Genomic DNA, 60948 nt, shown 5'->3' with positions numbered 1-60948 from the left:
AGCAACTCTGAGTCCCTGTGCGCAGCCAAGGGTGGCTGCTGGGCCACTGCCAGCGGCCAGAGCTGAGTGAGAAAATAAAGAAAAATCAAACTGGGAGCCTCTGAGCCATGGAATTGATCCAGGGTCAATTGTGTGGGAAAAGACATCCCACACCACAGGAAAGGCCAGGGAGACAATCTGATGCAGATTATTCCTTATGCAGAGATTTCATTGCTGGCAATATCAAAATGAATTTTTTAAATACTTGTTTCCTTCTTGCTTTAAGCTCCTCAGCTAACTCTGGGAGCAACACAGTTATGTACAATGCTTCCAAGTGGAGAAGGAAACAGCAGAGCATACTGAAAATTAAAATTTTGATACTTAGGCTTTGTTTCTAAAGGGGAAAACAGCACAGCAGTCAGTGTGTCTTTATTGCAGGATACACAGAGAGAGGACAGGCAAAGAGGACACAGATCTGATATTACAGCAAACATTTGCACAGATCTAAATGGTAAGCAAGTTCTGTATAATATGCTGTATAATATATGTACTGGAGATATCTGTATTATCTACAGATAGATAGATATGCTCAAGATAGCATAAGCAAAACTTTTCCTGCACTGACTTGTTACTTAGCACTCAATAACACACTGCCAAATGAAAAATACAATTACTGAGATACCCCTTCAGAAGAAAAGTGTACTTCAACTTTCTGGCAAAATTCAAAGTTCAATTACCCTGTAGCAAATTCAAACAAATGTGCGTGCAGCAAGCAATGAAAAAGTACAGATGTCACCCCAGTGCTTTCAGCTGAACATGGTTTTCTTTCTTTTTAAAAATCAGCAAGTGGCACTAGGAGACATTTACAAAGCTCACATTATGCAGAAAATAAAAAGAAATCTATCAGTGTGATTTAGAGCAGCAGAGCACAGTGCTCTGGGCACGAGAAACAATAAATAACGAGCATTCACCACTGGTAACCTGCACAATGATGTGATTTTTATAGACACTGAGATTCATGACTCCAGTTCAGCACTGTACCCCCACGTTCCCACAGCTGGAAGCCAGGCCTGCAGGTGCCTGAGCCACGGGGACACAGTGCTGATGGATGCGTGGCAGGACACAAATGTGTGTGTGCACAGCAAGCCCCACCTTACCCAGGCAGCGTCCCGGCTGGATGGTGCTGGCCTGGGATGCACAAATGAAAGCTTCCCAAGGGGAGCACGGGGCCACACTATGCACTGACAGCTTGGGCAGTCACTGCCCTTTGCTTCAAGAACCTTTCTTTGCCCTTTCGTTAAGAGCTGCACAAAACTGCACTTGAGTTCACAGCTCTGAGACGCAAACCTCGCCCTGGGCTTCTCCAGCCTCTCCCACAGGCCCTGCCCGGCTGGACAATCCCAGGGACACTTTATCCTGATTACCAGAGTGGGAAGGGATGACATGTCCACTTTGTGTTGCCTGGAATGGAGACCTTCAGTTTCCAGCAGGGATCGTTACACAAAGTTGGGTTTGGTTTTGTTCTCTCTTCATTCATCATTCCTAGAGCTGACATGAAATTTTGTAACCACTTTCCAGTGGCTGAAGGGAACTTTGAAATTACGTCCTCCAACATTTTTTGCTAGTTTCCCTTCCCTCAGCCTGTGACTTATTTAGCTATGGCTATAACAAATCACAGAATATTCTGAGTTGGAAGGGATCAAGAAGGATCATCGAGTGCAGTTCTTAAGTGAACAGCCTGTACAGGGACTGAACCACAACCTTGGTGTTATTAACACCAGACTCTAAGCAAATGAGCTCATCTCAGTGTTAAATGCTTTTTTTTTTTTAATAGGAAATAATACAAATTCACAACTCCGATAAAAATGGAGCCTGAATTTTAAAACAATAGAATTGCTTACCCACAAACAAAATTATGATTGTATTATATATAAACAAAACAATTGATTCATGAAACTGATTAAGTCCATAGAATAATGGAAATTAAAAGACCGCTTAAATACACAAAGTTAATACGAACTGTGGTTGTGTAAAATTGATATTTTGAAACATTAGAGGCATCTTAAAAATTTTTATTTAGCATATTGAAAAACAAATGTTACAAAAAATTGTCTATAAACATAGGCAAAAATGTTTAAATAGGATAATTTAATGTAAACCAAACCCCTTTAAAATATACAATACTGTAATCAGAGGTTATTTACATCCAGTGAAGGGAGAACAACCTTCACTAATGTTAATATAATCCAAGCAAATCATTAATTCCCATAATTTCTTAATACAGTGCCACCTTTAAGTTAGTTTTAGTAGCTAAATCATTTCAGTCCCAATACAAGATGAAATTCAATGTTACATTCAGAAGTGGGAAAGGCAGTATCCTGACTATTCATGTCATCAGTCAAGACAGCACTGCCTTCAGAGCTGCAAAACCTTAGAGAGGTACAACTATAAATTTATACTTATTGCATGACAATGCAATTACAGGATAGGTAAAACAAAAAGAAAAAAAAGCTGTAAAAAACCCCAGTACAAATAAAATTTTATTTTTCAATCAGGTTAGAAAAGCCAACCACAAAACTAAGCTATTTTCCCACATTTCACAAAACAGAACAAACAATTTGTAAGTTGACACTATTCCAACATGGAGAAAACTGTTCATGTTTTAGAGGAAATGCATTTGCACAACTGTCCCAAACAGGTTGTGTTTAAATACTAAATTTATTCACCAAGACATAAATTTGTAGCCCACAATGGCTTTCATACTCAAGTACTCATGGAAAAGGCATTGTCTAATTAATTCAACTCATAGATCACTAAGTTTTTGGTTGTGACTATTTTTTTTGGAATGGCAAGCATCAATTTTGGATTGCACATAAAAGTATCTACAGGACATGGTAACAGGATAAAGTAACATACTCAACTTAGGAGCCACAAACAAACCCTTCAAATGTGGCAGTGGAGTACAGAGTAAAGAAAACACAGAAAGAAGGGAAAAGCCAGCTCATCTCTAAATTACTAAAGCAGACTGCCCATGTTCAGGGATGATGACAGCTGCTAAACAACCTAATGTAACATGGGTGATCTCCACACATTTCCTACAGGAAAGTCCTATATCCTGACAAGGAAGTTACTGCTAAAACTCCTATCTGTGCTGGCAGGCACAGGAGGTGCCAATATGGCACAGACAATGAAGTACCAGCTCTTCCTGAGGTGGTTCCTGCATGCTGGGATGAGGCACTTTGTTCTGCAGAATCTGCATAAAGCAGTTTATTTATTAACTCTTGCTCAGTTTGAAAGGAGCTTTAGCTTCCACAAGTGGCAATTCAGGATTCACAAGGGCTAAAACCACTTCAAAAGAAAAGGTCTGACAGTCCACAAACAAAACCCAGGCAATTTTTACTACAAGTGTCCAAAATATACTGTACTTATCTACTTATCTTAATATACCTATTATATATAATGAATATAAATACAAATTATAGTTTTGACAATGGAGGCAGGAGTTTGGCCAGGAGTTCATCTCTAATACAACTTGCCTTAGCAGCTGAAGATCCCCAGCAGGCAACAAAGGCAACTTACTCTTTGCCAAAGATGAGAACTCCTGACTGCACTTGTCAATAGGTTAGATCATATTCTTATCAAAGTGAACATTTACACACCCATCTATAACCATCCATTTCCTTCTACAAAAATCCTTTGGGAACAGTTGGGCCAAGCCCCCATGAGAGGGACATTAAGAGCAATTTCAAACAGATAGCACTGGCATTTTATCTGGGGTGTCTGAAACAAGACAGTTTGGGTTTCTGTTGTAAGAAAGCCAACATAACATAATTTAGTCCTTCGGGGCTCAACATCTTTCAATTGCTGTTAACTGATTAGTAGAACACAGAAGAGTACTAAGCTAATGCCACGCTATTTGGTGTGGGAAGAAAACTGAAACCTAATACTCAGAAATTAAACAGAGCAATTAATTTTTAAATCAACCTGTAAAAGAATCACCACACTAGAATTTTTATCACCTAAACCAAGTGGATGAAATTCTGTACAAGCCTGTATGTAACTTGCATCCATCTCTTCAGCCTCAAAAAGTCACTCCACACTAATGCTTGGGGTTATGCCTGCATGTTCTTCGAATTCCTTGTTGGCAATGATAAGCAATAAATTTGTTTTTGTTGAAAAAAGATATTTATATTCTCTGCAAAGAATTTCCACAGGCACCAGTACAAGGTGCACACAAGGTACTTGTCAATAGGCAAGGGAGTATCAGAACTTTAGGAAAGGGTTTATATTTATAGCTGGCAAAACCTTAAGGAAGGTTTTCATATTTTGGGGAAAAGGAAGTCACAGACACTGAATTTCTTTCCTTTTTCTCCATTTAAAAAGGAAAGTAATGCCTTTGGGTGTATGTGCTTATAGATTACATTCTGGTCCCAGTGAAAATCACAGTTGGAAGTCCATAATCAGGATTTTATCCACTCTTGAGTACTTCACTATTACCATTGCATGAACTTTCAAGTTCTGAAGTTAACATATGCACACTTCTCACCTCTAGTAAAACCAGATAGGAAAACAGGAAAGGCAGAACACAGACAAAAACTCACACCATTAAATTCACCAATTAGTGTCTTAAATTGTCAGCTTCTAAGCTTTTACAGAATTTTGAGCTGTAATAGCAAAAGCTTTAGAACACACTTCCCCTGCTAGGACTCTGGAATTATTGCTGTTACACCAGCATTCTCTACATGAGATCCTGGTTTGAACACAAAGGCTCCCAGCCTCCCGAGTGCCAGGAGAGGGTGCAGCATGTAACAAAACTCGAGGTGAGAAAAAGGAATAAACCAGACAAGAGGCAATACTGCAAAATCAGTCCCCTCTAGAGTAAATAACTATTAAAATGTTGTTTAAAGATTCCCTATTGCAGGGAATTCTGACAGTCTGCAGTAAGAAAGGGGAGGAGAATCCCCCAAATCTTGTGGGGAATGTGGACAGTGTTTGGAATAAAACAAGTGACATCCTTCAAAACAGAGGTACTTTTGAGAAGTATGACAGAGCACCACATCTGTATCTGCACTACACTCTCAATACAGATTCCTTATCTTTTAAGACATTTGATAGGGAAAAAAAAATCCCAAACCCAAAGAACGAGTGAACGTAAAAAAGGTGAAATTCATTGTATACAAGTCCGTTAAATTACAGAAATGCATAATAAGCCAAGATAAAGTGCTACAAAATGATTAATGATTTTTAAAAGGTCCATGGCGTTCTTCTTGCTTTACTTAGTACTGGTGACAATGGGGGTTAGTGCTATGGCACTGGCTGAACTGGAATTCACAATGTCTTCGTACTGTGGGGGTGGATCTAAATGCTGTTCAGTTTCGCTTCTTCTCACACTGATTTCCCCAGTGGCTTCCTCATAGGAAGGAGGAGGATCACAGTTTGAGAGCCTTGTGGATATTGAGTCTGACCGCGCATCCGAATAGCTCAGACCTCCTGGAGAGAGCCCACTGACCTCATACATTTCCTCCTGCGGGGAATGAACAATGCTGAGAGGCGGCGGGAGGGGCCCTCTGCCATCAGCACCATCGCCCAGCGCGCCGTGGGCTCCCCTGTGCACGTACACCGACTGCCTGCGCATTTTCTTTTTAAACAGGCATCTCCAGATGACAAAAACGACAATGAGGATAACAAAAAGGCCAATGATTAATGGAAATGTAAGGTAAAATGAATACCAGCTATGTCCTGTGTTACTTTCTCCCTGGAGTCCGTTTTTGTAGACTTTCCAGAACTCCTTCTAGAAGAGCAAGACACAACATGTCAGAAACTGTAACACAGTTAATAAAAAACAAGCAATGTAAGCAAGTTGTTTTAAAGAATGAAGAGAAAAAAAAAGGCATTTCAAATATTGATGGTTAAATAAGAACTGGCATGGATAAGCACACACAAATTTCAATTTTTCTTCTCATGTGATTAGTGATACAAAAGGGATTTGGTTTTGTAAACAAACTCCTCACCACTTTTAACATTCTTATATCTGCACTCAATGTTTATAAACATGCATCAGAGACAGGACTAAGTGATAATACACTCAGAAAAGAAAAAACCCAACCCCAAAACAAACCAGGAAAAATATATCTCAAAAGCCCCTGCCTAATCAGCACGCACATCACCCATCCAGTGGATCAGAATCTGTCAGCACCACTCAAGGCACAAGTTTAGGGTTTGTTTGTTTTAGAATTGAAATAATACACTAGTACAATTTGACACAGAAACACTAGCTCACAGTGACAGACCATTTTGGCTAAGCACAACTATGCTGCACTGTCTTATCATAATTTAGAATGCCCCACCCTCTGGCTCATACAGCAATCACTGTCAGCTTAGTTTGAGTTGATCCAGATCCTCTGTTTACAGTTTAAAATAGCCCCATAACTGTGAGACTATTACACAGGTTATTATATTCTAGAAACCTTGACCACAAAGCTACAGATAAATGGAACATAAAGTGAAAATATGAATAAGCAAAAACAAAGATGAAGGGGGACACCAATACTTGAAAGTCCTCTTTGCTATATTAATATGAGCAAATGAGAGCACAAATATCATGTTGCCATCAAATTTCTTCTGCAGTGAATGCTGTGAAGAAACAGCACAAAAGAAAAGCATACCCTGCCTCAAAAGAGTGGCCATCCTCACCTGTAATGTCTCTCCTACTATGAAACACTTCCACTGAGTTTTATAGTCAAAATTTAGAACATTTTAGTACATTGTAGTATAATTAAAAACCCAGACCCCAAAAACCTGTAATTAATGACATCCCCCCAGTCCATGCCAGAATCTCTGAACTCTAGCTTTCTTTAAAATTGCACAGACTTGACCCCCTCATCCGCCTGCCAGCATCACATTACTTTTAAATGACAGCACACATTTCATGCAACTATTTATAAAATATCACCAGGTAGAATTGAAATTGTAATTGCTCAGTTGCTAGTAAATGATGTATTTAGGTTGCAGACTGACTGTGCACAGACAAATCAGATTCATCATTTTTTTTAGCTCAGGCCTAATGCTACATGATGAGCATTAAACAGAAAATGCCACCAAACTGACCCCAGAGGCAGCTTGAGTCCAGAAGCAACACAATCCCTCCAGCATGAGGTCAAGCTTTCCCTGTGCAAAGGCAGGACCAGGAGAGCATGGGCAAAACACACTATCAGCACTTCTGGATCAGGATTTACTCAGGTTAAGAGCAATGCCATGTACATGAAACAATTGACTCTCCTGTAAATTTCTTTCCAAAGATAAATTCAGTTGTTTTTATGTCTGTGCAAACTCAAAAACCAAAACAATTTCAACTCCTACACCAATTCAGGATCAGGCATTTTCCCTAAATTTTAAGGCTTGACACCACAAGCAGATTGTCACAATGCCCCTTTTTGATGTGAACCCAGGTCCAAATCACCTAAGCTGTGTCAGGTGGCATTGGCTTCAAACAAAGCAAGAAAGACTGGAAAGATGGACTCTAAATACTTCTCTACAAGGGCCCTCCTTGACATGTGTTCCACAATGAACACCAAACCAAAAATTCTGAGTTTAGGAAAACATATTTTGGGGGAACTAACACTGAAAAATGCCATCAGCTGCACAACTGAAGGCTTTTGGGATCTCTGAATGACAAAACCTGGCAGAACCAAACACCTCACCCTCTCCCCAACAGACCACCAGGCAATTAAGAATACCTATTACTTTTTCATCTGGTAAGAATACAGCTAACTAGATTACTTAGTGGAATAAATAATATATTGTTAACTAAAAAAAGCAGAAAAGGATTAATTAGGATTATGAAATCTTGCTGTATGTACTGGGACCAAACTTCCCACATCACTGTTCTTTGGCCTCAATGGCAGCAAAGAAATATAATTGTAAAATTTAGTTTTTAAGACCCAAGATTTACTGGAAGTCATTACATATACAGTGCAAGGATATGTCATTTTAAGGACTCTATGGAGGAGAAAGGTAGTTTTGATGAAAAAGAAGAAATCACACTTCTCTCCTAACAATCTCTTATGTGTTGCAGACTGCAGAGAAAATGCACTTTCTGCAATAGAAGGGTAGTAAGTAGTGACTGGTCTTTGAATATTGTTTTCACATTACTTCTAGGTCAGATCTATCTGCTGTAGAAAATGTCTCTGTATCTTCAGAAAGCTGAAACAGCATCACTCCTTGGCACTCTGCTACTCGGCAAAGCAGCAGAAAATCTGTTCTGTTCTCCCAGAGTGGCGGACACTTAGAGCAGAACAGGGTGTGTTGCTTTGGGGATGCTTGACTTGGTGATGTGACCAGACAAATGCATAAAGAGCTAGAAGGGTGTAAACCGCCTTAAGGATGAAAGTAGTTTAATGTCCTTTTTCATTTATATGCAAGGCAAAGAAAACTCAAGACAGTTTAGGCACTCCCCACTCCCTGGTCAGAAAATATTTCAGGTCTAACACTATCTTACACAGACAGAGGAATACAGTTCTGCACACAGATGAAAAACACTAAGAAACACTTGCTTAATCATTAAAAAAAAAAAAATCTTTAAATGTTCTTCACGGGAAAAGAAAAAAAACAATCAACCAAAAAAAACAACTCTACAAAACCCCACAAGAAGTAACCTTGTTAGCATACTAGATCCTGGGTTCCCAGCTTGCATTTTTGCAAGTCAGCTCTCCTGGAGAAGCACAAAGGCTACCACAATTGACAGGAAGTGCAGGAAATGCATCCTTCACGTCTGAATTGCACAGCTGCCAAGCTCTCCCTCTGCTTTGCCACCCCACAGCTACACTGCAGAGTAAAGAGATGGTGCAGGGGGAGGACAAGACATCTGGTCAGAGTCAAATGCTGCCTAACAAAGCCACAGACAACTTAGATGAGTTTACACAGTGTGAGGATTTGTACAAACTGCTGTTTGTAAAAGAACTACTGTTTGAAAAAGACCAAGAGGGGGAAGACTGAAAATTCACAAAGTATCTGTAAAATTCATACAGAAAGTTAAAGAGTAATTTATAAGCTGGAAAACTCCCAGCACAAACATCCCTCCCACAACTCCTGATCTCTTTAAATAACAACAGAAAGGACTTTCTGCTTGACAAAATTACTAACTTGTGATTAATGAAAAGGGCACTTCAGTAATCATTTATCCCTGAGTGCTGTACAACTGGGAATACCAGGTGTAAAAGCCTTATAAGGCTGAAAAACTTAAGCAGGCCACAGAATCTGATAACTGCAATGGAAAATACTTAGAAAACATACGACATATATTCCTGCCAAGAACTATTTTTCTGAATGTACCTTAGTGCTTTGGCAAATCCAGTATGAAATAATGAAAAGGAATTCTCAAAGGCATCTCAAAGACAGTTGCAGCAAATCCCAGAATTCTGTTTTCCTTTCATTTGTAATAGTTCTCAGAACAGAGTCAGTATCAGTCAGCTGGATATGAATGCTGAATCAAATAAGGGATCCACAAGGAAATCAAGACTCACACTCTCTCGAGAATTTCAGGGAAGGCCTTTATTACATTTGGCAGCATTGTCATCCTCAAATGATTCTTTGTCAATTGCCTGACTTGTTGTAAAGGTGGACTGATAATAAGCCAGTCAGAAGACTGCTTGGTATTCACCAGGCAGAGGGTGAGAACAGAGCAATAAGAGGAAGTGAGTGCACCTGCTACACTCACCCCTTCTGGTCTGCCCCCAGTTTCAAGTAGCAGGAAAAGATTCACATCTTCTGAGAATTTATCCAGCATCCATGATTACAGACAGAGTGACACTGGAAGTCTTACTTGATCATATAATGTTAGATCTGGTGTTGACAGGTTTAGAGTTGCTTACTAAGATTTTTAGCAGTAGTTTGTTTTGCTTGACTAAAGCAACAAAGAGAACTTGGCAATTTTTGCAATATTTAAAATTGACTGGAATTTTGCCGCAGGAATGAAAATCTATGACTTCCAGCTTTTAAAATCTTCATGCAGTTTAATTAAAAAAAATGAGTTAATGGAAATTAAATTAATATCACACTCAGATACTTAGCACAGTAACCTTTGAACTAATCTTTGAGCCTCCCAACAACCTCTGACACCTGACTAGGGCCCACATGCAGCACTGCCTGCAGGCTACAGGCAGCACTGATAAACAGCTCCACAAGGTCACACCTAGGGCTCACTTTACTGTTAACTTCTCTGACAGTAATCATCAGAGACTGCTGAAAGTGTTCAAACACAAGCAGGCTACGGTGCTGCTTCTGGGAGATACTCTCCCAGATTTCACATATTTGTACCTCAAGAACTTCCATTAGCCAAAGTTGATTCCTTTTAATTAATGGTTCCAGACTGATTTAACTTCCCTTCATTTACATCACTTTTCTCTGAACCTATACAAGCTTTTAGGATCTCAGACATCCTGTGGCAGGCAGTCCACAGCTCCATTAGCTGTGGTGAGGAGAGACTTACTTGCTTTGAACCTGCACCTTTCCAGTTTCCTTTGAGGCACTCTTAGCTCTGCTATCAGAAGGATGGCAAGTGACTGACCTCAGCTCAGCCTTCATCTCACAGACATCATCACATATTCCCTGATTCAATTATTTTATGATCTATTGTTGTTATACAAGTCTTTCCATATCTTTGATCAATTGTCACACTTCTCTGGTCCTTCCTCACCTACTAATTTACTTTTAAAGAGCTAGGGAGATGAGAGTTGTACACACTCAAGATGTGGGTAAGCTCCTTATTTTGATCCCTGTCCCTTTATTTTAGATTTTTAGAACTCATGGTTCTTTGTTTTGGCTTTGTTTAACTGGTCAGCATTAATGTGAAGTCTTCATAGACTGAAATCAAGATCTTGCTCCTGAATTCTTTTTAGAGCCAATCATATATTATAATGAATGTCCCCAATTCCTCCACATGCATTACATTTGTAAAAAAATAATTTAATATTCTATTTCACCCACAAAATCCTGCAAATTCTTCCCTGTTGGCTCTAGCCAAACATAATCTTTATAACTAACTTAATAGTTTCAAATAGTAATTCGGAATCTGTCAAAATCCCCAAGCCTGTCTTGAAAATACTGAATGGCATGTATGCACACTTGACATACACAATGCTAATTAAAATCTCATGCACCAAAAATAACTTGAGGGAACTGCTCGATATTCTTTCAATATTACAAATCTGCATGTTGCAGACCTGCCCAGAAGACTGCAGAAAAACAAAGAAGCAAGCAGACAAGATAAAAAAACCAGAGATTAGACAAAAAGCTATCATGAGATAAATAAGCTACAGCCCCTATTTGAATTCCAGCCTATCTATACTATGAAAGCTTTGATCCTGTGTTTCTCTGCCTACACTACATCATGTTCCCAGTGTACTGCATCCATTCCTTTCCCCTGGGACACAGAAGTTAAGTATTACTAAGTGGCTGTGTGGACGGATACTGCTGGGGGCAATGCACTAAATAAAGCCCACATACATGAGGCTGGTCAGGCACCACTGCACATTGGCAGTGCCTGACCCATTAGCAACTCCCCACAGCAAAATAGAGCAGCCAGGGAAAAAGGATACAGTAGTGGAAATTGATAAAAGGTCAGGACCTTATCGAAAGCTCCTTCAACACTTGTGGTAGAAAAAGAAATGTAATTATTTCTATTTAACTACTTCCCAAATACCTCTGCAAGGGAAATGCTAATTACCATAGCATAAAATGTTCCTAAATGGGAGAGAGAAGCTGAGAGACAATATGTTTAGGTTATGTTTTCTCTAGGAACTGAAACAAAAAGCAGTAGTGATATTTTGTCAGCATTTTATATAAGTTTTCTCACTGTACACATTATTTTTAATTACACAATGAGCTATCATTAGGAATAGTCATGCCAAGTCAAGTTTGGGAAGTAAAAACATGTGTGTGCAGGCACTTCACATCTTCAGCAAGAAGCAGCTTTGAAGGGAAACCACATGTCCTACAACTTCATTTTAATAAATCAGAAATTTTCATACCAGCCTTACCCATTTCCCCAGCTATGTGTGAGATACACACCACCAACAACAAAAAGATGCCAAGAACTTAAAATGTCCAGTATGCCTTAATACACTTATTTTTTGATGTAGAGCTCAGCCATTGAAGAGTGAAATGTGTCACCTGTGTAAATTTCAGAAGAAATCTGCAAGGTTCCCTGTACCACTCTGGCCACTAAATCACTGGCCTTGCCAGTACCATTTCCCTGTGCAAAAATTCAAATCTAATGCAGTGTTGGAAAACACACAAGCACTCAGCACACCCAAAAGTTTAGTGTAAGTACACCCCACCCAACTTTACATACACAGCAAAACATACCGTTTTTTCCTCATTTTCAAAAGCTTCTCTTGCTTCTTCATAGCTACAGATTTCTTCTCTGCACTCATGTTCTATGTCACCTTGCTTTATTTCTTCCAGAAATGTGTTGGCTCTTGGGTATCTTTTCAACACAGAGTTGGCTTTGTCCTCTGTTAAGAACACTGAATAAGAAGAGGAGAGTCAATAAAGGTCACTTCTAAAATAGACACCCAAAACCTCATGCTAGAATTGCTCCAAGAAAACATGCCTTTGAGGAAAAGTTTCTTCAAAGCCTTCCCCTTTATTTGATATGATAAGAGGCCTTTCCTGGTTTTGCTCACTGTGGTTAGTAGTTGGGCCTACAATTTCAGTAGTTATTGCTAAAATGTCCTAAATGCACAGACCTCAATTCAGCATCATAGTCATGGGTGGTGAAACAAGACTGAAGGTGGTGCCCAAGAAGAGACCTTGGAAGAGACAGGCACATGTTCAGCTCAAGCTGACACAGAACAAACAAATCCTGCTTGTCAACATCCAAAATGATATTTGCAATTGCCTGAGGGCATCACAGCCAGAATGCTCTGAAGTTTTTGATACAAATGTCTATGACTATTACCCAGAGTCACAAACACCAGACAGCTGCATTTATAAATGTTTAAGTCTCTAAGTTTTCTTAAGTAACTTTAAAGCACACTTGCCCCCCTTCACTTCAGAACTCTCAACCATTAAAATGGGAGCTCTTTTGAAGGTATGGGGGGAAGCAGCCTCTTTCTATCTTTTTGAACCATACAGAAAACTTCACCTTATTTGATCAATCAAATGAAACAATCCTAAAAGGCAACCAATGTTCTGACACAGGTATTCTTTATTTGCTGCCTTTAGTTTGCTGTCCAAGGAGAAAAGCTGGAAGCAATCTCTTTTCTTCTGATGTTCCAGCTTTCCATCAAACTCTCTGACCCAATGATTTTTACATATGCAGTAACTGGGAACATTTTGGAATCTGTCAGCCTGAATTACCCAGGAGGTACAGCTGCAGTGCATGGTGCAGGAATTCTCCAGGTATTTCAGGTCAGGAAGCAGGAACATCAGGTCAGTGCTACACTGTTCTTGGGCTCTGAGTGCCAGCAAGAGGGAATAATGATTCAATGCACTGCCACACTAATGCATTTGTAGCACTTTCTTGGCCTACACAATCATTTGTGCATTGCTTCATTTGCAGTTAGTCTGCAGGTTTGTTTTTTTTTTCCTTAATAATCTGATTTTTAATGTTATAAAAGGAGGATAGCTAGGAAACTGTGTTTTTGCTTTAGAAACATGTGGTGGTATTTGCCAGCACTGATTAGCATAATTAGGCATAACTAATCTCAACTTGTTTAATGTCTGTGGTATACTACTGTAATGATTTCCATGGCCAGGGTATAGGGGTGGCTTCTGTGAGAAGCTGCTGGAAAATTACCCTGTGCTAGTGGAGAAGGAAGGGGAGGAGGTGTCCAGGTGCCAGAGCTGGATCCCATGGTGCAGAACATGGTGGAGGGGGGTGACACAGCAGCTTTGGGGACACCTGGCATCCAGCCAGGGTCAGTCAGTCACAACTTGGTTACGAGTCATTAAACAGTGATCTTCCTCTCGCAAAGGATTATGTGAAGATGTGGAGACTGAATTCCAAAACAGCACTGACTCCTATGCTTCCAGCTGAATACATTACTACATGCATGCATCACACAAATTACCCTGCTCATGAGGATGCTACGCCTTCAGTGCATCCAGCTCTGCCACTGCACCTACTGCAAATTTGGTTTTCTTCAGCACCACAGGTGAGCACAGGGACATCTCCTATTGTGTGAGTTCATCAGCTACGTAACATGGAAACTAATATTCAGAAATCTCTTCAAAAAAGGAAAGAATAAGAGATGTTTTTTTTCCACTTTCCACACAATTCCCCTCACTTCACTCTAGGCCTGAATAATTTGGTTTCTTTCAGCCTCATGCCTCAGTGATCACCTCAAAGTGATGAGCTGAACGATTCATGCATATCAGGAATGCAGCACACAGCCATGCCTGGGGATGGACTGTAAGTGCTTTTCCTACTTCCCCCAACTCCTTGTGGCATTCCTGAAGGGAACAAGTGTCACGCCAGACTCTCCTAAGAGTGGCCATATGTAGAGGCACTGAAGAGTAGATAATGCACTATAAATTAAGTTTCCCTTCCTCCAGCAGATAAAATTTAGGGAATTTCATTTCATGGCTGGAATCCATCCCCAAAAAGAGCAATGAGAGAAATGATGACAGCTTTGTATTGGATGCAGAAGGAAAAGAAACACAGGAAAATGCAGGTAGCTGAAAATACCCTGATTTACAGATTCTGGCTCTCAGAAACAAGATAAAAATACTTGTTTCTGCATGCACTTTCCAATTTCCAAAGAGAATAAAGGTTTAAAAATTGGTATGTTAAGAAATACTGCATTTGATACATATTGGTATGAGTTTTTAGGTAATACTTTAGTCTTCCAAAAGGAAATAATCATACATTTCGGGAATGCATTGATGAAGAAAAGCAAAATGATAATTCAGTTCAAGAATGGGCAATATATGATTATCTAAACCCCCAAAGTTTTTATTTAACAGTTCATATTCAGAAGGTCTGTCTTCTCTCACAATACAGTATACAAAATGCATATACTACAGAGACAAAACCAGTCTGCTGATGAAAATAAACTGCATGCCATCTTAATTATGAATGTATCTGATAAATAACAGTCTCTGGTAAGTCTAGACCAGGAATGCCTTTTGACCCTGCAAGGCTGGAAATCAAAATGAAGTATATTAACTTGTTTGTTTGGATGTGAAATTTTTAATGCTTTGCATAACCCTAGTGACTTCAAATCCTGTTGGGAAGTCAATACAAATGTGCCAAGGAAATAAAAACCTGCAATTGAAATACAGAGATTTAATGAGAATCAGGCACTGCCTGATGAATCTTATAAAAAAAGATAATGGAATCATATTGCAGAACCCACTCTGACTTCTTAGTATTCCAGGACCATAATCATGTAGGTACCCAGCTATAGTAGGATAGGAGTGTGCAAAAAGCCCACTTGGACTGGATGCCCACCTAGCTAAGGCACAGCATGGCTGAATTCACTGCAGCTGTTACTGTGGAGCTCAGCATAATCAGGGAAGACTTGCATGTATAAGAGTTAAAAAATGAAGCAAGATAAGTCACTTTTTCACTTTGTTAAGGAGATTAACTATCAGATAAAAGATAAAAGAGAAGTAAAAATCATTATTTTGGCATTATATATAACAGACACAAATAATCCAAAGTCTCTTCTACTTCCCCAATTTTTGTAGGATATAGATTAAGTTATACAACTACCAAATGTAATGCATTTGAATACATAATTTCTGCAGACATGCTTGTGCTCTGTATGTAACTGTAATAATTGGCTTTCACCAAGTTTTTATGTATCAGAAAGTTTCCAAAGACTTGGTTTCACTTATTATTATTGAAGAGAACAATACAGTCAGATCAATTTATTACACACCCTCTGGAAAGCCTGCCTGCTATCTTAGTAGTGAATAGATATTCTACCAAGGTGAAGTTCAATCAAAACTGGAGCCAGGCACAGACACAAGAAGATAAATACTTTGCATCCTGCCTGCTGAAGTTGCCACAGGGAAAGGAAAAAGGCTTTAGGTCTGTAGTGACAGAGGGAACAGGGAGCAGCAGTGTGAAGAAAGTATTCTGAGACACTGAAGTGCTGCTGAAGCAAAGCCTGGGGCAGCCTGGACACCAAAACCAGCTCTATTGAGATCAGTATTGAGCTTCCTTTTTTGACTCCTTACCAACATCTAAGCAGACTAAAATCACCACTAAATAGTAAAACCAAACATTTTAGCTCTAAATTTGAAGCTGCTGCTGCTATTACATCTTTCTGTAGGTCATCTTAACAAATCCATTTGGTTTGAATTTGTGTTTTTACTTACTAAGTTTAAAAAGTGACTTCTGCTCTGAGTATCAGGAGTTACATAGACAAGCTTAAAACCAGTTAAAACTAAAGTACTCAATGCTGGAAATTCAGCTCTGTGGTCTTCATTCTGCAACCAGCTTTCAAAGGACAACAATAAGTCTGTGATGATTTTTATGGTCTGCAAATAATATCTCTCAGAACAGTTGCATGACTCCAGTTCAGCTCAGTGTGGGCAAAGTTCTGCATCATCTGTAACATCAAAGCCAGTTCAATGCCAGAGGGCATCTTTTGTGCAAAGAGACTGGGACTATGAGCAGAAGAGTTTTGGGGTGTGTTACTGTCTACTTAACAGGTAATAATAGAGAATGTACACTCATCAGTAGGTTAAACTTACCACTATCCATGGTGATTGCTGTCAAGGCCGGGAACTTGCAAATATCAAGCCTGTAAAGAGCAAAATACCCTGATGAGTTTGTAAATTACAATCAACTTGGACAAGTTTCTCTTGATTCCCAAATACTGGTATGAATAGATCAATATTTGAAATTCAGTGATCCAAATTAACCCCTCTTTTGAGTTGTTACCAGTACTCCATGCAGGCTGATTTCAATAGTATAGGAACACTATCCAAGAAAAAGATAACCTTTGAAATGGTGAATGCTTTAACATTTTTCAAGGCTTTTCAAATTCAGAATATCAAAAATGTTAATATGAAATAAGAGGGTGTGTATAATTTCAAACAAAATGCAACCTGTTTTGCCTAACTGAACTTTAAAGGTATTAAATTCTCCACTGTAATTACTTATGCCTTAACTAAGACTTAAATTCACTCTGCAGAGATCATCAAGTTAACTCATTATCTTTAGTCTATAGATCAGATTTTTGAAATCAGAGTGAACATATGGAAATTCATTCAGAGTCAGGTACTGATAAAAACAGGATGCCTGCATAAAGTTCAAGGGCAGAACAAGACCTGTGATTTGGCAAAGGAACTTGCACTACATGAGAGGATCCCAACCTGCCCTACAAGAACTCACATGTACTTTGTACCTCATCTTGGAAAGAGAACAGACAGGAGATGCTCTCAGTTGAGAAAGTGCCTGAAGCTCATTGCACCCACCAGGCAGAGAGCCAAAAAACTGCATCTGGAGGAAGCAAGAGTAGTGCAGCTTCTTGGAGTCTTTTTTTGTATGGGAAAAGTCAGGGAAATAAAAGCTTTCAGCAAAGTCAGAGAAAGGTGCAACTGCCTAACCAAGTTAGTAGAACATGAGGTTAAAGGGTTTTTTATTAATAAATTACCTACTCCTAAGGATTAGCACCAGCCTTCAGAGGCCAGGTTACACATCAACATATCACAGCACACAGATGTCCTCACTTTCCATAAATCCAAACCCTCATAAGCAAACCTTTCTGTAAAAAAGGTTGGCCATGGCTGCTGTAATAAACAAAGAGGGAAAGTTAATGCTGCCAGCCTGGCCTGCCCAACACTGTAACTTGTCATGCAAGAGCAGACTGCAGTACTTGCTGTGCTGAGGTGAATGGTGCTCCATGAGGACATCCCAGCCTGCTAACAAAACTGTAGGAGTGGCACTACAAGATGAGGGATGAAGGAGCAAACTGATTTTAAAGGAATTTCATCAAGCCTCTGTAAAGGCAAATAAATGTGCATAAAGAGCAGACATTAAGGCACTCTGAAATCTCACCACCATAGTTTCTAGCTTGCTGTTATTACTAAGTATTGTAGGTTGACAGAAGCAGAGGGCCTAATTTCGTTTTTTTTCATAATGTACATAAAACCTCTCTTAATAGCCATTATTACTAAGTATTGTAGGTTGACAGAAGCAGAGGGCCTAATTTCTTTTTTTTTTCAGAATGTACATAAAACCTCTTTTAATAGCCAGAATTTTTCTTAGCAAACTACGCTATGCCAAAACAAATGACCTTTGCCCTTTTCTTCTTGAATAAAAACAAAATTAGTGTCATTTAATGATTAGTCACATTGTCACAACCCATAATCTTTGATGAAGAAACCGCTAAATTTATTTAAATTAACAGGTCATGAAAGATTTGGCTAGTGGTCTAACTATATTCTTCACCTGTTATTATTTTCTTTTGCCATTTATTACCCACCAGTTTCAGTCAGCTGGTTTAGCATCAGCCCCCCAGATAAACACGTATCAACAGAAGAGGCAGCAGCCAGGAGTGCTCCCTTGCTCTGACAAGTGGCAGCAATGCAGTGAATTAAACATACCTTTTCTATACTTCCCCTCTTGAATTTTTTCTTTTTGCAATAGATTTCAATTAGTCTTTAATGTTTCACCCTTTTAAAAAAACTTGAGTGTGGATTTCTACAACATTCGAAACAAAAAAAAAACCAAAACAAGACAGAACACCAGCATCCACATCCCTGAGTCACAACCCCTCTGATGGCTCTGCCTACTTGGAACTGTGTTGGGAAAAAGGGGACTTTGTGCCTCCCCCCTGCTACAGGATGTTTTCCACCAGGAGCAGTGCAAGTCACTGCCTCTGCCTTGGCATCTGGCACTTGGTACTTGGCATATCATGTTCTCTGGGAATGAACACCAGAACACTGACTCACAGTTTGGGAAAATGGGGAAAATGGAGGGAGAAGAAAAAAGAAAACAGAGAAGGTAGAATATCTTTTAATTTCTTCAATGGAAATTTTATTAGGGGCTAGTGACAAAATAAATAGTTGCTGAAGTGACTGCAGAACACAAATTATGTTTCACTTTACCCCTTCATTACAGAAGGAAACAGTATGCCCTTCTTCAGGAAATATCAAATACAGCTTTTCAGTCACTGGCTGTAGTGCAGAAACTTCCCTTCATCAATCCACATTAGATTTTGACAGCAGTTACAAGTATTCAGAGCTCCCTAGCACTAATTCTGCCCATTCTCTGAAAAACGTGTTTTCTCTCTCCTGACTTTCCTCCCAAAGTTCTTCATTTCCAAGCTCCCACAAATCACAACTTTACCCTCTATTAACAGTACCTTCCCCTAAAGGGAAGGAGTTTAATTACACTTTAGTCCTCTACTCTGACACTCTTGGTTCAAACTGACTAAATAGCTCAAAGGTGGCTTGGAAGAAGGGATTGAACAAAGACAAGTACAAAAACCTTTTTTACCATCATAAGCCAGTTAATAAAGCAGAAGAGGGCTGGTCATACCACAGGAGCATTATGACTTACTACTGACTCATTTATTCCTGTGTCCAACTCTTTACTTAGTTTGCTGCTTTTAAATCTTCACAAACCTTACTGACACACCAAAATGTGTTGTTTCATGAATCTCTCTTCTACCCATCTTCTTTAAGGTTATACATCACCTTAGATATGTACAACACAGTGGACAGCTCTATAGCCCTACACCCATGCTGAGTGTCCAATTCTGAATTAATGGCAGCTGATCCAACCAACACGTGACCTTTCCAGACTGCCTGCTTGTAGAATGCTTAAAAAACAAAACAAAAAACAATGAACCACACACTTCTAGCAGGAATTACAATGACTCAGTGGGAAACACTGAATTCTAAAGCCTGTGAGAGCCCAGGAGACACATCAACACCACCCCTGCTATTTACCAGCAGTGCCCTGCTCACCACCAACATGCTGCAGCCTCTTACCATGGAGAAACATCCTGCATGAAAGAGGAATTAATACTGAAAAAACAAACCAAGCTATACATTTCTTTCCACAACTAACCTAAATATTATTTTTCTCAATTCTGCAAGCACCCAAATCTTGCATACATTATTAATAAGCATAAAGCATAGAATATTTGTATACATGATTCCAAAGGTGGTAATAGTATTCTAGCAGGGACAATCTCTCAAATTGGGAAGGTAACTAATTTCATCATTAAAAGCTGCCGTCTTAAGACAGTGTTTCTGCAGGATTTTGATGCATTTATTAGGATAACCATCTCTGGCTGGCAGGCACACACCTCTTCTGAGTACATTTCCTGACTTCAAGCTTAATGGCAACTTGTGTGCAGCACGTTCCATTAAAGGACAGAGGATGTGACTGAGGGCACACAGACTGCCTGCACTGTTCTCCCTCACTGTCATGTGCTCCAAGGATACAGAACATCGAGAACAAAGCAAGTCCTTAAGGGAAGGGAGGAGAAAGAGAAGGGAAAGTAAGGCTAATGTAAAACAGCTGCAGTATTTTCCCTCACCTAGTTTCTCACCTGCTGTGTTAAAACGACTTAAAATACTGCAAGGCCCCCTGCTCCTCTCCCTGCTGGGGAGGGATGTGCATGACAGTATCCAAGTAGGGAAGGGGGAAGTGGCTTTTTTTCCATTCTGCAACAGAACTCTGACAAGTGGTACAGCTGTTAACTTTAGTTTTGTAATCTGTACAATTCATGAAGCCCAAGAGCTACATAGTTTCTTAAAGTTATCAATATTTAGGTTCTTCTGGTGCTTTTATGAAAGCAGGTCCATTCCAGGGACACTGTTAACTAAAAGATCAGTAGACATTCAGTCTAAAAAGAAACACTCTTGTTCTAGCTCCTCAGTCCCAATCCAGCTGCAATGCAACACCTACAACACTCCTGGGGGATGTTTGTTTAGAAGAAATATTAAAACATTATCAATCTGACTTCCTGTGTAGCTATTTAATTATCTGACAGCCATTTATGCAGAATGTATCATGTGCCTACCTAAAAATCCCACTGGCATCATGTCTTTTACATGCTTGGAAAGAGTACAATTTCATTTACAGTTATCTACTTCCAAAGAGCATTCTCCCCAGGAAAAGTGTACCAAAGAATTTACATTGACTCAAATGCTGGAAAAATAGATTGATTTTTCTCTGAACAGGAATTCCATAGGATATGGGAGAACCCTTATTTATTAAGTTCAGTTTGCTTGCAAAAGCAAGGCTTTCCAGGGAATTTGGTGTGAATAGAGAGGGAGGGAACACTTTGGAAACTACTCTGTCAGAAAAGGATACAAAAGATTTATCCCACCTCAGACTACATGGGACAAAACAGAGATCTGAAAAACCTTCTGCTTTGTATATGCAATTTGATCACAGCATTATAAAACATCATCATTAATTTAAGCACCCAAAACCACAGACCAGATCACTAAGAGCAACCTGTACTTAGCAGACTGCCACTGCACCCCAGTGAAACATCATTACTCACAGGATGAGCATGCACAGGGCACACCACCACCCTGTGAGCAGGGAGAAGGAAGCTCCTCAGAACTGCAGCTGGACAGACTGAGTCTGAGCTTCTGCCTCAACTTCATTATCCCTTCTTCACTCAGTGCCTTTTGTTCTGTTTAAGCTCTGGCAATAGTCTGGCTGGTTATTTTCTGGATACTTCCAGAGGTTCAAAGGGGGAATTGCTATAAGCTAAGCTATCTCTTCCTTCCCCTCCCTTTAAAAACTAAAGAACATTGTCCTGATACATCTTGGCAAGCAGGTCATTTGGCAGGAGAAGTAACAAAACTCTGTTTTACAGAGAGAAAGAATTTTGGTGGATTGCATTGTTTTAAAACTCCTGAGGACCATGTGGGGCAGTTCCTGGGAGGCATAACTGAACACTTACATAACCATCTGTGTGGAAACCAGAATTCCACAAATCCTCAAGAGACCATGCCTTTCCGAGCAGCCTGTAGAGTAGAATTTCAGACACCTCACTCTTCTGTAAGCTACTGTCAGAAGACATTGCTTTAGGTTATATAATCCCCTATGCCTTAGAAATTCAAATTTAGAGCGTTTAACTTGATAATCCATTGAAATGCTGATATAACAATAACCAATTCCTCTCATTTTTCAAGTGAGAATGACGAACAATTAAACAAAGCTTTCACAGTAGGATGTGTTTTTATCCTGAATTTGTTTGGACACAAAACTGATGCTATGTCACTTATCTATTCCACGTTCTTTTCCTCTCCCAGTACCTTTTAACTAAATCTGACATTGAGATTTCTTCTGTGCTCCCACACATTTTCCATGAAAATCAATGACCAAGAAGAACAGAGAAAACCCATTAATGCTTTCAGTGAAGTGAAGATGGGTTTACCAATTGCAGCAGTTATCTCAGCAGCCACGGTGCCTTTGGCAGCTGGAAACCATTATCTATTTTGCCAGCAGGAAGCTGGCAGTCAGGAAGCAAACACCCATGTCCAGGACCAGGCACAGCCCCACAGCCCTCTGCAAGGGGACAACTCCAGTAGGTTAAAGAGATGAGAACAGGGAAAGAGCACTGCCAGCACACGTGAGATGTCAGAATGTTTGATTTGGGGTAGCAGCTGGATAACAAGGATAAGCACGTTAGGAAATAGAGGGGAAGTCAGATTAATAGTGGGAAAGGTGAAAAGGTAACAGAGACAGGAACACAGCTTGACTCTAGATCTAGTGCTCCCTGTCCTAATTAGTGTTTGGGTGCCAGCTGACAAATCTAACTTGTCACTTGGATATCATCTGTTCTAACTTAGGCTTGAATAGCTGGACTCTTTATCTGAAGCAATTTCAGTGGCCACGAATAATAACCTCTAAGTGCATAATAATGATCTCTATCCTGACTACACTCCCATTAGCTAGGAATGCAGAGCACTAGGAGTGCACCTGAAGAGCTAAACAGCTGGTGCTGAGGACACAATACAAGTCAAAATTCTACTTTAGGGCAGCTCTGATTTGCTTTCATGAACTGAGCACTGTCTGGCAGTGGGACTGCAGCTCTTGGAGTTTATCTTCCAGTTTACCTTCATTCAAAAATATCTCAGTCTGAGTGTTTTGAAATGTTTCTGCAGTGCAAACCAAAGCACAGTAAGTAGTGACAATTGGAGGAATCCTAATCTGAACCAAAATGCTACTGCAGATACACCACACGTGCACTGTATGACCACACTCACAGCAGTAAGTAGCGGAGGGAACCTCTATAAAATGATTTCTCAGAAAAGAGCCAAAGGTTGTTATGTGGTGATAGTGAATGTTTGGGAAAAACTTTCTGTGAGGCTACAAAATTACTGGGATAAATAAGTTAACAAAAACAAAGGTAATGTGAGGCTGTCCATCATACTAAAAAACAAATGAAACAATAAACCCTCTCAAAAATAAAAAAATCTCACACAAAGAGATTTCTGAAGCAGTCCAAGTGCATATCTTTTGTCTTCAAAAATTAGATTACTGAAGCAGAAATTATATCCTGCTAATACACAGGACACCACAGGGCCTAGTCTAAGGCTAAAAACCTGAAATACTGGAGTAGTTTCTCAGAAACAACAGAAAAAGAGACACACAGAGACAGCTAATCCAGGAACTGTGAGACAACCTAGCCAGCCCTCACCTCCTGCTCCCCCCCAAAAAGCACATTCTTTTCACACACCCTCCCCCCCACCAAGGAGTGGAAACTTGCAATTACAGATTACAAAATTAACTACCAGTTTATGATCATCACTACTGATACTTTTAAAAACTTCCTCTCCAAAATGTTACCAGTTTCTAAAATAATAAAGTAACACACAAAGTCAATACATAATAAGCCAAAGTACATGATCCCTTTGGTACACATTTACAGGTGGTTGAAGTGCTACATAATACATTAATAAAATCCTGTGTTGTACTAGTAAAGTGACAGCTACTTATTGAATATCTATAATGTATTTTTTTAAATTTATAGTGAAATAAAATAGTCAATGGACCTGCTAGAACTTTTTAAGAAAAAAAACCCACATGAACTATATCAGAATACTGCAGAATGTTTTCACTCACAGCCTCCCTAAATTAGGAACTTTGAATGTGCACTTATCTTATTTTCCTCCCCTATTCTGTCTCTGTTTTCATACAAATGAAACATTTGCATCTGTTCTCTAGATTACAAACAAGCCAGCTTTGATTTTGCAGTTCAGACCATCTCCTGATGCTTTACAGACAACAAACTGAGGAATAGTCAGCAGCTCCCAACTTTAGTTGAAAACTGCATTGTATATGGATGAAAAATTACATGTTGCTATTTATTTGGAAAGAAAGAAAATACCCCTTGGTTTAAATCATCACTGTGTAACAAACCTCTCAGTTCAGAGAAGGCAGACCTTCAGCTGATCTAACTGTAACACATACAATACATTGCAGTCAACCATTACTTCTCACAACTTGAGAAACTGGAGGGTACCCACTGACCTCAGCTGACACAAATGTAAATCAGCCAAAGGATCTGAAATTTCACATAGTGTATAATTCATGGAACTTGCTGCCATAGGATGCTGTTCAGGACAAAAGTGGAAATAGATTAAACAACTAAAAAGGAAATCAATAAATGAGTGTGAGATTTGGTGATTGCTGTAACACAATTCTCCAGATGTAGCTCATATTGGTAACTACCTGGCTGTGAAAGGAGAGGAGCCCCGTGCCCAGTATGAAATGGGTAACTACACCCAGTTCTTCTCCAAAGTGATTTAAAACTGGATTAGGACCAGAGGAGTAAATACCAGCACATAGCACCATGACACAACCAGAAATTGAGTTGATAGGTGGCATGTGGTCCCTTCAGAGGTCCTACTGACTACGCACAATCTCTCTTTTTCATTGCCTCTGGTCTCCCAGGTGAACACATCAAAGCACTCTTAATGAGTATAAAGTAAAGTACAACAGTGCTTTCTGCCTTTTAAAAGCATATGTGGGTTAGGTAGGGAAGGAAAAAAAAAAGTAAAGAGTACTACCTTTATTTTAGATTATACCTCTCTAGACATGAGAGAGAAGGGCCAAGGAACAGTCTCTGGGCACAGTCCATTCACAAAAAATGTCATTTCATTACAGGTACAGTGTTTGTCTGCTCAGAAAAGGTCACAAGATCAAAGCTAACAATGTAGCATTTATCCTGCTCTGAAACTCTTACAAATACTTTCTTCCCCAACACAGTTTACAAAGCAAAACCATGACCCCAGTGTCACAAATAATACCTTTACAGATTTTCCAATAACACAAACTGACTGTACAAGATTCAGCCTCCAACTCTATTAATCTGTATCCAAAATTCAAGCCTGCCCTTTCCACAGAAAAAGAGATACCTGACAATTCCATGCATTTGAAAAAGGTTTTCCTCAACTCACTGAAGTTTTTCTTGGAATTATTACAATATTGTGAAAGGCAAGCAGCAACAGCTACTTTTAAAAATCAGATTACCGCTAAACTACCAGTATTTTTAAAGTAGCTTTTAAGAAACCCCAGAAAGATTCTAGATCTCAGAATGTGCATTTTTGCAGTAAAAAGGAACCTGGGTAATTTCACATTGGCACCTTTATTTTGTGTGCAATAATTTTATAGCAAACATAAGATTACTACTTAATGAAGTTTGTTTTTCTGTGATGAGGAAACACTCTGCCCTGTACAGATACTGCATTTAGCACTTGTTTGGTAGGCCAGTGTCTAACATCCCATTTAATTTAGAAAAATTAAACCCAAACCAATAAAAAGTAATTCCTTTGTGAAGTGCTAAACTAAGCCAGAGAAATGTGCACACAAAGCCTTCTCTTCCAAGCATTTACACACTGTCAGCATGCTCTAATATAAATTTCCACCCTGCCTGTCCTCCCCTGAAGCAATGCATATATGACAACACTTCAGAACATGTTTTAATGGGATTTTCCAGTCAACCAAAAATCAAATTGCAGACAAGTTATGCAAGAGTCATAAACACATATTTCATCTTATTGAATTATATGGTAACTAGGCAAAAGATAATGAGGCACAACTCCTTTAGAGATTTTTATTAAGTTTTCTGTCACACTGGGGAATTGCATAAAGAGAGCATACAGAAAGTTGTACATCACCAGAATTCACAGAGCAGCTGCAGTAAAACAGAAGGGTAAAGAGCCCTACAAACCAGGGGAAACAAAAGGTTATTTTTAAATACTAAATACTCTTATTTCCCTCCCTCAAGACCCATGGCCACTATTTCTCACATAACTTTAGCTGAATTTCAAAACACATGAAGATGCACACATTCTTTTACTGCATTGCACTTAATTTTATTTTTTTTTTCTGAGTAGGATCTGAACAAACCTACCCACAAAGCTCATTTACACATTTAGGGTATAGCAAAACATGTTTTGAGTTCAGCCTTGAAGAGGAGTCAAGGAATTTCTCCTCTTTTCCTGCCACTGCCACCCACCCTTCAGTGGGCATCAGTCCCCTGATGTGGCTGATGCAGCTCTGTGCTCTGCACTTCAGCTCTGTCCCTCTCACACTGATCTCCCTCTCCTCTCTGCACTCTGCTCCTCAGGACAGCCACAGAAAGGAAATAAGAACTTTCCAGACTGTATCTGCCACCAAAGTCAACCTCCCACGGAGCTAGTTTTGCATCCCTTGTGACCTCCAGTCCAGCAATTTTACTCATGGTCCCTTCCAATCAACTACTATGGAGCAGTAGAAAACCTTAAATTCATGGCAGTTTCCCTAGAGGAAGCACACTGATCTAGAGGATGGAAGCATTCTGAACATCATAACTGGAGAAAACACTGGAAGGTGAACTAATACCCAATTCAAACTGTCATTTATGAGGAAATAAGGATCACAGTGAGGATCCAAGTCACAGCTGATCAATCACACAGCATAAATCCATATCTGCCAGTATCAGGTCATACTTATAAACAATTTTTTGCAATTTCCAGCACTGTAAAAATACAAACTCCCAAAACTAAAACAATAATTCTATTGCTCCTCTTCTACTCCTTATGAAGGGAGTCAGTACAACACCCATTCTGCCTGAGTAGGAAGCACAAAAATGCATGTAACAAAAACAACTGAGAGGATGTTCATATTGAAGTTCCTAAAACTCACATGCCAAATTGATATGTCAAATCTGTGTGTGCAATTAACTGTGTTTGAAGATGTAATTTATCTTAGTTGTGTCAAAAGCATACACAGAATAAAATAAAGTTAGCTCTGGAAAACTTCATTCATAACTGACAGATCCTCTACAGAATCTAACATGTCTAACATTTTGTTCTTGGAAGATTTAAAAGGGTGTTCCCCTATTCCCCCACAAAGCTGAACACCTACTCTAGGACACAGAAAATGTGGAGGAGTCTTCTAATGCAAAAAATACACCACTGATGTTTTTTAGGTCTGGTAACTCATTCACATATGTAATATACTGCAGCAGTCACTGCAGAGATCCTAGATGTGCTGTCCATCAGCAGGTGCATCTCTGCCCTGTGTATTTCTGGTGTAGATTGCTTCACCCATAAAAACAGTTTCACAGAACCATAGAGCAGCCAAGGACTGTCAAAAGATTATCTGGTCCAACCTTTTGTGTGGAAGGCAGCCCTGATGAGGTTATCTAGCACCCAATTGCAAAAAACCAACCCTCTAGTTATGGGGATCCCCACATGCTCTTGGGGACGTTGTTCCAGGGAATGATTGATCTCACTGTAAAAAATTTCTTTCTTACACTGAGATGAAAACTTTAATCAAATCTTTTTTTCCAAGAGTTCCTAACAAACAGCCACAGTGAAAGTGCTTTGATACTTCTATTTTTGAGAACTGCAGCTCTGATGAGGTTGTGGTTGGGCACTTTACAGTTCACCCTAAGTGGCCTTTCCATAAAAGACAAGTTTGTTCACCTTCTCACTTGTTTTAAAATAAAACAGATCAGGTCCCTGCTGCAGCTGACTGCAGAACACCAGGGAAGCAGTCAAAATGCAAAACCCAGCAAGGATGGAGTAGAAAAGGAAGAACTCCTGTTTTCAGGCAGAGGGAGAAGCTTAGATGAGTTAAGCTGCTTACACAGCCGCCCATTCAATAGGCCATGCCTTCATTTCACTGCTGCCCACAGCTCTGACAACCAACAGCAGCAAACAGCAAACACAACAGCGACTCCATTCCATTCCTGATACTCAGAAGTGCTCAGCAGTATTGAAATAAAATATCACAGACTGTGCTCGCCTCAGCTGCCAGGGGAGAAATCTATAGGAAAAGTAGCAGGAGATTTAACTAATACTGACCCTGAAACCTCATTTAACCCTTCCCAATGCCCCACAGCCATGAGAATGGAGACTAGGGACAGAAAGACAAACAGAAAGTTGTTTCTCCTCCCAGGTTTATTTAGTAAATAATTTGAAAAGTTACAGTCTGCAAATAAAAGCTGAAGAATACACACAAGGTCAGCAAACAGCTCACTGATAAACCCAGAGAAACAGCCAGGTGCAGAAGTTCACAGGTCTGTTGAAGCCACTATTTATGAATTTTCCTGCTAGGATTCCATAAACTGCCTTCACACCACTGAGCTAACAAATTCACACCTTCCGAGTCATTCTTCAATGCCAAGTAGGAAACATTTACAAATACAGCTGATGATAATGAATATTACAGTTTAGACAGTTATGTTAAACAGTTAATTTAGGGATTTTAATGAAGAATTGCTGTAAAGTAAATCTTGAAACTGGTCCATCCATTGTTATACTACAGGAAAACAAAGAGCTCAGCAAAACAGGAATATCCAGAATTACCACAATTCTTGGTGTAAACAAACAAACAAAAAATCTCACCCACCCTGAAGTTCTGGCAAATATAGGTTTTCTGCAGTTTCAGGTGACAAAATTAATACTTCACCGGGATTAAGTTTTATGTATGACAAATTACTCCCATCCTCCACTTCACATGGAACCTCTGGATTTCAGCATCACTTAGTTCTACCACTCTTGGAGTAATCATATTGGTACAGACTGACCACTAAGATAAAAAACTGAAAGTATGTTGAGTGTGTGACCTTCAAATATGAGATGCCAGCTTTCAAAAGTAATTTCAGAAGCAATGTAGGAAGGCTGATTCAAACACTTTAAATGAAACCCCACTGAGCAGGTAAGAAATCTGTAAAATGCAAGGGATCTCAAAGATCTTTCAAGATGCAGCTGCAGGATAGTCTGTCTCTCACTCATGCAAAGATATCTGTGGTCAAAAAAAGTAATCTATTTGCACAAAGCAGCATTCCTGGTTTGAAAATGGGCAACACTTTTTGTGCTACTACGGTGTGCATGTCTCAGCCCTGGATACTACCTCCAGTATACTGGGCTGTGCAAATGTATTTCTCGTCTGATTTTATAAATGTAGTTCTGAACAGATGCCTAACTTTTATACAAAGTTGAAGTTATTTTACATAGTGATTATGTATTATTTAAAAAAAGCAACAGCCTGAAATAGGTACAAAAGAGCTCTCAACAGATACGTTTTCTTAGCAAGCCAAAATCCATGGTGTGATTTTAGGTGGTTAACATGGAATTTCTTTAACTGTCAGTATGGAGACAGGCTTTGCTTTTGAAATGTAGCTATTCTAATAATAGTATTCAGCAACCTTGATTAAAACACCTATTACTTGATAATCAGCACCATCAAAAGTGTCAGCAAGAAAAGAATGGGTTAAGTCTATTTCAAACCACACAAATGTGTATCAAATTTTACTTAACAAGAATCAGTAAGACAAGCAAAGGTAAACAAGGAAAGGTCTGGGTATGGCCAGATTAGATTTTAAAAAGTCAAATAGTTACCAACATCTGAACTCAGCTGGCAGGAGAACAGACGAGACATTAGGTCATTCAGGCCACTCCTTTGCCAGCTCTGTAGGGTTCTCCACTGCACATGCTTTTGTTTATAATGTGGACAATGGTGGGGGCAAGAAAGTAGATTGTCTTTGGAGGTTCAAGCAAAATAACCATTAAAGAAACATCAGCCAGACCAACAGCATCCTGGAAACACAGCTGATGGAAATTCCTGAAAGAGCGAGATGAAAACGAGCAACAAAATTCAGGGTTGAGCTGACAAACTGAAAGCAAAAGCTCTTAACAGGATGGTGCAAAAAAAAAAATTAGAATTCTTGCCTACAGGAATCTTGTGTAATTTGTTCAGTAAATGGGAAGAAATGACACATATAAGATTTACTGGAATAATGAAAGAGGGAAGCAGAGGGGCAAAATGGGTTAGTTTTTCCCCAGTACTCATACATGTGCTACCAACCACATCTCTTGTTCCTTGCTTGTCCAGCTGTTTCCCTGAGTCAGGCAGGAGCCAAAAACAAGTCAGAGAAGTCTTTGTTTTCAACCTGATTGGTCCTGTGATCTGCCTCACCAAAAGAATATGGAAATTTCACTATCACAGGTGAGGAAGGTCACAGAGGCAGGCAGCACAAAATGATGGACAAGAGGATCACAGGAAAAGGGAGCTGTTTGAAATGACAGAGCAAACAAAAATGGTTCACACTGCTGTAGTCTAAAATTAGCACAGTCCTGAAGTATATTTTATCCTGCTTTTGCCACAGAATTTATTCATGACTCCAGATAAATTACCTAAAAATGCTGGTCCAATGTGGACACCAACTACATATATTTTATTTTAGGGACACATCCCCCAAAATCTGACTGCTTGATTTGCAAAAGCAGAATAGGTTTAGAACAAACATTCAATTTATTTGCACCTGTGCAACTTAACATAAATGAGGACAACTGAACTCAATACCCTGAAAAAAATCAGATCCTACCTGGACCAGATTTGGTCTCCACAGTTTTATCTTTCACTCTTCATGTGGAATGGGAGGATGATTTCCTTGTTATAGGAGAGTTTTCTCAATTAAGGGAAGAATTAGTTGAGTACTGAGATCTAAGGTGATAAGCAGAAGATACAAGGAAATTTGTAATTCCATGGTCAAAGCAGAATTTGAGGCAGATTTGAGTCACATCAACAAAACGTCTTGACATCACAAAACCAAAGTAAGGAGGATGAGACCAAAATACTTCCTCTCTTTAATACCCTGAGTACAACAGGATTTTTTTATGCAAGAAACAATGTTATTAATTAATAGAAAACTGTAGCTCATTCTAGATGTATTGAGAGACTGAATTAAAGCTAACTTCAAAACTTCAGTTTTCCATTTGTGTTTCTGGAAATGACACTATGAGTACAGTTACTCTGTGTGTAACTATCCACTTCTCTCAAAAGAAAAATGAAAATCAAGTTATAATCTCAACACTTGCATATATTGCAATCAGATGCAATGCTTTGCTCTTTTGAGTACGCTAGTTGGACACAAATTTCTGGACGAACTTGTGTGAAAAAAGGATAATCCAAGTTTCATCCAGGGATTTCCTGATATTTGCTAGTTCCAAGAATACAGAGTTACTCAGGATGCCAGGTTCCAGCCTAATCTGTTTCAGAAAATAAAGTTTTCTAGTCTACAAGAGGTTGAAGTGAGGTGGCTGAAACTGAAGAGGTAAGTAAAAATCTCACTCCTGTTTCCATGCAGTACTCTTACAGACAAGTTCTCTGTCCTGTCTTCTCTGGATTCTAATCTCACTGCCCTGGTTCAGCAAGAACTACTCTTGCAAACTCAGTCACCTTTACTAGGTAAGTCTCCTCAGACTGCTCATCACCTCTTGCACTTGTAAACCTCCTCTGCAGGGCTTTATCGCTGGCACTCCCTCTGTTCAACACAAGGGCCAGAATGTTCAACCTCCCAGTTGCACAATCCCTTCACACAGGTGTATGTGTCTGTGTGCATAACACACACGTGTACATTAAAAAACAGGGCTTCTACACACATACCTAATCATTTATGTACAACTAAAAAACTCTTTTTCTCCCAATCACATTTCCTTGAGCCACTGTAAGCATCCCTAAGGCGGTGCAGGGAAACAGACATGATTGCTAACTAGGATAATCAGAAAAAATGTTTGAAAGGTCAGTTTGAGTCTGTGGGTAGTGCTCCATGCCACTCCCCGCCCCTGCTGTATCAACAATGGTGCCAGCAAGGGGAGAAGATGGTAAAGGAGATGGTAATGAGCAGAAAAAAAATACAAACTAGGGCTTTTTTCAGTGACAGTCAATAGTAATAATAAATTGAAGGTCTTGATTTTAATCTAGAACACCAACATCTGCATAACTGTCCCTCTTCCCTTCACAAACTTTTCTATGAGAACTTGAAATTCTTTCAAGTGTTTCCTGTGCTTATAGTCTTCTTCCTTTTACTCACTGGCTCCATTCCTCTCTGTTTTGTTCCCAACAATCCCAATCACCGCCAGCTCTCTCACTCCTCAACCAATGCAACACTGAATCCCAGCTCCAACTGTGGTAGCAGTGAGGCTGCCTCTGCCCCTCCTGTTTCCTGTGGATATGGATGAATTGTTCCTTTGCCAGCACCAGGCCTAGGAAAAGTCCCCCAGAGCGCGGGAGGGTCGGGCTCATTCCCAAACACACCTTCCCAGCCCGGCAGGCACAGCCCGAGCCGCACCGCCTGTCCCGGCCACCGCAGCTCCAGCACGGACGGGGCCTCTGGGTGACCCTGCCGACAGTGGAAAAAGTTCTGACAGGAATACGAGAGCCTCGGATGGCTGCGGTTGTGCTCCGCGGGTTTGTTTTGGGGGATGGTGTTTTTTAAAACTTCGGAGAAAAACGTATCAGCTGCCTGTTTTGGAGAGAGTCGCTAAGCTCTTCCAAAAGACAAATCCCGCAGGATTCTTCCTTTGTTCAATACACGCCACGCATTTTCTCCAGCGGCTTAACTGGAAACGGCACAAACGCTTGGAGAGGACTTTACCGGGAGGCTGCCGGCCGCCGGCGGGCGGCGAGGGGCGAGGGCAGCGGGGCGCGTTCTACCCTCACTCCCCTCAGGGGTGCCCGTGCGGGACCCCGCCCCGGGCGCTCCCTGCGGGCACCGCTCCCGCCGTCCCTGAGCCGGGCAGCCCCTTCCCGCCGGCGGCTCCCGCCCGCACCCCGCGCTGCCCGTGCCCTTGAAACTGAAGAGGTAAGTCCCGCACTTCACCCGCACTGCCCGCACTCACCGCCGCCCGGGTGCGGAGCAGGATCAGCGCTGCCGCCCCGCGCTGCCCCAACGCCCGCTGCGCGCTCGGCGGAGCAGGCGGCGCCTCCGCGCATGCGCCCGGCTGCCCAAGGGCGGCTGTGAGGCGGGGAGAGACTGGGGGCGACTCGGAGCGCCCGCCCGTGCCCCGCTGCTCATTGCACCGCTGTCCCCGTTCGGAGCTGGCCCGGGGATTAGCGGCCTCGCACGGTGGCCATCGGCACCCTCACCGGGGCAGGGTGATCCTGTCCGCCACCCCCCGGTCGAGAGCTCCCCGCGGTAGCAGCCCTGGGCTCGGCACTCCCCGGGGATCAAGACCGCGGGCGCGGCCGCTGTGGCCTCACCGAGCCTCTACGCCGAGGTGTTTCCAGTTTTAAAGTTTGTATCGGTTTGTATCCCGGAATTACAGAATAAATTGGGTCGGAAAAGACCTCAGAGATCACTGAGTCCAAGGTGTGACTGAACACGACCGTGTCAAACAGACTGCAGCCACATCCAGTCTTTAACACCTCCAGGGTTGGTGACTTCACCATCTCCCTGGGCAGTGTGTTCCGATATCTAAGCACCCTTTCTGTGAAGAAATTCCTCACAGTATCCAACCTGTATAGACAGACAGAGTCTTTTCTTTTAGGGAAGACACAGACAGAGAGAGACACACACACTTACACTGCTGTTTGTGGTCTTTGATGGAGGGCCAAAAATGGTGCCACAAGTAATGATTTTCCCCTTCCTTGCCCCCCAAGGGAGGCTGCATGGAGATGTGGGGTTCATTGCCCAGAGTTCTGAGCCTTTGAGTGCTCTTAGACCTCACCTCCTGGAAAATGCATTTTAGGAACCCTAAAACGTCATGTTCCACATTAAAAAGTAAAGACTGCTTGGTTTTTTGCACTGTCCAGAAAATCTGAAATCAGAGAGTTTGATAGCATAATTTTCTTTGTGGCTGGTACCTTAATTCTCGCCTCTATGACTTTTAATGGATGTGTATAGAAAGAAGATGAAAGTCCTCAGAAAATTCACAGCAAATTAATAATCCCTACCTGACTTCAAAGGTGCTGTTGTCAGTGGTGCTGTGGCCTGATTATAAATGATTTAGGAACAATCCACAAAAAATAACAGCTTGGCTTGCCAGAAGAGAGATTGAGGTCTAAATGGTGTGGAGCGTAAAATACCATTTATTCCGTGAAAATGGAATTGAAGTTCCCTATAAATACGCAGTGAGCTTTTTTTTTTTTTTTTTTTTTTTTTTTTTTTAAAGTTTACATTGCTGCTGTCTTCAGATTCAATGAATATGAAGAATATGAATATGAATTTTTGTGGCTCAAATTTTTGGTTGGTTGCTATGCTGTATACCAGATCTTTTAAACTTTATTTTGTATTGAGACAACTGACAATGAGCAGAAAACTAATGAGGTAGCACTACAATCACAGAGAAGTTGAGGGAATGGAAAGATGACACAGTTTTCAATAGTTCAGGCCATGTCTCAGCTCCTTTAATGAATCTTGACCTATAATAAAAGTTAATGATTCCATATATGTCAGCTGAGAACTGACGCTGAGACCATCAGATTTTAAACAAAAGAAATTACATTAATGTGTCTGACAGTCCTTTGACAGAATTATCTAGAAACTTCAATGCCTTGAATCAATGGGAGAAAAAATACTTCTGCTCTTTGAAAGTCTGTGGAGGCCCTAAGAACAAATGGCCATGGAGAGAGGCACACGCCAGCAGAGGCTGAGTTTCCAAGAGAATTGAATTTACGTCTGCTTTTCTTTGGAAGGCAGAGAGTTTTCCTGTAATAATTTACCAATACTTGCTACAGGTTGTTTGCATATGCAGCATTCAGCCATATCTATTTAACTTAATGGCAGGTGGTTGGGAAATAACCAGGAAAAGCAATAGATGAAAAATTTCTTTATAAGGGTCAGGAGACAATATTTAACTTAATAATTATGCAGCACTTTCTTCCTAGATTCCAGGTGCATTGCACAGTTTGTTTGTGAAGGCTTAGGGCCAAAAGCTCAAAAGGGCAATGAAAATGCTAGAAAACACTGGGAACAGAGGACAAGAAATGTCGCAGCTGTATTGGAAGAGAGAAAACTGGCACTGAGCCTGCTGGAAGGAGTGGAGGCATAAAAACAGACCAATAGTTGAGTAGAACTCATTGGAGAACCTTACTGTTGCCAGTTTTTAAGGATATAGTTTAATAAAATTTAAGCTATTTGTCCAAGGTGGAATTTCTGAACAGAGAGAAGCCCATTAGTATGGATAATAGTTTTTCCGTGTTAGTACTTCCCTTGGATTTTTGAAAATGAGTTTAAATCCCGACTCTTCTACTTTACATACATGGGAGGAATGTTTGGGTCCCACTTCTTGGAGATGTTACTCCATATAACGACTTAAACATCCATGAGAACAGCAGTAGCAAACCCACTGGAAGGCTCTAACCTCCTGTTGCTGAGGGTACACTCAAAGGCTTTGTCTATGACATTAATGAAGATATCAAGTAACACTGGCCCCAAAACTGACCCCTGAGGAACACCACTTGTCACTGATGTCATTGGGACTCTGAGCCACTGATCACTGTTCTCTGGGTGTGACCATCCAACCACTTCCTTATCCACCTAACACTCTACTCTTCAAATCCATCTCACTCCAATTTAGAGAGTTTGAATGACTCTCAGTTTTCACATCTTAAACCCCATTTCTTCCCCAGATTCTGTCATGGTGCAGAAATCATTTTAATACAATTAATATTAAAATGTAACTTTTAGGTCAAATCTGCTTTCATCTCTAAGAGTAAACAGTCACTTGATTTTGAAAAGATTGTCATAGACAGTTACACATTTGCTTCTAGCTCCAGGGTACCTTCAGGGGGTCCACTCCTAAAACATGAAGAAATAGATACAAAAGTGAGGATTCAACCAGACTTTTCTGGACTGAAAAAATTATCTTTATAATGCAGCCCAGGACAAGGAATGGGAGAAACAAGGTTTTTGGCTGAAGAGAGATGAAAGTTCAAAACCTATTGCAGTAAAAGAATTGACAAGACTTAAAAAATGGAAGGAAGCAGAATTGTGTCCCAGCACAATAGCTGGGACACTCTACTGTTTTCTAGAAAAATATATTGTTGTAGATACCCTAAATTTAGGCACAGAGTACATGTATAAAGGAAGTGTGCCTTACAAAGTCTCCTTATTTTATGTGTGAGCAATATGTTAAGAGTAAAGATACTTACAGAGCTTGCTTGAAATGGGCAAAGGGGGAAATTAATAAAAATTGTGATTTACTGCCAAGGATTATTATGAGTGCTGCCTTTCAAACTCTCATATGAGTTTTCCTGTTTATGCTGTGCATTATGTTCACACAGCTAATACGTACCATGCACTAGACCATTTCTCAGGATATCACACTTTTCACATGAATGCAACTGGTTTATTGTTTCTTTGCCATCAAGCAAAACAAACAAATATTAAGCCAAGAGGCTTCTAAAGTGCCATGTCACATGCAGACCCAATGTCCTCACTACTTGGTATTTCCTGCTCTGGGACTTTTTCTCTTCTGACAAATGAAAAACTTCAGCACTGAAGGGGTTAGTCTGATGACAAGAAAAGAACACAGATTCTCTTGTCCTCCTTTTATCCCTTCATTCTGCCATCCAGTTTTGAAACTTCTGGTGTTTTAATGCAAGAATGCAGGACACAAAGAATCCATGACCACTGTGGGGAACTGCGTGATGTTTTCCAGCATATTCACTTCCCCCCTCAGTCCCTCTGCCCTGGGATCTGGACTGGAGCAGTATCCTCCCAGCCACATAGGGCTAAACCAGCTGGGTTTTAGAGCCCATTAAAGGTCCCTTTAGTCAGGGGGGAGTTGGTCCCTGTGAGTGATGTTCTCTATGTCTCATCATGACCCCAATGCTGCTGCTGCACCCAGCAGCTCCTGCTGCACTCTTAACACCACACACACAAATTCTACACTCTTGGGCTGTTTTCAAGAGCATTTAAGTATCACTGCATAATACATTAACTCTATTCAAATATTTTGGATTTTTTAATAATCCTTCATTATTCCAGCAAAGCAACATAAGAATGTTTAGTTTTCTGAATGACTGCTCACATCTAAATGGCTTTGTTCTTTCAAAAATTAATTTATGATTCACTGCACTCCCTCCCCAAACATTGACAGGATTTGATGTGTGTTCCAGTCTTTTTGTGAATTGCTCAGAAGGCACCATTTTGCATCTGTGAAGGTGTTCACATGAATCACTGGAGATCACACAAGTGTGCAATTGGTCTGAGCCAAATATTACAAAGTAATTGCAAACTTATTTCTGTTCTGTAACATTGATATGAAGAGCAGGCTGCATATACGTCCTATAGCATTGTTTTTGTAATGCATATTTTAGTTTGATTGGTAGCCTCCATATGGCACCTGGGAAACTGCTGTGATTATTTTTCTGTTCCTGATTAATCCTGTATCTCATAACTTCTTTTGTGTTAAAAAAAAAAAAACCAACAAAAAAAACAAACAAAAAACCAAAAAAAACCCCACCCCACAACAACCCCAACCAGGAAAAAGTAAAGCAAATAAATAGAAATACTTAAGAACAATCCAGGTATTTCAGCTGCACAGTTCTTCCCTACAGATTAGCAACCACAAACTCCCAGTATGACATGAACCTGGAAGTTATTTGATACAGTTGTAGACCTTGGAACTGAAGATTATGTGCCCAGATCCTGGCTGGGGCAACAAAATAAGCAACTTCCTAATCAGGGCTTGCAAGTAGCTTTCTTTCTCACTGAATAAAAATGTTAAAATATTCAGAATATTCTTAACATCTAGAAGAAAAACAAATAGCCGATGAAATAATACCATCCTTAAAAGAGAGTGTGAAAACTGTTAGGGAAATCCCAGTTCCCATGATATTTGTGGAAATAAGTGATTTGGATTCACTGCTAAACTCTGCCCTGTGACTTTGGAATGTATTTCCATACTTTGAGAGAAGAAGAGTAGGACATAGATGAGTGACTTTTTATTTTATAGCACTGTGCAAAGCTTTTAAAAGCCCATTTGATATAAAAAATAAATAAGCAACTACATTTAGTAGGGCTGTTCTAGCAATCTCAACATCCCTGTAACATCACAAGCAACTCAGATTTCCTTTCCATGGTTTGTAGTGTCTTTCCAGAACATCTCAACAAAACAGAGCCCTTGCTACATATTTTTTTTCTTAAAGTCTGTTCTGCTGTTGACAATATAAAGCTGATACACACATTTAGTGACAAGGCGCACATATTCAAAAAGAGCAAGTATCCCAAATATAAAAGACAACAAAATGTGACTGGAAATTGATTTATTTGGTTTGTTACTTCATGCTGTGAGAATTGAACAAATGATCTTATAAGAGAACAAATGATCTTACAAGATGCAGACCTTTGTGCTTTCTGATTGTTAATGAAAGTCTAAAGAGAAGGGCATTAATTCTGTATGGTCCTCAAGTACATATATTGAATTTCCTCACAACACCACGGAGACAAAACCCTCTCTTGTGCTATAATGTGTTAATTGAGAGATGTGATGAAAAGGCCCCAGTTCTTTTCTGGTCTCTTGGGGTGTGTGACTCACAGACCAGATGGGTGTCCTGCAGCTCAGAAGGACCTTGGCAGGCTGGAGGGAAGGGTCAGAAATTTCATAGAGCTGAACAATGGGAAGTGACAATTCCTGCCCCTGGGGAGGAATTACCCTGTACAACTGACCTCCTGGAAAGCATCTTGGCAGAAAAGCATCTTGGCAGGAAAACATCTGGGAGTCCTGGTGAATACCAAGCTGACCATGCCATGTGCCCTCGTGGCAAAACATCCACGTCTGCATCAGGCAGTGTCCACAGCAGCTGGTGCAGGGTGATGCTTCCCTCTGCTGAGCCTTGGTGAGACACAGCTGAAGAAGGGCCATGGAGACAACAGAGGGCCTGGAGAGGCTGGGAGCGCTGGGACCACTCAGCCTGGAGAAGAGAATGCTCAGGAGGATCTTATCCATGGGTATAAATATCCCATGGGGTGTTTTTCTCTTAGAAGACAAAGCCAGACTCCTGTTAGATGTGCTTGGGGACAGGACAAAAGGCAAATGTGCAAACTGAAATACAGGAAATTTAATTTAATTTATTTTTTTGTAATGAGGGTCAAACACTGGAACAGGCTGCCCAGAGAAACTCTGTAGGCTCAATTCTTGAGATATTAAAAATCAGTTGATTTTTGACCAGCCTGCTCTGTGCAGAGTTTTGGACTAGAAGACCTCCAGCATCATCTCCCTGCATCAGCTGGTTTGTGCCTCTTTCTCCAGACCACCTCCATGCAAATGTGAGTTTTGCAAGGGTTAGGACAATAGCAGTGGGCTGGGCCAGGTCCTGTGTTTTGAACCAAGTTGGATGACACAAGTTAGAAACATGTTAGGGAGTGAGAGGCTTCCCATGGATTGCACCCAGGCCTGCATGGAATCACAAGGATTGAGCTTCTGTATCAGCATCAGTGATGTAAACATTCACCTTTGGCTTATCCTACTTAGCATTGCAAAGAGCAAGTGACTTGCATGTGTTCTTTCTCTGCTTTGAAATATCTTAACTATTGTTTCTGGATAGCCAGGGGGATTTATAGGCTGACCTGGGGGATTATTGCAGTTTCAGTATAGCTTGTTTCTACATAGCTAACAGCATATTAGCAAACAACTGATGCGTGGTCAGGAGTAGGACGAAAGGTAGTTTAACCTTCTAGCTAAAGATGCACCCTTCTCACCTTGTTTTAACTGTGCAATATCCAGCAACCCTTCTAACCAAAAGGTTATAGAGCAGCAACATGCAGAGTGCAAACAACAAAAAATGTAACCATGTTAATGATTAGAGGAAGATTTGGGAATGCTTTCTCTAGTATTTAGTGAAAGGGAAGGGCAAGAGAGGCATGGAAAGCAGTGACCAAAATTTCAATGTCGCAAGAGTTTCTTGTGCATTTGTCTGTTGTCCTGGTCCATTCAGGGAGCAACAAAATAAAAAAAAACAAACCGCAAACTTATTACCTTGTTTGATAATACATGGAGAAATTGCAAGTATGCTTGAGGATAGGATTCAAATGAACAACAGTCTTGCTAAACTGAAAAAAATAGAAGGTGAGGTTGTACAGGAGCTAATGAATAGTAGTATATTGGGCAGTTTACATACATATATTTTATATTTGAACTCAAACTACTTTTCAGGGATAGATAAGCATTTAGAAGCCCTGAATTACACAGGCTGTTCGGACATCTTTTCATAATGCCTACTGTGGCACCATAATATAAGAAAGATATAAAGATATTAGAAATCATCCAAAGGAGGGCAATGAGGACGGTGAAGGGCCTAGAGGAGAAGTTGTATGAGGAGTGACTGAGGTCCCTTGGTCTGTTAATCCTGGAGGAGACTGAGGGGAGACCTCACTGCAGTTACAGCTTCCTTGTGAGGGGAACAGGAGGGGCAGGCACTGATCTCTGCTCTGTGGGGACAGTGACAGAACTGAGGAAATGGCCTGAAGTTGTGTCAGAGGAGGTTTAGGTTGGATATCAGGAAAAGGTTCTTCCCCAGAGGGTGGCTGGGCACTGGAACAGGCTCCTCAGAGTGGTCACAGCACCCTGGCAGAGCCCAAGGACTGTTTGGACAATGCTCTCAGGCACGTGGTGTGACTCTTGGGGCTGTTCTATGCAGGGCCAGGAGTACTTGTGGGTTCATTCCAACTCAGGATATTTTATGATTCTGTGAGGTATTCCTGATAAGACTGCTTACCTGTTAGAAGAAAGGGCTCCCCAGAGTGATTGACGACAACCCCATCACTCTCTTTAATGCCACTGCATTGTGCAATGAGATGTTCAGAGCAGGATGGGGAAAAACCAGATCTGTTATAAAGCCATGTAATGTTTTGTCTTTAGCTGTTGTTTTGTGAAGTCCCAATGAATTAGATACTCACTAAACTTTATGGACAGCTTCTGCTTCTGTTTTCTCTTTGGGGGCTCTGGGATATCCTGTACAGCTTCCGGCCAAGAAATGGACTTTGTGGACCTGGAGCAATTCCACTGGCAGCATTCAGAAGCAGCAGCTGCATTTTCCCAACCCTTTGCTGTTACATATCATTCCCCCAGTGCAACTTTGTTGGTTTACTGTAGCACTTTTCTTGTCTGTTGTGGTGCCAAGGGAAGCAAGCTTTTATAAACATTCAGTGGCAATTTTGTCCAAACACAGTTTATTTTGCTTTCCAGCCCTCCAGCAGTATGTGTGTTGTCAACTGTTACATTTCAGCTGAGGTGGCCCTTGCCAGCTCAGGGCTAGTAAAATACCAAAATTTTTTCATAAAAAGAGAAGTGTTATCATGGTCTTCATAGTTAGTAACAGTATTTTATCAAACATATTTGATAAGTGACAACATCTCTTGTTTCTCCAAGGAAAATTATCATAAAACTTGTGCCTTTATACGTTCAGTTACTTAATAGTTAATAACTAAGGAGATTTTACCAAATTCACTACATCAAAAAAAGATCGTATTTTATCCTCATTTTTGCTAACAGAACGCTCAGAATATGTCCTTGAAATCTGATTTGAAATAGCGAGTGAACAATAAAGTATATAGCAGCTTTCATATTTAGAATTTGTTTTGAAAGTCTGAAGGCAGACCAAGTAAGCAGGCATCTGAATATTTCCATAGTTGCCTTTATATCACATTATGGCAAATTTGTCAGCAATAATGCAATGCAGGGGCACAAATTCATATTTGGCTTGGAAAGAAATGGATTTGCATTGTTGTCTGAAATGGTGTATTTTGTATGTCCATTAAGCAAGCCACAACTTTAAAAAATTCAATTTCTTGCTTTCATATTCAATTTTCATGTTAAAAATGGTTTGTATTACTATTGTGTTGTGTTGCTTTCCAGCATATGCTGATTATTAAATGAAATATTAAAAATATGCAAATAGGAAGTAATTTATTTGGCTGTTGAATACTAATTCAAAGTCAGTGAAGTTTTCCTTAGGTTCGACTCTTTTGAAATTCATAAGAATGTTTGTATTACCTGGTTTAGATTATATAAAACATCTTTGATTTCTTCTGGGAGCTCTTTATGAATTTATATTGTAGCTGCATTTGACTAATGATTTCAGTTCAAGTCATGCAAATCGTGAGTGCTGAAAACTATCAGATTAAAATTCATATTATTCAAGAAAAAGATTTATTTGTTTCTGACAGCTTCTGAAGTTATTGCAATGGAAGATGTTAACTATATCTCTTTCCATTATTTATCCCTATGTTCACTTTGTGCCACACAATATGAATGTGAATATCTACAAAATAATCTGTTTCTTCTCAACTGTCTTTGGGTTTTACACATGTACAGACAGAAAGTTGTTTGGTTTAATTAATTTTTGATGTGCACCACCTCAGGACATCACCCACCCTGGCAGCAGTGAATTTTTAGTGACTCACCTTGTGGAAATGAACTCTGTGCATTGGCATCAACAGAAGTGACAAAGGCTTTGGGAGTATTTTGTCTCCAATAACACAGAAATTACTTGAACTTAGAGGTTAGCTGTGCTACTGACAGAAGGCCCTGAGTTCTTCAAGCACAGAACTGTGGTTTTTTGCACATCATAGCAAACAGAAAATCCTCCTGCATCCCTGGTTTGTCACTTAGAGTTACACCATGGAAACTTCAAAGAAATAAATAATGCTAATCTATGTCCAGCACTGACTAATGAAATTCATTTCAGCATAAAGATTTCTACACTCCATCAGCCTTCATGGATAGTCTTCTGTGAAACAAAGATGCTGCATTCAGTACAGAATTTAATAAATGGGGAAGAATAAATGTTACAAGGGTTTGTTCTGCCTATTATGATGTCCCTGGCAACTGAAGTCAGGACAAATTTGATTGCAACAAGAAACTCCTAATGAGTTGGCCAAGATGCTATCCCCAGCATGTCTCACTAATGAGGCTGAGAGGCTGTGATTGAGGGTGGCATTATAGTTATTCTGCACACATAGAAACATTAATAACCCTTCAGGAAGATTAAGTTTCTTCCTAGCAGTACTAATGAATCCAAAATGAGGTTTTTTCTTCCCAAAGAAAACAAATTAAGAAACAAACACATTAATGTTTTGTTTAAATCAGCACCATTATTTTTTCCATCCATTTGGCATAGTTTTAATCTTTTATTATTTAAAACCTAAATATTTTTTTTTGTTAGACTGGTGGTCTGATAAAACACCTTATTCAAATCAACAAAATTTTCCAGTGGAGACCAATGATATTGTGGCACCACTGGAGTACCTTGGGATTGGGCTGAAATAGGACTTCTGAGCCATGGGTGGGGTTGAGGAAGGCCCTGAGGGTGCTGGGTAGGGCCAGTAAGGCTTTTGAATGTGCTCAGGACTTTTATTAATAGGTTTGGGCTTTCCTTTGATGGTCAGTAGGCACCTTTTCACAGTTGTGTTAGCTGGGTTGAACACAGTCCAAGGTTTCATCACGCTTTTTACATGCGAATAAATGATTTTTTTCCTTACTTGTTTTAGACTTTCAGGAAATCAGTGGTATGGCAAAACATCTACAACTTGTAGTGTAGTTGTTTGCAGATAAAGTGTTAGTTGCTCTTTTCTGTATTACATTAAATACAAAATACAAATGTGGAAGTTAAGCAAAATCTCTGAAGTCACAAAGTTGCTATGAGTGAGTCTGTCATAAAGTAAGCACATTACAGACCATGAAAGAGGGAGGAAATAACAATAGGTGATGAACTGAGAATTTGGTTTTTCAAGACTGTAATGGATCAGCAGTAACAGATGCTGGAAAAGGCATTTTTTTGGACATAGCAGAGCTCCATGAGCTGAGGTAATGCATCACCCAATTCCATTGCAGTTGTAACTAAACAAAGATTAAAAAAGACACTATTGAGAAGAAAAAAATTGCTTTAATGGATTTGTAATCTTAAACATTGTGACTGATCACACACAGTCGTCATTAGCAGGTAAATGTCCTCAGCAGTGACAACTACATTACCTACACAACAGCAGTTAGGGGAACGCAACTAACATCAGTACCAAGGGCCCAGAAGTCAGGGAAGCAGAATTGAGTTGGACTCTTAGCCTTGTGTGATAATGGCATAAAGTATTTACTTCCATCACCATTCCATGAAATTAACAGAATAAGCAAGACTTATCTAAAGTGTGTTCTTGCTTTTTCATAGCTATTTAGAAGTTAGGCATCTAGTCTAACTGTGATTTGTAGGTTATCTTTCTAGTAATTGGATAAAAGTAGTTATCCCCAAAGGGTATTAGGAAAGTTAAAATTTTCAGCAGTGTCTTCATACACTGAACTTTGCCATGGTTTTTTTGTTTGTTTGTTTGGTTTTTTGGTGTTTTTGTTTTTTTGGTTTGGTGGTTTTTTGGTTTTTTCTTTTGGTAGCCTAGAACTCTAAGATTTAAATCACTAAAATTAGATGAGGTCAATGCCCTCTGAAGTGCAGAGGAGAGTTTTCTTCACTGTGTTGCAGTTCCTGGCTGCACACCAAATCCAGAGGAACAGAAGGTACAAAATCTTTCTGAAATACAACCTCCCATAGATAGCATAGACGTGTGATTGGGTCAGTCTGCAGAGCTCTACAGCAATTAAGAGATGTTAGATTCTTTATGGGCTGTAATTAGTTTTTTAATGAGGCTTTACAATTATGTGAAATCTGAGATATCTTTTTGCCCTTACTGGACAGTTGAACAGATTTTCATGAGGTTGCAAAAGACTTCTCCCTGAAAAAAATATTAACCCACAAATAAAAGTCAAGCTCTTGCTCTAAAATCTCAAGAAAACACAACATCCAATGAAAAGGGTGACAGGATTGTTTTATAATTCAGGCACATCAATGTGAATCCCTAGCTGTATTTTCACATATGTGTGACTAATCAGTGCTGAAATTTTTGCAAATAAATAGCATTATGAAAGCACCAGATATGGGGAAATTTCCTCATAAGCAACTGAATTTTTCATACTCTTAAGATAAAAAACCCAAATTATTTTAATAGCATATATAGGCCAGTATGTAATAAAATATATTACAGCTGCATGTACTGTAGTGAATACCTAAATATGCAGAGCATTATCCCAGTAATAATGGCAGACCTCCTAATTTTCATTATGTCCTAAATATTCAAAGTGTATTGAAAAAGTTTCAGTTTTCCTGTTCTCCAGAGTTTTAAACACCCTTCAGTCTTTTACAGGCAGATGCAAACCCCTTTTCATCACACTCCGAGTCAGCTGGGAGCTCTGCTGCTGTTTCAGCACGCTGTTGAGCCCAAGCTGATATACCCTCACAGGGTTTATTAGCTTTGCATAGCTGCTGCTGGGACATGGCTTGTCTCCACTCTCCCCTGACCATGTCTGCCTGCAGGATCTGTGTAGATGCACCCTTGGGAAAGAATTTTAAGAAGTGCTGCCTGTCTTGTACTCAGGGGAGGCTGCTGAGATGGTGCTTGTAATGTGAACAGTAAACTTGCTTACAGCTGTGAGATTTCTCTTTGGCAGCTCTGAGGGAGCTGGCTGCAATCAGAAGTGCACACTGTGTGAATTCTGCTGTATTAACTCATTCTAATGGTTTCTATTTTTTTACTGGCAGGCACAGTTATGCACAGTGCACAGAAACCAGATTATCAGGAAGAGTGAAAACCCATCATGGGACAGCTGTGTCCCTTTAAATCTGACAAACCAAATAACTTAAAACAGCTTTCAGAGCATGTATTATTTATTATCAGTCATATAGTCTCCCTCAGCTGTTATTCAGATTTGACCTGCACTGCAGAGTTTTGCCAGCAGTTATTTCAGCTGCAAGTGTGAAAATAATGGTGCTCCCTTGCTGATAGAACTGTGCTGCAGGAGAGACCATTTGCTGGCTTGATTAATGTTGCAGGCCAAAATAAAACAACGCCCAAGTTGACAGAAACCCTCTCTTGAACGAATTCACACTGCACCTTCACCAGGCTGCTGTGCCAGAGTAGCTGTGCTCAAACTGGGGTGTCCACAGAGGCTCTGTTTGAGAGTTAAGCTGTCAGAGATAAACACTCCTAAAAAAGACAGTCAAAATGGAAACTAATGTAAAAGAAGGAATAATGATTTTGCTCATTAGGCATCATAGAGAGGGTTATACATTCTGTGAAACCCTGGCTGTGCTGAATTCAGTAGCAAAGGGCTTGTTCTTGCAGGCACAGAATTAAATGCAGAATTCAGGCTGAAATTTATTCTTTGGCTCAGGCAGGCCCAACAGAACTAACCTATTTATCTCTTCCCATTACATCCTTCTTGTTTTCCAAAAGAATCCCAGTATTTAGTTCTTTAATATATTGAACTGTGATAATTATTAATTTCTGTTTATTGGAATGCCAATACTCTCTCTTTCCTTTTTGTTGCTTTATTAATTCATTGTTTTATCAAGACAACGGAAATCATTAGCACAATATCCAAGGAGAACTGGGAGCTTGTAGGCATTTATCATCCTCCTTATCCTTTGAGAGTTTGCTTTTAATTCAGGGAAATCTCTTAAGATTAATGGACTGAGGGAATGGGCTGAGAGTTAGATGAAGGCAGAAGAGTAAAATAAACATTCCAAGAAGAACATTGCTGTGCAGAGTGAACACAAAGAACAGAGCAGAAGTGTGGAATATGCTTTGCAGAGAACTTCCCCTGAGTCTTGTCTGCAGCTCATTGCAGTGCACTGCAGTCTTCATTAAAGCTGATTTCCTGAGCTCTAGAAAGTGTGCTCGTCTCCCTCCTGGTACAACATGCACAGGTTCCCTTTCTCAGTGGTTTCTGTGCATGTGTCAAGTCAGTGTTTAGTGCCTTCACATAGTCCCAGGGTACTCCTCGTGTTGCTTGAGGGCCTCAGAGCCAAACCTTTAAAGTGATTAAAAAAATCAAGACCAAACTCTATTAAAGACTGAATTTCAGTCAATTAGCTACCATGCCAGCTGATCTCTCAGGGTGATGCAGCTCACAAATCAGAAGATAAAGCACGCAGAGCTGGGAGATTGAACCCCCTCAGGGCCACACAAAGCTTTTCTTTCTATCTGAGGAAGCTTTTTCACATGCCTATCTCCTGCCTACCCCAGTCCTCAATATTGTAGTCTAAATAATAGTGATGAAAATTCACTATTCAAAGGGTAGATATATATACTGAAACCTGAAGGAGACTGGGTATTTCAAAACACCCATTAAGGCCTTAATTGCTGGAACTCTGGGTTCCAGGTAGAAGCTGTTTAGCTATGACAGTGAGGTAGGGTTGTATTTTAATCCCCAAATAACTCCACATTAGTTTGGAATAATGACAATAATATTTTGCCACTTTTACTGTGTTTATATGAAATAGGAGTAGTACAGTGATTATAGCCTATGTTTTTGCCTGTTAGATTCATAATGGTATCATACAGGTAAATACATGTAGCTCACTGGGTGAGTAATATATTTTTTATTTCAGAGTGGTAGAGGATGGGTAAGATTGAACACAGAAGAAGTCTCAATTTTGAACACTGGTCTTTCATGAGGAGCCATCAAAGGTCATTCATCTACCTCACCATACTTTATCTGTCATCTGTCATTTGAATACTAACCATTTGAATTGTATCCTTTAAATTTTTACATGCCTATTGCCAAGGATCACTGACTAGGAAAAAAATAAACTTCTTACCTGTACAAAGTTCATTAGAAAAAATTATTCAAAATTCAATTAATTACACTAATTTATTCCTAGAGATGTTAAAAGCCTGTTCTTTTAAGAGTGAGATACTACTATTTGGATATGAACTGAGATGTGAGAAAAACAAGCAAATGCTATTTATATACTCACATTAATCAAATGCAAAGGTAGTTGGATGTCATCTAATATACTAATTCTGTACTCAAAATGAAATCATAAAAAAAATAACAAAAACTACAACTGCTTTCTGTTCAACAAAATTTTCCTGGAAATTACAGAAGCATAATTAAGCTAACCTAGCTGTACTAATCTAAATGTCTATATAAATGCATATTCCAGCATGAGAGTGGCTTTCTCTGCTCCAGCTGAATCAGTTCTTAAGGAATAATGCCAAAACTGGGAAAAAAAGGCCTCTCATAATTAGATGAAAGTGTCCACATATGAATTTGTATTAATGCCTTGTAGCACTTTAGAATCACAGCTTACCTTTTATTACCATAATTTTCCATGTGAACAATCTGTAATCTTCTGTCAAATGCCAGTAGCATCAACACATTCTGAGTTCAGTCTTGCATGAGGGTCCTATTCTAAAATAAACTCAGCTGTGTGTCAAGCTGTTCTCTGCATTTCCATTCTTTTTTTTTTCTGGTTCTGGGAAACTATGCTGAAAGCTGACTAGTCACATTTTTTTGACTCACACTGCTGACAAGTAACTTCTTTTAGAATTTATGGTATTTTTTACTCTCTACTACAGAGTTTCATTCTTGCCAAGTGAAAATGTATATTTACACAGCTTGTCTAAAATGGTCTTGCCAATTGAGTAAATACTGCTCTGTATATAGAAGAATTCTAAGCTGCTAAAACAAATATAAAAGGGTATGAGTTGATCGAGGAAAAAAGCATTTGTGATTCTAGTGTCATGTTGGTTCCTCTGTGTTGATGAGGACACATACTGGTTCAAGTAAGTGGATCTGAATGTGCACTTTAGCAATGATATGACTCCATAATAATCCTGGTTTATTTCTGGGAAGACCCGAAGCATGGGTGGTTCAGGTATGATTGTAGAGTAAATGTCAACCCATACTTGCAAGAGGTACTGACATAGCTGTTCATGCAGAGGTTGTGTTCTCCACATCCCCAGGACATCAAACAGGAGGCAGCAGTGGTGCCTCCCAAGGGACACAGCACTCAATTCCTCCCTTCTCCACACTTCCCTAGCTGCCATTGTATTTCTGGATGTGATGCTTCATGAACTGTGTACTGGTAACATGAGGACCAATGTAGAAGAGATCTCTGCATCTTTTCTCTCCCAGCAGAGTCAGTGCATGTGGATCACAGTAATGACCTCTTTACTCTTGGGATGCAAGAAGGAAGAATTTCACAGCTGCCTTGTTGAGTTCCAAGTCCATCAAGGGTCTTGGGAATCCTTTCAGACTCTGGACTCTGTCATCTTGAAATAGGTAGAAGATGTCTTTTCCTTCATTTTCCTGTCAGTTGCTTTTCCAGATGTCTGTCAGCCTTGAAGGCTGATGAGGACCATCAGCTGCTGCACTGATGCTGTACAGCTGCCCTGCAAAGGTGTGCACGGGAGCCCGCACTGACTCAGGGATATGACAGCAGCACACACACACACACCAGCAGTGAAACCACAGCAGTCTCAGCCAGCATTGCTCAGGGCCTCACAATTCCCTCTGCCAGCTTCCAGCAGGATCTCTCTCCTCTAATCAAAGGCAAATTGCCTTTGGACTGGTAGTTCCAGGTGCCTTTCTGTGCACTTCAGGGACTTGTGTACTTGTCCAAGCAGTTCTGCTGTGACTGAGGGATGTGATGCACAGCCTCAGGAGGGATGTGGGCAGAGTCTGGCTGGGGCAGGCATTGCTGATACCACTCACAGGCTCCCTCAGCCTGCCTGAGGTTGCCACCTTGTTGCACAGCAGGCAGATGTGGGAGCTCTTCAGTTCCCAGTAGCCTGGTGCTGTGGCTCAAGCCCATCTTTGTTCATGGCTTAAGGATTTGCTCTGGAGGAGTTGAAGTATGTGCACATACTGTAGTCTGCCAACTCTTCTCTGAGGAAAATAGCCTCTGGCAGAAAAAAGGAGAGTTTTGAGACACATTATTGTCAAGTGCGTTGGCAGGACTGCCTGCAGCTCTTCTGTAAAGCCTCTGTGGTACTGATGTGGAGGAGTCCTGCAGACTTTTGTAGGAAGGAGAATAAAGTCCCATTTTATGTACAATGGCAATATATCTTTCTGATGTAAAACCCACAATCTAGGTGTTCTGGGAAAACAGTCATTGTAATTTCCAGGTTTTCAGTTATGGAAGTTACTGCTCACTTATTATTTCTTTATTTATTATTCTGTGAATTATAAACACCATATTTAGGACTCTAGGAATAACCTTCCATATTTACAAGGATGTTATTATTTATTTAAAGAATGTTTCTGTATAATGCCTCAGAGAAATAAGCATACCTTTGGTCCTTTCATAGATTCAAATAATTTATTTTTTCTTAATTATGTAATTTGCTATAACTTATAATGAAGTGGTACAGCTAATTTTATTTTTTACTGACAGAGTGGAAGAGGCAAATGTAATTTCCAGTTACTGCAGCAAAGCACCAGGATCTATTTAGAGAAATAAATTGATTTAGATGCCATAAAAAGTGGCAGCACAAAGTCAAAACATTACTCATACTGCTAAATAATTTAACTAGTGTCTTCTGTCTCATTTGAGTATATTTGACTTGGTACACTTTGAGATTTATATTTGTAGGCCTTTGATCACTCTGAGATGCCTTTTATATCCTCCCCACAAAACTCAAAGGAACACCTCTGGAATGAAGGTTATGCTCAAAACAGTTGTTTCTTTTTCCTGTTCCCTTCAGACCCAAAGGCACAAGGCCAGTCAGGAGTGTGAAGCACTTTTTCACTGACCATGGTACTATCCTGAGCAGCTTTTCCTTGTCCTGCTCCTCTGGGTGAGATTTCCTTCACTGTGGTGGGTGTCTCACAGCAATTGTGGTGCCCTGCAGTCAGTTTGTCTGAGAAGGTTCACCTGGCTGTGGTGGAAGGGAGCTGATCCCCCTCTACCTGCTGCCTGTTTACAAGCAGTAGCTAATTTTAGCTATGATCTAAGTGAAATCCAGTATCTGATCCAATATCCTCAGGGTGAGTTACCTAATTTCTTAATCACAGTTCTATTTTGAACTTGCGTGGCACTTAAAAGTAAATGAAAATCTCTGGGCTTTAAGCTGATGGTTACCTTGGGACCAGCAGTGTTATACACATCATTGGTAGTTTCATTCTGCATTATATATTCAGTGTGCATATTTATATAGGCTTCAAATAGCAAGTTAATTTTCAAAGTAGAGACACTCTCTGAAATAAACTAGGTTAAGACAAAAAATAACCCTGAAATGTGTGAAATAAACCCATTACCAGATTGATGTCACAGTTAAATAAGAAGTTAAATAAGTGTTGTTTGGTAGTTAATTTTTGTTCAGCAGTTAATGAAGGAAGAAATTAAAGGAAAATTTGAGAAAGAAATTAAAGGAAGGAAAAAACCTAAAATGCCAATGTGAGTATGAATGACAAACAATAACAAAAAAATGTCAATAAGGAGAGATAAAGATAGAACAAAAGAGACTGGAAGTTCTGAAGACAAAAATAACACCTTTTCAAGGGTATTAAGGAGAATATAAAATATAACACGTATCTGTTGCCACAAGGTGATGGAAATTTTTGAAGAGCAACAGGAAAAAGTGTTCATTCAATAAATGGTTTTGTCTTTCATTTGCAAAGAAACAGAGAAATCCAGTCATAGCACATGAGAATGGAAAAGTGCTTTCCAGTGTGGCTTGAGTGAAAAGAATCCCACTAACCCCAGTTTGAGTCCAGTGATCCGAGCTGTGCTAGTCAGCTGCACCTCATCCCTCTCTGCAAGCGCCCAAAAGAAGGCTGTAACAAGGTTGGGGTTGGTCTTTTCTCCCAGGAAAACAAGAACTAGGAAAAATTTTATTACTGAAAGAGTGGTCAGACATTGGAATAGGCTGCCCAGCGAAGTTGTGGGGTCAGCATCCCTGGAAGTGTTGAAACCATGCATGGCTGTGGCACTTGGGGATATGGTTTAGTGGTGATTACCAGCAGGACTCGATCTTGCAGGTCTTTTCCAATCTGAAGGATCCTATGATTCTCTCCAGTTAAGGGCAGGTAGTCCAGAGTTTATTCCACTCTGTGTGGCAGGAGTTTATTCCACTCTGTGTGGGGGACTGCAGCATCCAAATGACCACCAGGCTCATGAGGAACCAGGCCAGCTGTGCATGTTAAGTTACATTTTATTGTTAATGGCAATAAAATTACACACACAGATGGTAGCCCTTGATGCCATCTTTGGCAGCTCCACCCGAGCAGCTGGTCAGGGACAGCTTCAACAGGTTCTGTTCATGGCTAAATTCATGATCCCCACCTACAGGAGGAATGATTTGGCCTTGCACTGAAGGTGGCCTTTTTTTAGCAGCTGTCAAGATAAGAGTGTGTGACAGCACAACCATTGTCCCTTCACGCAGAACTTATCATTCTTTAAAATGTTCTGGCAGTTTTCCAGGTGTGGATTTGTGGTAGCCTCAGCACTTATTCCAGGGTCAGTGACTCGGTCACGTATGCATTCGTGTTTTAGGATTCCTGAAAACTCCCTTTGTGCAGCACTTTTCTCAAGAATATAGGCATATATAAATATATATATGTATGCTTTGTCAGCCATGTGTTATTAATATCTGTGTGCTTATAGCAATGCTATTGGCATTTTTTTGCTTCTCTTTGGACTACAATAATTCTCTCCTTCGTGATGACCTGTTCAAATCACAATTTCTCTAAAAGTGCAGCTGGTCAGACCATTCAGTTCCCAGTCATATCACTGGCTTTCTGAAGAATTTGGGGGTTGTTTCATAACGTATTGATTTTTCAGTGCTTTTTTTGAAAATAACCTTGAGAAAACATACGCAATGAATTACCACTGTAGCACATAATACCATAATCTGCACTGCTAATAGTTCAGCACTGGGTGAAATAACAAACTAGGTGTTGTAGGGCTGTGGAACAGCCAGTCCCACTGAGACTTAGTAAATACTTTCTTAATCTCTGATTCCCATATTGCAATTTCTTGCTGATTATATTCAGCTATCTCCTTGGTTTGTTGAGACACTGTCACTGATTGGTTTACAACGGATTCATAATAAAAACCCTTTCTTCCACAACTTTTTACATTCAGCTCCTGTTTTTACAAGAGTATCTGTCATGCCCTGGAGAGGGGTTGTTTTCAGTCATTCTAACTAGAGAATGATGTTTGGTTTTACACCTAAAACCTGGTAAGTAATGACCACAATATCATTGCATCATTGCAAAATGTGGGTTTCAATTTTAAAATGCAGTCTTACTCTGAAGACCATGATAAATGATTTTAGTTTTAGCCTACAATTTGAGGTTTGGATCAGAATAATTCTTCATGATGAGTATTTCCTTCCATTTCTCTACATCGAGAATGCATCCTAAAAAATTCCTGAAACTAGAGAGACAGCTTCTTCTTGGGGAATGCTGAGTTTCCAGTAGGGATGGAGTTTACCAGCCCAAGGGTCATTAGTTTATGTGTGGTCCTTTCACAGCTCCATAGAGGAACTAAATAGAGCTACTGCTTTACAGTCTTTTAATTTATGGTTAAGATGGTGGACTTTTCTACACCTAATTAGGTTGACTTTCCTTCTATTAATCTCTGCAGTGAGAGTATATTTTAATATCAGTAAACCACATGGACCTGATAATATTGCAGTCAGATTTATCTGCAATTATTCTAGCATTTGAAGCTAATGAGAACACAGCTTTTTCAAGGAGCAATAATCCACCCTGGTTATGTACTGAAAACTGTAGGAAGGCCTTAATCACATTATTGCATATCAGTGGTAATTTATGCCAACTGGAGTCAAGGTCTACAGTATTCAGTGTTCCATTCACTACATGTAAATTTCCTAATAAAGTACTTAAAATGCTACATCTCCCTTTCACTTTCAAATATTTCCCAATCCATTCCTTAAATAGGCTTTGCTCAGCATTCATTCCAGTTGAATAATTAGGAAGTTTAATTGAACAGTTACTTGAGTTAATTTGAACCATATGTAACTCTATTCCAGATTTTAAACTTTCCATATTGCCTTTGAAAGTTGGTCTTCTGGGGATTTGAATTCCAATGGTAGCTGGCATTTGCCCAATAAAAGGAAACAAGGTGAGCAGACGGAAACAGTCTGCGAGCATGGGCAGGTCCAGCAGTGGCACAGAGAAATCTGACCTGATCTTTCATGGAGAAGTTTATTCTGGGAAAGCTAAACATTAGATGGAGTCAGTACTGTGTGATGCTGGCTGATCACAGGAAGGATTCCAGGCTGCCCAGGGAGGCTGTGGAGTTTCCCCCTCTGCAGATATTCCAGCCCCTCCTGGACATGTTCCTGTGTCATTGCTCCAGGTGACCCAGGCTTGGCAGAGAGGTTGGACTGGGTGATCCCCAGAGGCTCCTTCCAACACCAACAAATCTGTGATTCTGGGATGCAGAGCAGTGGGTACACAGCTGGCTGGCAGGACAGGCTGTGAATACTCTAATGCCCCAAATCCAGTGTGTGGGAAGGTTTTGGGCCAGGGCACAGACTATCTCCACAGAACCCCTGTGGATCCCCACTTGTGGGAACCAGCACTGTTTACTTGTTTTTCACATGTTTACAAAGTGGATGGAATCTCTCACACAGCTTCGGTGCAATTATATAGTGTGGCACTTCATCAATGAAGAATTATGGTAGATTCTTAAACTTCTTTTCTGCCTCTGTCAAGGTCACGATTGAAGGCTCTAGAGACAATATTTCATGTTTGGACTCAGATGTTTATTATTTCTTATCTATATTACAAGTCTCACAAGTCATGCGTTCTACAGCATTCTACTAACAAGCTACAAAATGGCTAACTATCTTTCTCTACAAGGTCTTTTGGGGCTAAACTATCCAATTAAGAAATGACACCTAATTATTTTCACTTTTAACCTAATAACCAATCCCCTGTGTCCTCCAATGCAGACTTTTCTGTCCAGTTACAAAATACCACCCAAACCCATGAAGAAGAAAGTGAAGAGGCACCATCCACCACCTTAAAACCTCCATCTTAGTTTGACTATATTCTATAGCACTATATTCTAAAAGCTTGACTATATTCTATAGCACTATATTCTAAAAGCCTTAAAGTCTCAGTTTTCCACCATGTGATATTACACACTTCTATTCAAACTACACACCTGTAATCCCAGTGCTGTCAATCAACTTTGGAAGCCTTCTCCATGGCCTCAAATATAGTATTCTCTTGGGAGTCTGTGCCTTTCAGCACAGAATGTTTAAAATTCTCAGCATTCAGGGTTCCAACAAATTCCCAAGGAAAACATGCCAAGAGCAAAAAACAAGAGTTGTGCACAATCTTACAAATCAAGCAAAAATTAATCTCATACAGCAGGACAGCCACAAAGTTTTGGACATGTTAAATATTTCTGCAGGACAAGCATGGAAATTTAGAAAATTATTAAAAGGCAGTGATAAAGATTGGGATGAGGAGCTGTCTCTGGACTCATGGTCAGAAAAGCATCCATTGTAGTTTGGTTGGTATATGTTTCTTAAAATTTTTGTTTGAAGAGAACTGTAAACAGCACAACACTGCTGAAACCTTGCAAAATTTCAACCTAACTAACAAACCCTAAATGTTTTTTTTTCAGAGTTTGAAGAGCAACATTTTACTAACTTGATATATTTTTGTTTATGCGATTTCCAATCAAGGCACCCATGGAAATATCTTTAAGCATTTGAAAGCTAAAAGAAGTGGCCTAATGGTACTAATATCAACGAAGGTATCATACAAAATCCAATTAAGTTTGAAGGCTAAAGGTAAGACCCAGATGGTCAATAATTGCTGCTACCACCTTGACCATCCTCCATCATGGGTCTGGCCTCATACAACACCACATTAGTCTTCCTTCTGAGATCCTTAATTCCTTTGCTATTGCTCTAAACTCAGTGCATCTAATTCTGCTTTGACCATGATTTGCACCATGTCTACTATCACAGCTAATATTTTTGGGGTTTTTTTTTGATGAAATATTTTTGATGTCCCCTTTTATTTCACATTCTAATCCAAACAGCACCCTGGTTCTCACAGAAGTTTTTGCTTAACTCACTCTCTTTTCTGGGAAGTGTTCACTGTGTTCCATATTGTCCTTTTCCTGGAAACTCCCGAACATAACTGCTGTCCTTAATCCTTCTGTGATTGTATCACATTCCAAACTGCTCTTGGGCTTTGATCCTGTTTTCTGCTTGCTTCCTAAACAAGCAATGCCCAAATTGCTCATCTAATAAGCTCTTTGGATACCCTTTACTTAGTTCTCATTAATATCCATGCCTTCAGAAATATGTTTTGCATTTCCTAATTGTCCATGGAAAGCATTCTTTGCCTTTTGATTAGAACCCCACTGTCTGATTTTCTTTAGCAGGCATCAAGATTAATAGTCCCTAAAGGCATGAACAGTGCTTTTTTGGTCACAAACACATTACCATTTTAGAGTTCCTGAAAATTCCCTTCATGTGGAACAGTATGCAAGAATATAAGTGTGTATTTTAGCCTAGTGCTATTAATATCTGTGTATTTACAGCAATGTAACTGATACGTGTTTAAAATTTATTTGATTCTCTTCAGGATAATTGGAATCAAATGGCTGTATGGGAATCTTATTTTTCTTTCTTTATTGTGGGAATCCCAAGTAACTCAGCTAATTTTAGACACATTTAGGTGAGATTAATCACCCTATTAGTAGCAAATGTGGATGTTAAATGAACGTATGAGCAGAAGAATATTTCACATTGGCAACCCTGACACCAGGACTCCTAAAAGCAATGAGTTTTCAGATTGCCTCCTGAAAATGTCAGTATTGAATAAGTATTTGCATGTGGGTGATTCTGAAGATCACAAACAGAATAATATTTTATGAGTATTCAAAATGTACAAGGGTAAGAGAAGGTAACAGGAGGCTTGCTAGATAACATCAGTTCTTGGCAAAATCCTGGAAAAATTATAAAGATTCCATTGGTAAAAAGTTAAAAGAGAAGGGTATATAATTAAGCTTCATAAATGTATGAAAAATAAGATTTGTCAAATATATTTGCTGTCTTTCTTACAATTATAGTTGATAGAAGTAAGTACATAATGGACTTCTGTAAAGCATTTGATTTATTATAAATGACATGTTGATAAGAAAATTAGGACTATGCAATATCAATAAAGTACATCTTAAATAGATTAAGAACTGGTTCAAAGGACTGAAAGATTGCTTGTCAGCAGGGAGTTATTACTGATTATGACATTTTTAGGAAGGTTCTGTAGTAATTACTCTAAACCAGCTTCATTTTCATCAGCTCTCTGTTCTTCATAATTTTCAGTCAATTGGCAGAAATAAGTGAAAAATAAAATCAGTGGTATTAGCCCTTGTGAATGCTCCAAAGTGGTGAAGGATGTGAAAAACAAATCATCCAAACAGATTGTTCTGGATTACAAGGGAGAAAGTTGAGCTCCATGAAGCACATTTGACTTTACCATGAACTGCTGGGAGGACACAGGGCAAGGAATAAGATCTTACCAAGGAGGACAGAGGCTGTCTCCTGGAAACAGTGAGAGGTTTAGTAGAGAGGTAGTGTGGTCTCCCTGTTTAAAGTACTGTAATAAAGGGTTTATGATGCATAAACCCCAGAACTGTAAGCAGGGAATATGGACATGATTTCACTTCTCAACATAAAATTCCTCAGGTATGCAGCTGTGATAGCAACACTTCAAAAAATATGACTGAAAGAACAGAGGGGAACAGAGAAGAAAGGCAACAACTACTCCAAGGTTAAGGAAGATATTTAATGCAGCAGATATTTTTGTTGCATAGTTAATGCATCAAGGAACCTAAAAACCACGCCATCAATACTGTAGTTCTGTCATTTTTTTGGTACCCTCAAAAGAGCTCTCTTTTGAGGGTACCAAATCTATATAAACTCTTAAACAAGATTTTATAACAGTGCTGTCAAATGAGATCTATATAGATACACACACACACATATATATTTACGTATTTATATGTATTATATGTTCTTTATCTATATAGGATGAAGGCCAGATATTTTGCTTTGCTACTCTCACATTTTTCAGGGACATACTAACCACTGTGACACCTCTGTGTTTGACTGGAGACAATAAGAGATTGTCTTACCTTACAGCAACACAAAGGACATGAAGAGGATGTCCAAAAGCCCTTGTGCATTAACCCACTGAGTTGAGCAGTGAGTAAAGACACACAACACCTGGCAGAGTTTTATAGCCTGATTGTTAACATGTGAACAGTGTTATATAAATGTTGCTCATCAGAAATTGCCCATCCAATAGCCCAATGCACCCTGAGATGCTGAAAAAGCTGGAAATTTTAAACTTATCAAATAGAAGGCAGATTTATAAGAGTTTATAAACACTCTTAAGTGAAAAATATAAGAAATAATAAAGGCTTCTCAGTGGAACCAGGCAAAAAAAAAAATCTGTGCTTGGTTACTAAAGCATAAAATATTCAAAATACATATTGACACATTTTTTATTTTGTTGCTATTTAAAAGCAAGGCTGATCAACAACAACAACAAGAAGAAAAGGTTGTGGTTTCCACTGCTAATATTATAAAATCAGTGGATTTTATAAAACTAAGGATATCTCTTGGAAATCAGGATAGAAATTGTCTTTAGAAGTTACTGGCCTCTACAAAAGTACTGTGTAAAGTTTAATAGCCCATGCTATAAGAGAAATCAGACAACAGGATCTAATATTGGCCCCAAAGGCAACAATCTATGAAAGAACTGTAGTAAAAGTATTGCATGGGAAATTGGATTTGAAAGCACCATTCAATTATCTTATAAATCAGACCAATGGCTATGATCCTTTCATGAAATTCAGGGACAGAATATTCTTTTAATTTCCTAGTACTAAAGCTTAAGTATTCAAGCTTGAGTTGCCATGAAACATGTTTCTGTCTCACATATACAGTGTTATATATCATGGTGATGGAAAGCTGAACTCGGTGCTGTAGGATGTGACTGTCACAGCTGGAAGAAACCCTACTAAGACCAAAGAAGTTGAGTAGAACAGAAAAAGAGAACATCTATTGTTTATTAAATGATACTTGCAATAAAGACAAACAACAGAGAGTTAATATTCTTTGTTCTCTGACCCTTGAGATTAGAGCTGAATTACTCTGAAGACGCACAGTAGTTATTCTTGCAATACTTTGAAATTAACCAGTATTTATTTAAAGAATGAAAGATATTTCCAAAACTGAAAGTAAAAAGGATTACTTTGCAAACTGCAGTGATATTGACTTACTAATTAATTTAAAGTAGTGATTTCATGATTACTGGTTGCCATTAAATTGCTTCTTGCAGGATCATGCAGTGTGTTTGTTTGAAACAGCTACAACAATTCTCCATATAATTGCAGGATCTAAGTGGAATGCAGTTGAAACAAAGTGCAGGAGACGCATTACAAGAGCTGTATCTTCCAGATACAACAGAACAATTTGTTTTGTGATTCCTAATTGCTAGCAAGTCAGTGGAATGAAATGTGCTTTCAGAAGCTACATTGCTGACATCTTGCTGACATCATCTCAATCAGCACAGAAACCGCCTCTATGTATTCATGCCCTTTGAAAGTTCCAGTAGTTGATGCTGAACAACCGAAAAATAGCTACAAATACAATAAAAGCACAAAGTATGGGAGACACAGGCTGAGTCATGGAGGGGAAAGAGAAGAAAAGACTTCAAATAAATGGGAAATAAATGAATTAAAAAAAAAGTTTCTCTGGGCAGGCTGGGACATGAAATAAGCCACCAAATGAAAAAGTAATAAAATAATAACAATCAGAAAGAATGACAACAGGTGAACACAGAACAGCAAACCAGATAAATACTAAATCTTACAACAAGAAAAAATCTAAAAGAAGAAACAAGATAAAGAGTAACTTAGGCAGAAAGAAAGTCAACTTGAAAAAGGTAAATTTAAAAAGTGACTCAGAGAGATATAAAAGGAGAGAGTTGGTCAAAGAGAGATAAGAGGGCCCTAGCTAAGAGAGGGCCATGACTAACAAAGACAATTTTCAAATGGTCATGTTGAGAATGAATTAATCAGTTTTGTTAGGTAACAAAGATAAAGAGTAAGGACAAACAGAAGGAAGAATAATTGTTCTCTGAGCTTTCATATTTGTGAAAGCTCAGTGTGTGCTGCAGTTCCTGATTTCTGTGTAGGTAATGACAGGATGGCCTGGAAAAGTAGAGAGACTTTTAAATTTGTTTCATGTAAGTCCATCCCTTTCTGAAATTGTTTTTCTCATTTGTAGAAGAGTAAGTTGAGATATCTGAGGGTTCTTTGTTTGCCTTTTGTTTGTAACATTCCCTTTCTAGAGAGTTACAAAAGAGCCTTTTGAAGTATGGGTTGTGTTTATTCCTTCAGTTTTAAAATATAAACTCATGTTTTTTAAGAAATAATGTCAATTCCAGGACTCCCTCTTAGAATCCAGATGGGAAAGATGTTGCCCTGTGTTTTTTTAACTCACTGAAAAACCTTTAGTGTTACTAAATGACCATGATGGGTTAGTCAGATCTACTGATCTAACAGGATACAGCTGACATGAAAGAACTGCTGCCTTCAGAAGCTTGCTGTCAAACAATGTGCTTGATCTCCACTCCTAAAAGTGACTCAGAGAGAGCAAAGGAACAGAACAGCTATAGAAAATTGCCCTTATTCAGAGACTAAATGCTGTGTACAGCCCCTGCATATTTTCAACACAGAAGAAAAACGATAGTTCTAGATTGTATTCCTCAGTCCCTCTTAGCTGAATGTGGCAGCATTTCTGCAATTTTACCCTTTTTATTGTTTTGCATATTATTTGCGTGAGTTTGGGTCCTGCTAAAATCTGTTTGGGATCTACAAGCAGAGGCTCAGCATAATACAAGATCAGTACT

General features: G+C 39.6%; 1 protein-coding gene across 2 annotated transcripts; it reads right to left on the bottom strand.

The window, feature by feature from the left end:
• Positions 1-2053: 2053 nt before the first annotated feature.
• PRRG1 (proline rich and Gla domain 1) lies at positions 2054-33192 on the bottom strand. Of its 2 annotated transcripts, XM_041399982.1 has the most exons (5): positions 33094-33168; positions 30798-30916; positions 16687-16736; positions 12343-12503; positions 2054-5770 (listed from the first exon to the last, which is right to left on the bottom strand). In XM_041399982.1, the coding sequence occupies exons 3-5, from the start codon at positions 16694-16696 to the stop codon at positions 5252-5254; spliced, it is 690 nt and encodes a 229-aa protein (XP_041255916.1). In that variant the 5' UTR covers positions 16697-16736; positions 30798-30916; positions 33094-33168; the 3' UTR covers positions 2054-5251. The 2 variants fall into 2 exon arrangements, with proteins under 2 accessions (XP_041255916.1, XP_041255915.1); XM_041399981.1 differs by lacking the exon at positions 30798-30916 and having other exon boundaries at positions 33094-33192.
• Between the last annotated feature and the right edge of the window lie 27756 nt (positions 33193-60948).

This window comes from Onychostruthus taczanowskii, unplaced genomic scaffold (assembly GCF_017590055.1).
Source record: "Onychostruthus taczanowskii isolate IOZ18803 unplaced genomic scaffold, ASM1759005v1 scaffold17, whole genome shotgun sequence".
Taxonomy (NCBI): domain Eukaryota; kingdom Metazoa; phylum Chordata; class Aves; order Passeriformes; family Passeridae; genus Onychostruthus; species Onychostruthus taczanowskii.
The sequence above is the reverse complement of the archived record's forward strand: the minus strand, read 5'-3'. Positions and strand labels throughout refer to the sequence as shown.

Excerpts from the sequence above, each read along its gene's own strand:
- PRRG1 (XM_041399981.1), bottom strand. Across the intron at positions 5,771-12,342 it reads TTGAAAATGAGGAAAAAACG|AAGGAGTTCTGGAAAGTCTA; the intron begins GTATGTTTTGCT and ends TTGCTCTTCTAG.